The 71,563-nt window shown below is 44.4% G+C and overlaps 2 protein-coding genes across 4 annotated transcripts; both read left to right on the top strand.

Moving 5' to 3' along the window:
* The first annotated feature begins 17,519 nt into the window (after positions 1-17,519).
* Positions 17,520-37,639, top strand: LOC117430486 (mitogen-activated protein kinase 13). Its single transcript, XM_059003747.1, has 12 exons — positions 17,520-17,846; positions 22,495-22,624; positions 23,232-23,290; positions 23,410-23,515; positions 25,408-25,437; positions 28,070-28,117; positions 28,673-28,787; positions 29,477-29,548; positions 30,778-30,857; positions 31,590-31,668; positions 33,002-33,175; positions 34,156-37,639. The coding sequence occupies exons 1-12, from the start codon at positions 17,734-17,736 to the stop codon at positions 34,236-34,238; spliced, it is 1,089 nt and encodes a 362-aa protein (XP_058859730.1). The 5' UTR covers positions 17,520-17,733; the 3' UTR covers positions 34,239-37,639.
* A 5,027-nt stretch (positions 37,640-42,666) lies between these two features.
* LOC117964418 (bromodomain and PHD finger-containing protein 3-like) lies at positions 42,667-60,512 on the top strand. Of its 3 annotated transcripts, none has more exons than XM_059003665.1 (13): positions 42,667-42,966; positions 47,781-49,224; positions 51,531-51,687; positions 51,901-52,032; positions 53,354-53,482; positions 54,132-54,444; positions 54,870-55,487; positions 56,048-56,482; positions 58,115-58,208; positions 58,520-58,617; positions 59,020-59,117; positions 59,294-59,448; positions 59,880-60,512. In XM_059003665.1, exons 2-13 carry the CDS (start codon positions 47,795-47,797, stop codon positions 60,061-60,063), a joined length of 3,843 nt encoding a protein of 1,280 aa, XP_058859648.1. In that variant the 5' UTR covers positions 42,667-42,966; positions 47,781-47,794; the 3' UTR covers positions 60,064-60,512. The 3 variants fall into 3 exon arrangements, with proteins under 3 accessions (XP_058859648.1, XP_058859647.1, XP_058859646.1); XM_059003664.1 differs by having other exon boundaries at positions 47,778-49,224; XM_059003663.1 differs by having other exon boundaries at positions 42,667-42,974; positions 47,778-49,224.
* The last annotated feature ends 11,051 nt before the right edge of the window (positions 60,513-71,563 follow it).

The raw sequence follows: 71,563 nt of genomic DNA, 5'->3' as shown, positions 1-71,563 counted from the left end.
GCTCTGGGCTGGGTGGGATAGGGTTTTTCTGCACCTGTGTGCAGTGTGCCATTCTTGCACGGCTGGGTGGGATAGGGTTTTTCTGCACCTGTGTGCAGTGTGGCATTCTTGCACTGGGCTGGGTGGGATAGGGTTTTTCTGCACCTGTGTGCAGTGTGGCATTCTTGCACTGGGCTGGGTGGGATAGGGTTTTTCTGCACCTGTGTGCAGTGTGGCATTCTTGCACTGGGCTGGGTGGGATAGGGTTTTTCTGCACCTGTGTGCAGTGTGGCATTCTTGCACTGGGCTGGGTGGGATAGGGTTTTTCTGCACCTGTGTGCAGTGTGGCATTCTTGCACTGGGCTGGGTGGGATAGGGTTTTTCTGCACCTGTGTGCAGTGTGGCATTCTTGCACTGGGCTGGATGGGTTAGGGTTTTTCTGCACCTGTGTGCAGTGTGGCATTCTTGCACTGGGCTGGGTGGGATAGGGTTTTTCTGCACCTGTGTGCAGTGTGGCATTCTTGCACGGCTGGGTGGGATTGGGTTTTTCTGCACCTGTGTGCAGTGTGGCATTCTTGCACTGGGCTGGGTGGGATAGGGTTTTTCTGCACCTGTGTGCAGCGTGGCATTCTTGCACTGGGCTGGGTGGGATTGGGTTTTTCTGCACCTGTGTGCAGTGTGGCATTCTTGCACTGGGCTGGGTGGGTTAGGGTTTTTCTGCACCTGTGTGCAGCGTGGCATTCTTGCACTGGGCTGGGTGGGTTAGGGTTTTTCTGCACCTGTGTGCAGTGTGGCATTCTTGCACTGGGCTGGGTGGGTTAGGGTTTTTCTGCACCTGTGTGCAGTGTGGCATTCTTGCACTGGGCTGGGTAGGATAGGGTTTTTCTGCACCTGTGTGCAGCGTGGCATTCTTGCACTGGGCTGGGTGGGATAGGGTTTTTCTGCACCTGTGTGCAGTGTGGCATTCTTGCACTGGGCTGGGTGGGATAGGGTTTTTCTGCACCTGTGTGCAGTGTGGCATTCTTGCACTGGGCTGGGTGGGATAGGGTTTTTCTGCACCTGTGTGCAGTGTGGCATTCTTGCACTGGGCTGGGTGGGATAGGGTTTTTCTGCACCTGTGTGCAGTGTGGCATTCTTGCACGGCTGGGTGGGATTGGGTTTTTCTGCACCTGTGTGCAGTGTGGCATTCTTGCACTGGGCTGGGTGGGATAGGGTTTTTCTGCACCTGTGTGCAGCGTGGCATTCTTGCACTGGGCTGGGTGGGTTAGGGTTTTTCTGCACCTGTGTGCAGTGTGGCATTCTTGCACTGGGCTGGGTGGGTTAGGGTTTTTCTGCACCTGTGTGCAGTGTGGCATTCTTGCACTGGGCTGGGTGGGTTAGGGTTTTTCTGCACCTGTGTGCAGCGTGGCATTCTTGCACTGGGCTGGGTGGGTTAGGGTTTTTCTGCACCTGTGTGCAGTGTGGCATTCTTGCACTGGGCTGGGTGGGTTAGGGTTTTTCTGCACCTGTGTGCAGTGTGGCATTCTTGCACGGCTGGGTGGGATAGGGTTTTTCTGCACCTGTGTGCAGCGTGGCATTCTTGCTCTGGGCTGGGTGGGATAGGGTTTTTCTGCACCTGTGTGCAGTGTGGCATTCTTGCACGGCTGGGTGGGATAGGGTTTTTTTGCACCTGTGTGCAGTGTGGCATTCTTGCACTGGGCTGGGTGGGATAGGGTTTTTCTGCACCTGTGTGCAGTGTGGCATTCTTGCACTGGGCTGGGTGGGATAGGGTTTTTCTGCACCTGTGTGCAGTGTGGCATTCTTGCACTGGGCTGGGTGGGATAGGGTTTTTCTGCACCTGTGTGCAGTGTGGCATTCTTGCACTGGGCTGGGTGGGATAGGGTTTTTCTGCACCTGTGTGCAGTGTGGCATTCTTGCACTTGGCTGGGTGGGATAGGGTTTTTCTGCACCTGTGTGCAGTGTGGCATTCTTGCACTGGGCTTGGTGGGATAGGGTTTTTCTGCACCTGTGTGCAGTGTGGCATTCTTGCACTGGGCTGGATGGGTTAGGGTTTTTCTGCACCTGTGTGCAGTGTGGCATTCTTGCACGGCTGGGTGGGATAGGGTTTTTCTGCACCTGTGTGCAGTGTGGCATTCTTGCACTGGGCTGGGTGGGATAGGGTTTTTCTGCACCTGTGTGCAGTGTGGCATTCTTGCACTGGGCTGGATGGGATAGGGTTTTTCTGCACCTGTGTGCAGTGTGGCATTCTTGCACTGGGCTGGGTGGGATAGGGTTTTTCTGCACCTGTGTGCAGTGTGGCATTCTTGCACGGCTGGGTGGGATAGGGTTTTTCTGCACCTGTGTGCAGTGTGGCATTCTTGCACTGGGCTGGGTGGGATAGGGTTTTTCTGCACCTGTGTGTAGTGTGGCATTCTTGCACTGGGCTGGGTGGGATAGGGTTTTTCTGCACCTGTGTGCAGTGTGGCATTCTTGCACTGGGCTGGGTGGGATAGGGTTTTTCTGCACCTGTGTGCAGTGTGGCATTCTTGCACTGGGCTGGGTGGGATAGGGTTTTTCTGCACCTGTGTGCAGTGTGGCATTCTTGCACTGGGCTGGGTGGGTTAGGGTTTTTCTGCACCTGTGTGCAGTGTGGCATTCTTGCACTGGGCTGGGTGGGATAGGGTTTTTCTGCACCTGTGTGCAGTGTGGCATTCTTGCACTGGGCTGGGTGGGATTGGGTTTTTCTGCACCTGTGTGCAGTGTGGCATTCTTGCACTGGGCTGGGTGGGATAGGGTTTTTCTGCACCTGTGTGCAGCGTGGCATTCTTGCACTGGGCTGGGTGGGATAGGGTTTTTCTGCACCTGTGTGCAGCGTGGCATTCTTGCACTGGGCTGGGTGGGATTGGGTTTTTCTGCACCTGTGTGCAGTGTGGCATTCTTGCACTGGGCTGGGTGGGTTAGGGTTTTTCTGCACCTGTGTGCAGCATGGCATTCTTGCACTGGACTGGGTGGGTTAGGGTTTTTCTGCACCTGTGTGCAGTGTGGCATTCTTGCACGGCTGGGTGGGATAGGGTTTTTCTGCACCTGTGTGCAGCGTGGCATTCTTGCTCTGGGCTGGGTGGGATAGGGTTTTTCTGCACCTGTGTGCAGTGTGCCATTCTTGCACGGCTGGGTGGGATAGGGTTTTTCTGCACCTGTGTGCAGTGTGGCATTCTTGCACTGGGCTGGGTGGGATAGGGTTTTTCTGCACCTGTGTGTAGTGTGGCATTCTTGCACTGGGCTGGGTGGGATAGGGTTTTTCTGCACCTGTGTGCAGTGTGGCATTCTTGCACTGGGCTGGGTGGGATAGGGTTTTTCTGCACCTGTGTGCAGTGTGGCATTCTTGCTTTGGGCTCGGTGGGATAGGGTTTTTCTGCACCTGTGTGCAGTGTGGCATTCTTGCACGGCTGGGTGGGATAGGGTTTTTCTGCACCTGTGTGCAGTGTGGCATTCTTGCACTGGGCTGGGTGGGATAGGGTTTTTCTGCACCTGTGTGCAGTGTGGTATTCTTGCACTGGGCTGGGTGGGATAGGGTTTTTCTGCACCTGTGTGCAGTGTGGCATTCTTGCACTGGGCTGGGTGGGATAGGGTTTTTCTGCACCTGTGTGCAGTGTGGCATTCTTGTACTGGGCTGGGTGGGATAGGGTTTTTCTGCACCTGTGTGCAGTGTGGCATTCTTGCACTGGGCTGGGTGGGATAGGGTTTTTCTGCACCTGTGTGCAGTGTGGCATTCTTGCACTGGGCTGGGTGGGATAGGGTTTTTCTGCACCTGTGTGCAGTGTGGCATTCTTGCACTGGGCTGGGTGGGTTAGGGTTTTTCTGCACCTGTGTGCATTGTGGCATTCTTGCACTGGGCCTGGTGGGTTAGGGTTTTTCTGCACCTGTGTGCAGTGTGGCATTCTTGCACGGCTGGGTGGGATAGGGTTTTTCTGCACCTATGTGCAGCGTGGCATTCTTGCACTGGGCTGGGTGGGATAGGGTTTTTCTGCATCTGTGTGCAGTGTGGCATTCTTGCACGGCTGGGTGGGATAGGGTTTTTCTGCACCTGTGTGCAGTGTGGCATTCTTGCACTGGGCTGGGTGGGATAGGGTTTTTCTGCACCTGTGTGCAGTGTGGCATTCTTGCACTGGGCTGGGTGGGATAGGGTTTTTCTGCACCTGTGTGCAGTGTGGCATTCTTGCACTGGGCTGGGTGGGATAGGGTTTTTCTGCACCTGTGTGCAGTGTGGCATTCTTGCACTGGGCTGGGTGGGATAGGGTTTTTCTGCACCTGTGTGCAGTGTGGCATTCTTGCACTGGGCTGGGTGGGATAGGGTTTTTCTGCACCTGTGTGCAGTGTGGCATTCTTGCACTGGGCTGGGTGGGATAGGATTTTTCTGCACCTGTGTGCAGTGTGGCATTCTTGCACTGGGCTTGGTGGGATAGGGTTTTTCTGCACCTGTGTGCAGTGTGGCATTCTTGCACTGGGCTGGGTGGGATAGGGTTTTTCTGCACCTGTGTGCAGCGTGGCATTCTTGCACTGGGCTGGATGGGATAGGGTTTTTCTGCACCTGTGTGCAGTGTGGCATTCTTGCACTGGGCTGGATGGGTTAGGGTTTTTCTGCACCTGTGTGCAGTGTGGCATTCTTGCACGGCTGGGTGGGATAGGGTTTTTCTGCACCTGTGTGCAGTGTGGCATTCTTGCACTGGGCTGGGTGGGATAGGGTTTTTCTGCACCTGTGTGCAGTGTGGCATTCTTGCTCTGGGCTGGGTGGGATAGGGTTTTTCTGCACCTGTTTATTATTCACACTAATGTCCTGTTTGAAATATTCCCCCGTCTGGATGTGATGCTGTACCATGCGAGTCCGGCCTGCTCCTTCTCAGCTGGTGTTGCTGCTATTGCGGTACTCCAACAGCAGCTCCCGCAGCTTGGCCTGCTGCTCCGGGCTAAGCACCTCACCGCTGCGGGGCCAGACGGCAGTCACTGTGGCTAGAGTAGCGTCCTCTCCCGGGGGTGGCGGCGGCTGGGCTGACAAAACCCTGGTGGAGGGGGGTGGTGGTTTCGGGCTCCGGCGCATTAGTTGGGGTCCAAGCTGTGCTGACTTGGCCCCGGTCTAGGGTGGGACCTGGACGCTGCTGTCTTAGGCTCTAAGTTTGTGTCGGTGGTTGTTTGGCGGAGCCCGCCGACCCCTGCGTCTCCGTCCTCGTGGATGTGTTGGTTCTCCAAGCTGGTCCGACGGCTGGTTCCACCAGGTGTGCCATATTGACGGCTGAGACCTCCTGGAAGTGTAGGGTACCTGGATCGCCATGGTCCCTCTTCCCTGCATGAGCGCCAGCTCCCCAGTGACTGCAGCGCTGCACCATTGTTGGCTCGAGCTAGACCTGCCCCTGGATCGCACCAGCATCGCCGTTGATCCCATGTTGACCAAGGCTGTGCATGAAACCCCCTCCACTCGGACCAGGATTGGGGCAGAAGTCCCCCACAGAGGTCCTTCCCATGACAACGGTGGGCCCTGTTGGAACTGTGGCGCTGTAAGCTACTACTTGGGGGAGTGGAGCCCCAGTCCCCCAACTGTACTGTTGGGCTCCCCTGGCTGGCAGTGCGATGTGGCGCTGCCAGCTGCTTCTTGGGGGAGTGGAGCCCCACTCCCCCTGGCTGTACAGTGGTTGGTTGCTGATAGGCACGCTGGGAATTCGGTAGGGGGCCCACACTGTCTCATGCGGGCCTCGCGCCGTTTCCTGTGTGCTTGCTGGCGGCAGGGTGGTGGTTAAGAACATAAGAACATAAGAACGTTTACAAACGAGAGGAGGCCATTCAGCCCATCTTGCTCGTTTGGTTGTTAGTAGCTTATTGATCCCAGAATCTCATCAAGCAGCTTCTTGAAGGATCCCAGGGTGTCAGCTTCAACAACATTACTGGGGAGTTGGTTCCAGACCCTCACAATTCTCTGTGTAAAAAAGTGCCTCCTATTTTCTGTTCTGAATGCCCCTTTATCTAATCTCCATTTATGACCCCTGGTCCTTTTTTCTTTTTTCAAGTCAAAGTCGTCCCCCGGGTTGACATTGTCTATACCTTTTAGAATTTTGAATGCTTGAATCAGATCGCCGCGTAGTCTTCTTTGTTCAAGACTGAATAGATTTAATTCTTTTAGCCTGTCTGCATACGACATGCCTTTTAAACCCGGGATAATTCTGGTCGCTCTTCTTTGCACTCTTTCTAGAGCAGCAATATCCTTTTTGTAACGAGGTGACCAGAACTGAACACAATATTCTAGGTGAGGTCTTACTAATGCATTTTAACATTACTGCCCTTGATTTGAATTCAACACTTTTCACAATATATCCAAGCATCTTTTTGGCCTTTTCTATAGCTTCCCCACATTGTCTAGATGAAGACATTTCTGAGTCAACATAAACTCCTAGGTCTTTTTCATAGTTCCCTTCTTCAATTTCACTATCTCCCATATGATATTTATAATGCACATTTTTATTGCCTGCATGCAATACTTTACACTTTTCTCTATTAAATGTCATTTGCCATGTGTCTGCCCAATTTTGAATGCTGTCTAGATCATTTTGAATGACCTTTGCTGCTTCAACAGTGTCTGCCACTCCTCCTATTTTTGTGTCGTCTGCAAATTTAACGAGTTTGCTTACTATATCAGAGTCTAAATCATTAATGTAGATTAGGAATAGCAGAGGACCTAATACTGATCCCTGTGGTACACCACTGGTTGCCTCACTCCATTTTGAGGTTTCTCCTCTAATCAGTACTTTCTGTTTTCTACCTGTTAACCACTCCCTAATCCATGTGCATGCATTTCCTTGAATCCCTACTGCGTTCAGTTTGAGAATTAATCTTTTATGCGGGACTTTGTCAAAAGCTTTCTGGAAATCTAAATAAACCATGTCGTATGCTTTGCAGTTATCCATTTTCAATGTTGCATCCTCAAAAAAGTCAAGTAGGTTAGTTAGACATGATCTCCCTTTCCTAAGGGAGATCATGGGCTGCAGTGTGGAGTAGTGGTTAGGGCTCTGGACTCTTGACCAGAGGGTTGTGGGTTCAATCCCCAGTGGGGGACACTGCTGTTGTACCCTTGAGCAAGGTACTTTACCTAGATTGCTCCAGTAAAAACCCAACTGTATAAATGGGTAATTGTATGTAAAATAATGTGATATCTGTATAATGTGATATCTTGTTACAATTGTAAGTCGCCCTGGATAAGGGCGTCTGCTAAGAAATAAATAAATAAATAAATAAAATAATAAATAAATATTGTTACCATATAGGTCATTTTCCATTTTGGATCTTATTATAGTTTCCATAAGTTTACATATAATAGAAGTCAGGCTTATTGGTCTGTAGTTACCTGGTTCGGTTTTGTCTCCCTTTTTGTGGATTGGTATTACGTTTGCTATTTTCCAGTCTGTTGGTACAACCCCTGTGTCAAGAGACTGTTGCATGATCTTGGTTAGCGGTTTGTAAATAACTTCTTTCATTTCTTTGAGTACTATTGGGAGGATCTCATCTGGCCCAGGGGATTTGTTTATTTTAAGAGCTCCTAGTCCCTTTAACACTTCTGCCTCTGTTATGCAGATGTCCCAGTTGTCCACAGCCTCAACACAGGCGTGTGCAGGGACCAGCCAACCGGTGGTCTTGTGTGGATGTGCAAAGTGACAAGTTCCGGGAGCCAGGCCTCTTCGGTCTCCTCTTTGCTGGGCTGGACCTTTCGCACTGTAGGCTGAAGTCCCGGTTGATGTGGCTGGGACTCGATTGCCACAACCTGGTTCACCGCCTCCTCCAGCGTCTGTGGGCCAGCGAGGTGAACCTGGTGTCGCAGCGACAGTAGTTGCAGGCTGTGCATAAAGGCCTCTAGGGCTATCCTCTGTCGCTGGAGCTGGTCCTGCAAGCCCAGGTAGGCGTCACAGTCCCGCAATCGCTCAGGTCCTAGGCAGCCAGGGGAGTTCCAAGGCGATCCTCCTTGGTAGTCAGGGGTGGACTTCAGTTTAGCGGTTAATTAAGCCGGGACTCTACACTTGACAGGTAAAGCGTGCTGCCAGTGGTACAACTACAGCTGAGCAGCGTAATGCTACTCAGACTGTGACAAAATAATACAATAAAAACAAGTCCAAAGCACACTGTTTTGGCCATGTGCTACAGCCAACTAAATGCAGTCTCCGGTCCTTTTTAGTCCTGCTTCTCTTTGGTCTCCTTGCTGTTTCTTCTGTTCTCTTTCGTCTCACTCCAGCAGCGGCTCGCTCGTCTCAGCAGCAGCCTTATTCCCCGCATCCAGGGCATGCCCCCAGTGCACCAGCCACCAATCCCAAGCAGACACGGCTTCCTGCTCTTGATCCCCTGATGTTTGCAACATCTCGTCCCTCGGTTTGTGACAACAATGTTACAACCGGTCCCGCTCGCACAGCAAGCCGAGCTTCTGGTTGGTGGCGATTCTTCCGTCTCTGATGTCACTGAACACATGCTGCCATTGAACTGTTCACCCTGGGTCACAGAACCTTCCCAACTTTTATTAAACTGGGTTATTCTTTCAAATTTACACAATCTAACCTCCTAATTCATACAATCCTTACCTGGCACCTAATCTGGCAGATTAATTTAAAATAAATGCATTTAAAACTAAATGGGAGTCTGTTTTGAGATACATGAGCTGGCTTTGTTACAGACCTTGTTCCTGTCAGTTAACTATAGTGCCATGCATGTCTGCTGTTTAGAACATGTACCCACAGGTATGGGCGTCCACAGAATTAAATCTGGGGGGGGGGGGCAAGGTGTTTAAAAGTAGTTGAGTAACATGGTTTTGTGTTGCATAATAATTCTTCTAAGTCTCATTTACATTAACAACTCAGACTTAAGCTAAAATCCGATGAAAACCAATACTGCAAAATGTGCCTCCAGTAGGTTTTTTTTTGTAAATTCAGATTCCAGGGGGGGGGCATGCCCCCCCACCCCCCTTGCACCTATCTGTGGACGCCCATGCCCACAGGCATAGACCGTCCCAGTGAATCAGTGTTTGCACAATGCGGACACACACATTTGAATAAACAACACGTACAGTGCTGCCAAAACCATATGCTGCTATACCATAATAACTAGAGGGTTGTCCATCGAGTACTAATACAACACACTGTAGTACTGGGGGGTCCATCAAGTACTAATACAGCACACTGTAGTACTGGGGGGTCCATCGAGTACTAATACAACACACTGTAGTACTGGGGGGTCCATCGAGTACTAATACAACACACTGTAGTACTGGGGGGGGGTCCATTGAGTACTAATACAGCACACTGTAGTACTGGGGGGGTCCATCGAGTACTAATACAACACACTGTAGTACTAGGGGGGGGGGGGGGGTCCTCTCAGGAAATCACAGAACCATCAGAGGTATAGAGACTTTATGATCATACTGTGTATAGAGATTCAATACGTTGTTGCTAGAATCCTTTATTTGTACATTCTGTATAGACCTAATCAGTCTGACATCACTTGCAAATAACCCAGAGAGCCTAGTTAAGTGAGACTAGGTTGAGCTGCAGCACATCTTTGGGAAGCTACACTTGCTCATTACTCTTTGCAGCTTACAGCAAGTAAAGCATCCTTAGTTGTGTCTAGTTTACATTAGGCCGTCAGCAGAAGGTGAAAAATGTGGCTAGAAAATAAAATAATAAAGCTGAGGATAATCCCATTGAAGTCGATACTTTAGTTGGTAGCTGCTGCAAGTCAAAAAAAAATGACTTGGATTAGTGATTATTATAAAGACTGATTAAATCTTGAAACTGGCATTCGTAAATATATTCGCATTCTCCTGATTTTGCTGTTGTAATGTGCTGTTTGTTCCAAAATAAAAAATTGATCACACAAAAAAAATGTCTCACCTGAAATTTGATGCATCACACCTTCATTATCTTTCACCATTTTTATGAAAATCTCCACAAACCGTGCGTAACGCTTTCTGTTGTACAAGCAATTTCCTTTCAATTACATTTACACAGAACATTGTGTCTCATGATGACTTTCATGGACACTGTAAAGACAAATGCACTAAACACCGTCAGAATATGGATACATTTGAAAGATTGATTTTTTCACCCATCTTTATGCCAGTTAGACAAAACTTGCACCTATGCAGCTGCAGAAGCATCATCAACTTCTCTCACAGATCTAGTCATAAACCTTGTATAATCTTTGAAGCAGCTCCTGTGATAGCTCACCTCAAGAGCAACACAATCCTTTTCTTGGATGTGTATGAGGATGCTGTCATCCTTTCTCATCTGGGCTGCTTTGAGCAGCCTCCCTGCAAAATAAATTAAATATGTCACATTCCTTCATTTTTTTAAAAGATATATATTCATTAAAGCTGACTAGGCCTTGAAGGAATACTCATAACCAGATATTCTAGGGAGTACTCAAGATAAATAAATACAATAAAAATTAAAATTTAACTTACATACATACATACATTATATATTCAGGGGTGGTCAAATCTCTACTATGTGTGGTAGTCTGATGGGCTACAACGAGGTAACCTATGGTAGCCCACATTTTTCAGTAGATAAACATTTCCATTTAACCTGCCATTAAAAAAATGTAGACAGATACAATTGGTAGGTGGTAATTCAGAAAAGAAACAAACTCTCCAAGTACATAAAATAGTTTATGCAATTATGTTTTCTTTTTTGTGTTTCACCATTCAGCACTCAAATATCAGTAATTTAAACTTGACAACAATCATGTGAAACTTTGTTTTTTTTTCTAGAAAGGTCTACCTTTTCTAAGGCAGAGTTAATTCGCTGTTACTAGTGTTAGCAAAGTTTTTTCTGAAGTCTATAAACGCTCACATAAGCCATATAATTAATGAAGAATAACTGACTCATACAGTGTATCGGTAAAATAAACACTGCGCACTGTGATGTGTTGCATTTTAACTTTCAATTGTACTTTATTCCTTTTAGAAAAAGCATAATTTGTGGAAAACGCTTTGTGTAGTAATCCCATGATTTCATCAGCTCTTACGCATAACTTTAACAGCTTGTAGATACACACACACTCACACACACACACACACAGAGGGGGTGGATAAATGTCAATACTTTAGACTGTGATATATATATATATATATATATATATATATATATATATATATATATATATATAATGTGATAGAATGAGGGGATTGGTGCGAAATGGGAGATACATTAGGGCAGTCTTGATGGCAAATTCTTGCTTCAGTCATACCGGAAGCAAGATGGCTGCCAAACAGGAAGTGACTAGTTTTAATGCCACATCATCAAAAAGGGCGTTCCCAGGGGGATAAAAAGGGAGGTCCAGGCAAGTACCAGTGGAAAAAAGAGTGGGGAGAGTGGTATGCTACAGGAAGTGAGTACTGAGATTGTTGGATTACTTGTTATTGACCTTGGATTGTTTGACTGCCTTCTTTGTGCTTGATACCTGGACTGTTTTGAAAGCCCTGGATTGTGTATGAACCTTTGCCTGTTTCACCGACTATTCTATGCTGGATGGACATGTAAATAAAGCACTAATAGGTACCGCCCTGTTTGGAATTAACTTCACAGTATTTCGTCTCTGTTTAAATGCTGTCCCGCTACAAAGTACTGTATGCATATTCTACACAGCCTATGAAGTTGCTACATATGGTGGAGAATGCGGGCAGAGTTTTGAGACAAAGAATACAGTGAAAATATAATGTCGGAAACAAAGATGGACGCGATCCTCCAAGCTTTACTACAGAGTGTAGCTAGCCAACAAGAGGCTATACGGGCACAGCAGGTGGCACACCAGGATGCTTTGAGGATGCATCAGGAGGCATTGATAGTGCAGCAGCAAACAAACCAGGTAATGCAAGGAGAGCAAACACTTGTAAAAAACAGTATTGACTCACTAGCAGCCAAAATGGAGACTCTTCCTACAAACCCAAATAGGAGAAATACTAGCCATTTCTTACAGAAGATGACCCCACAAGATGATGTGGAGGCCTTTCTCATGACGTTTGAAAGGACAGCAGAAAGAGAAAAGTGGCCAAAGACTGAATGGGCTGGCTTAATAGCACCCTACCTCTCAGGAGATCCACAGAAGGCCTATTACGACCTGGACTTCGCAGAATCCCAGGATTACAGTAAACTGAAGGCAGAGATACTACATCGTCTGGGAGTTACCGATGCGGTGCGGGCACACCGGTTCCACAAATGGGGGTACAACGTAGGGAAACCCCCCCGCTCCCAAATGTTTGATTTAATCAACCTTGCAAAGAAATGGCTTCGACCGGACGAACGAACAACGGCATAGATCGTAGAACTAATCGTCCTAGACCAGTTCCAGCAAGGATTACCCAAGGATCTTCGGCGCTGGGTGGGCCAGAACAACGCCACAAACGCAGACCAGCTGGTGGCATTGGGTGAACGTTATGCGACAGCAGCAGCAGTGGAGAAGCAGCTGGAACCAGAACCCCAGGCCTCCCGAACCAACCATCCCTACAAGCCCGGTAAGCCCGTTCCAACATCTGGGGGGGGGGGGGAAGACCATGTGGCTACCGAGGGCAAAGAAATTGTAGGGGGACAATCGGGAGGTGAAGCAAGGGGAAGAGGGAGATGGAACCCTAGTACCCTGTCTCGTGTGACCTGTTATAACTGTCACAAGACTGGACACATAGCGGCATACTGCCCTGAGAAGGACGAGCCCATGGAGTGTAACTTGGAGGACCAAGATGAGACTGTTTACTATGCCTGTCCTGTGGTTGTAACTGTGGTGAAGGAGGAAAGAAAGAACCATGATCATATGTGTGTCGTGAAGGTGGGAGGGAAAGAGGTCAAAGCTCTGCTAGATTCGGGAAGTATGGCAACTTTAGTAGCGGCTAATTTAGTGCCCTCAAACAAATTGGAAAAAGATCAAACTCTTAATATCACCTGCGTGCACGGCGAGACACGCACATACCCCACAGCTTTAGTGTCTCTGGAGACAACAGAAGGGGAGCTAGAGTATGAGGTTGCAGTGGTGCCAAACCTGCCGTATGATGTGATATTAGGATGATACTTTCCTAACTTTGGAAAGTTAGGCCCAAGTAATTCTAAAGTTACTCCAAAAAGTGTGGAGCCCCAGCAGGACATGACCTCATTCCCTGAACAGGACGGGGAATTAGTGCTGCCTGTTTCGGTATTTGTGGGGGAGGAGGATGAGTCAGGCTCTGAACCTGAGGATACTGAAGTGGAGGTTGGAGTAGAGTCTGATGGGGAACGGCCAAGTACCAGTGGCGTACAGGAGGGTGAAAGGCCAGAATTAGAACTTGGGGGACCCCTAGAATTGGAGGATGTAGAGGGGAACCCTGGGAACTTTGGGACAGCCCAGTTACAAGACCTTACGCTACAACATGCCAGGAAAAATGTGAAACTGGTCGATGGCAATAAAATTGGCATTATACCTTACGGCTTGGTGTACCCTTATTTTTCAATTAAAAAGGGATTGTTGTGTCGGGTGGATAAGTTAGGGGTAGATGAGGTGGAGCAGTTATTGGTGCCCAATAGGTACCGCCTCACTGTGTTAAATTTAGCACATGGGCATATTCTAGGGGGGCATCTAGGAGATAAAAAAAACAAAGGAGCGTCTTCTAAGACGATTTTATTGGCCTGGGGTACAAGCTGCAGTTACAAAACACTGTGGTGAGTGCCCCGACTGCCAGTTGACCACCCCGAAACTGGCCTTTAGAAGCCCCTTGATACCGTTGCCCATAATAGAAACCCCTTTTGAGAGGATTGCCATGGATCTGATGGGCCCATTGCCAAAATCGGCTAGAGGTCATCAGTATATCCTCGTTGTGATGGATTATGCCACCCGATACCCGGAAGCCATTCCGCTTCGAACAATGGCAACCAAAGGAATAGCCAAAGAACTATGGTTAATGTTTAGCCGGGTAGGCCTCCCCAAAGAGATCCTGACAGATCATGGGACCTCATTTATGTCACGAATTTTGAAAGACTTGTGTGGTTTGTTAAACATCAAACAGCTTAGAACTTCTGTGTATCACCCCCAAACCGATGGACTCGTAGAGTGTTTCAATCGGACTTTGAAATCCATGTTGCGGAAAGTGATTGATAAAGACGGGAAGAATTGGGATCACATGTTGCCATACTTAATGTTTGCCATTAGGGAAGTCCCACAGGAATCAATGCGGTTTTCCCTCTTCGAACTGGTTTATGGGAGGCACCCTAGGGGAATCCTAGATATTGCACGGGAAACTTGGGAACAGGAGAACACTCCCTACAAAATGGTGATTGAGCACATAAATAACATGCAGGAGAGAATAGCCACAGTAATTCCCATAGTGAGAGAACACCTAAGACAAGCACAAGAGCGACAGAGATTTACTTATAATCGGGGGGCTGCTGTGAGGGTTTTTGCACCAGGAGATAAGGTGGTGGTTTTAGTTCCCACAGTGGAGTGTAAGGTCTTGGCTAAGTGGAGGGGACCTTATGAGGTAGTAGAGAAAATAGGGGAGGTGAATTACAGGGTGAGACAGCCGGACCGATGCCCGGAAATACAAATTTACCACGTGAATTTACTTAAACACTGGAAGGAGAGAGAGGTATTCACAGTTACAACACCACAAGTTTCACCAAGTACTCCGGAAGTAAGGGTAGCACAGACACTTTCCCCAGCTCAAAAACATGAGGTCAAGACTTTTTGTGCACAAGAACAGAGAGGTGTTTTCAGGGGTCCCTGGGAAAACTCACTTGGTTAGTCATAAAATAATTTCGCAACCTGGTGTAAAAGTTTGTATGTGACCGTATCGGGTACCTGAGGCACGCTGCAGCGCCATAAGAGAAGAAGTGAAGGAAATGTTAGAGGCAGGAGTGATAGAGGAATCAACAAGTGAATGGTCAAGCCCTATAGTTATGGTGCCAAAACCAGATGGCAAATGGAGGTTTTGTAATGACTTCCGCAAAGTTAATGACGTTTCAAAGTTTGATGCCTATCCCATGCCCCGAATAGACGAATTACTGGAAAGTATAGGGAAAGCCCGATACATTTCCACTTTAGACTTGACCAAGGGATACTGGCAAATCCCTTTATCCCCTGGATCCAAGGAGAAAACGGCTTTTTCCACCCCAGATGGGTTGTATCAATATACAGTCATGCCATTTGGGCTACATGGAGCACCGGCCACGTTCCAAAGGTTAATGGATAAGATTTTAAGGCCACATAGAAAATACGTGGCAGCATATTTGGATGACGTCGTCATACAGAGTGAAGACTGGGAAGGTCATTTTACAGGCAGTTTTAAATTCGATTCATAAAGCTGGCTTGACCGAATCCTGAAAAGTGTACTCTGTGCATGGAGGAAGCAAAATACCTGGGGTACGTTGTGGGAAGGGGTATGATTAGGCCACAGGAAAGCAAAGTTGAAGCCATTAAAAATTGGCCACGTCCGATAAACAAAAAACAGATCCAGGCGTTTTTAGGTATAGCGGGATATTACCTCCGGTTTGTTCCAGATTTTGCCACCATTGCCTTCCCCCTCACTGAATTAACCTGAAATAGATGCCTCCTCATGGTAAAATGGAGCCCCAAAGCTGAAAAAGCGTTCACCACACTAAAAGAAGCTCTTTATAGCAGCCCGGTATTGGTGGTACCAGACTTTTCTAAAGAATTCCTGGTCCAAACAGATGCTTCCGAAGTAGGGCTAGGAGCTGTACTGTCACAGGAGATCGATGGGGTAGAACACCCCATTATGTTTCTCAGCCGAAAACTGGAAGACAGAGAACACAATTATGCAGTGATCGAGAAGGAATGCCTGGCAATAAAATGGGCTATAGAAAGCCTGAGGTATTATCTACTGGGACGACAGTTCGCCTTAATTACTGACCACGCTCCCCTAACGTTGATGAACCAAGCAAAAGAGAAAAACGCTACGGTAATGCGTTGGTTCCTGTCATTCCAACAGTATAAATACAGCATAAGACACCGAGCGGGGAAACTAATGGGGAATGCTGATGGACTTTCTAGAATTCATTCCTTCTTTTCTACAGTAGCTCGACCCCAGAAGCTCGAGCTAGGGGGGGAGATATGTGATAGAATGAGGGGATTGGTGCAAAATGGGAGATACATTAGGGCAGTCTTGATGGCAAATTCTTGCTTCAGTCATACCGGAAGCAAGATGGCTGCCAAACAGGAAGTGACTAGTTTTAATGCCACATCATCAAAAAGGGCGTTCCCAGGGGGATAAAAAGGGAGGTCCAGGCAAGTACCAGTGGAAAAAAGAGTGGGGAGAGTGGTATGCTACAGGAAGTGAGTACTGAGATTGTAGGATTACTTGTTATTGACCTTGGATTGTTTGACTGCCTTCTTTGTGCTTGATACCTGGACTGTTTTGAAAGCCCTGGATTGTGTATGAACCTTTGCCTGTTTCACCGACTATTCTATGCTGGATGGACATGTAAATAAAGCACTAATAGGTACCGCCCTGTTTGGAATTAACTTCACAGTATTTAGTCTCTGTTTAAATGCTGTCCCGCTACAAAGTACTGTATGCATATTCTACACAGCCTATGAAGTTGCTACAATATATATATATATATATATATATATATATATATATATATATATATATATATATATATAATGTCACAGACAGTCTAAAGTATTGACATCCTTCATTTGAAACATTTTTTTTTACAAATGCATTGTTTAATAAACATTGATTATTAAACAGTACTTGTTTTTGAAGTGTATTAAATGTTTATTAAGTGGTTCACTCACCTGCAGTTACAGTTTCAGCTGTTTGTGGCTGGAGGTGATGTATCAGTCCATCTTCTTGCAAATGATGCAAATAGCAGGAAGCACAGGACCGGATGATTTTGAAAGCATGGCAGATCCTGAGTGAAGATGATGCATCTGTGCCATGTTTGCCCGCTGTTTTTGTATTAAAATCAGTTTTGGGTCAGGATAAATACCCATGAGTGACATAGAGGGGTTCCCCGTGTGAGAATCAACTTTAAAATAAGTGGCCCAAAGCGATGTAACTCACAAAATACCCCAGTTACTTATTCAATTTGTTTTAATTGGACAACATGCCAACTTGCTATCTGTGCCGTTTTCCCTCTGTTTTTGTATCAAAATCCGTTTTGGGCCAGGATAAATACATATGTTTGACATGGAGGGGTTCCCCCTCTGTGAGAATAAACTTTTAATAAGTGGCCCAAAACGATTTAACCACTGAAATTTGCGTTAGATTTGCGGGACGCAAATAAGAAGCTGGAATGCGACTAGGAAGCTGGCTGAATAAGAAGCCAACTTCAGCATCGTAACAAACGAACTGATCGATCGACGCTGCATATACGTATACTCTGCCCCAAACTGTACCCTATAGAGTTGCTAGTAGTATACAGTACTGGTAAAATGTTTTTTTTTTTTTTTTTAAGTGTTCTTTCATGAACATGTACTATGTCTTTAACACTTCCCACACAGACAGCGCGAATGAAACGCCTAGACGGACCAACAAGGGACAACTGGGAAAACGTGTTCTGTACCAGTATCATTGTAGTTCAGGTGAAGTCTATCGGAAGTGGGTGGGAGTCGACGTCATTTGCAGTAACTTCAAGCCCAACGCAGGCAGCTGCAGGAGTTCGTAGTGTGGAGTTCTTTGCTTCCTGTGTGGTGCGTGTGTTTGTTTTTCTGAGCTTTGCATACAGAAGTATGAGTTATTATTGATCGACATTACAAGATAGAATAATGAACCCCAACAGGCTGTTTTACAGAGAGGAGATCAACAAAACGGTTTGGCAAGTCCCCGAGAAATACGTGAACTTGAAGCCAATAGGATCCGGAGCTTACGGCTCTGTCTGGTAAGTTTCACTGCACAGTCTGCTACTGTTTGTATTATTTTTTTTAAAGATGAAGTCGATTTGCATGGGTCCTTTTTACTTTGGAGGTACTGTATTGCGTATCCTATGATTTTTTTGTATTTCTTTTTTTGAGTTTACAACAGCTTCGCTTTTAAAGTTGGTAAAACCATGCGCTTAATTAAACGACATTACAGTAATGTAGCACAGTGCTTAGAAATAATGTAAAGTTTGTATACTTCCTTATGGGTACGGCACATGCCATAACTTTATTATTTGAAGAGCTTTACTGGGTTGCATGATTTCTCCCTCTGGGCACACCCACGCAGCAGACAGATCTGCTTGTTTTCTTCTAGTATAATGCCTCATAGATCAATATCAGCCCACACACCCTACTACTTGCTCAAGCAACATTCTGCCAATTTGAAAGCGCAGTGCTTTATGTTGGCATGCCTTGTTGCACAATAATTTGTTTAACAATGTCGAACACTGTACGCACGATAATACAATATCCCGATCATCTCAAGTTACATCACTGTACCTAAGGCATGCCCTATTTCAACAGATTCCAACTCCGAAACACAAATCCTGCTCCACGTTTGTGCAGTTTATTGCATCCTGTCTATGCAGTTGCAATGCATCAATGAACCAGCGCTGTTTGTGGCTCTTCTGCTTGTTATAACAGATCGTTCAAATGCAGTAATGTAACCAAGCCATCGCCAGCGTAGGAACATGAAGAGTTGCATTAAGATTCAGTACAGCTGAGATCTGAAAGACATTAAGCTGTTATCAAAAGTGACAATTGTAGTTGTATGTGAAGCATTTCCGAGCATGCAAGGGTTTCAAATAGATCCAAATAAATAATTACATTACAGCTATCAGTCCTATTGGAATGTAACTTCCTCTAGTGACAGCAATGGCTTTCTGCCTTGTAACAAGACAGACAGAGTTGTACTTTTCAATTCATCACAGAACAATGACTTCCATATGAGGGCGGAGCTTCAGCATTACCAGGCAATGAAAACTTTTGGAAATTTCAGCTCTGTTTATGCTAAGTAATCCAAACACTTTAAAGCAAATAGTCTATCTTCCAAGTCCTGCTAGTACTGCCCCCACAGTATGTGCACAGTGCTCTGCCACCTGTCTCCACCATTTTGGACATTGCACCGCTTAACTACACATGAGACAGATTCTAATGATCTGAACTATGCTGGATCGTAACAGAACTGCCCTACACATGAGACAGATTCTAATGATCTGAACTATGCTGGATTGTAACAGAACTGCCCTACACATGAGACAGATTCTAATGATCTGTACTATGCTGGATTGTAACAGAACTGCCCTACACATGAGACAGATTCTAATTATCTGAACTATGCTGGATCGTAACAGAACTGCCCTACACATGAGACAGATTCTAATGATCTGAACTATGCTGGATCATAACAGAACTGCCCTACACATGAGACAGATTCTAATGATCTGAACTATGCTGGATCATAACAGAACTGCCCTACACATGAGACAGATTCTAATGATCTGAACTATGCTGGATCATAACAGAACTGCCCTAGACATGAGACAGATTCTAATGATCTGAACTATGCTGGATTGTAACAGAACTGCCCTACACATGAGACAGATTCTAATGATCTGAACTATGCTGGATTGTAACAGAACTGCCCTACACATGAGACAGATTCTAATGATTTGAACTATGCTGGATCGTAACAGGACTGCCCTACACATGAGACAGATTTAATTGAGCTTGGTGCATTTAGCACTGTGTTCAGAGTGTTTTAATTGAGCTTGGTGCATTTAGCACAGTGTTCAGAGTGTTTTAATTGTGCTTGGTGCATTTAGCACAGTGTTCAATGTTCTTTTAATTGTGCTTGGTGCATTTAGCACAGTGTTCAGAGTGTTTTAATTGTGCTTGGTGCATTTAGCACAGTGTTCAGAGTGTTTTAATTGTGCTTGGTGCATTTAGCACAGTGTTCAGAGTGTTTTAATTGAGCTTGGTGCATTTAGCACAGTGTTCAGAGTGTTTTAATTGTGCTTGGTGCATTTAGCACAGTGTTCAGAGTGTTTTAATTGTGCTTGGTGCATTTAGCACAATGTTCAGAGTGTTTTAATTGTGCTTGGTGCATTTAGCACAGTGTTCAGAGCAGTGGCGGCTGATGGCCAAAAAAAATGGGGAGGCAGAAAAAAGGCAGAAGGCGTGGGGCTCCCATTAACCCCCAGCAACACTAGAATCTTACTATTGTATTCTGTCTGAAAACACTTTTCATATTATTATTATTATTATTATTATTTTTTTTTTTTTTTAGTATTATTATTTATTTATTTGGCAGATGCCTTTATCCAAGGTTACTTACAGGTATTACAGGGCAGTACTGTAGAGGGTTACAATGCAAGATTAATTTTTAAATAAAGTATAGTTTACAGTAAGTGCAAATAATACTACTAAAATTCAACATGAACTAGAATGCAACAAGTTAGGATTACAGTAAATTATGTCTCCAATGACATATTGGTAGTGCATCAGCTGAGGATCCAGTAACGTGGTGCTCAGGTCAGGCAAGGCCAAAGCATCGGGGTAGATCGAGATCTACTAGTGCAGTCTAAACAGGTTTTATCCCAATTCAGCTGTTAAACACATGTTCTCCACTAGCCAACAGAGAAAAGAAAGCAGCAGCCCATCATAGTTTATTATAATACACTTAACTGTTACACACTGCCAGCATATGTTTAAAAATGCACTGTATACAACTAGGGATGTGAATTTTAAACGTTTAAATGTATATTTCTAAAGAAGTGGTAAAATGTTTAATAATATGCTAGACGTATAAAAGGTCACATGACAAATGTCACCAAACGCATATTTCTGTATGCATTAATTTTAGTAATTTATCATCAGTAGTCCATCGCGTATGAGACTGCTCTAGTGCCACAGTAAGGATGGATAAGGGGTTGGCATTGCCTCCAAGTAGCTTTTCTAATTGGTGCAACAGAAAGATTGACACTGGGGCGGGTTTTATTCTCGGTCAATCTGGCGCTTCATTGGTGCACTGTGTGTGTGTGTTCATGCCTGTAGTAGGCGTGGTATGGTATCAATTCCACGGCGGGATAATAATGTTAATGATAAGCGTTGTTTGCTGAGTTTGTTCTATATTTAAAATGGCATCTCTAATCAAAGGAAGCCACATTTGGAAATATTTTGAGGAACCTGATGAGAAAACTGTGGTATGTAAAAAATTATGCCAAACAAAATTGCCGTACCACAAAGACACAAGTTCAATCCTTCACCATTTGAAATGAAAACATTCAGAATTATTGTGGATGGAGCTACTGATGGCAATAAAAAGCACACATCCATAACAACATTTGGGTGTGATCATATTATTCCCTGTAACGACAGTGGACCTCTGTGACAGTCTGGCTGGCAGTGGTGAGTGTGATGATGTCACGGACCAGGAAGTAACTGAATCACAAACAATGGATGGGCGGATGAAGCTGAGTACAATGGCACTCAGCGTATTTATTAATCAATAAAACAAAATATTTAAACAAAACAGAAACAAAATGGCACGAGGGCCAAACGAATCAACAAACAAACAAGTAAGTTTTAGCAATTGTTTTTTTAAATGTGACTCGCTCTCTCCGCTCCCCGTACTCTCCTCTGTACACCCAAACTCGAGTGCAGAGAGCTGCAGGTTTATATACTCTGGCCGAGGGATTAACTAGTTGTTAATTATCTTATTATCCCTCGGCCAGAGTCTGCACGCGTTTGGTAAGGATGCATGACTGTCAGCTAGTTAAATAATCAGTAGCTGATCAGCCATGCATCCTCACAGGGTTTTTAAATATAATAATAAAAGACGCGGCGCTTTTACCCGCGCCGCAAACAATAATACAAATAATAATAAATAGGGGCGGGACACTCCGCCACACATGCCCCCCCTTGTGCGCAGCACACATGGCCTTTTCGGCCACCTCCCCCCTTAGTCCCCAAAGTCCCGGTTAGCAGTCCCGGCGCAGGAACAGGGGCAGCAACGGACCAAAGGTGGCGGCCACGGTGGGATGTCCTCCTCCCACCCAAACAGCCGTAACGTTCCAATGGCCCGCGCACAGGCCGGCTCCTCTGGCCAAATATTTTTTGGGGGTGGTCTCCAGACCTGCCCCCCCTTCTTCATGGCCGGCAGCTCCCCTCTGTGGGGCTCCGGCCACCCTCTCTCCTGCAGAGAAATTGCTGCGGGGGAAGCTGGTCTCCTGACCTCCCCCCCTTCTTCATGGCTGGCAGCTGCCCTTCACGGGGCTCCAGCCACAGTATTTCCTGCCGCGAAAGTGCAGCTGGGGGAGCTGGTCTCCTGACTGTGGTTAATAGCAGATAGGAGTTTATAACAGAGACTTGCCTCCTCTGAGGAGCCAGAACTGCTGTTACTATAGGAATGTTGAATCGAGGGTTTAGGTTAAAATGTCTTTTTCTTGTAGACCAATATTTTTTATTTGTTTCATTGAACATTATTATATTATGATTCTATCCTATCTATCTATCTATCTATCTATCTATCTATCTATCGATCGATCGCTCTTGTAGTTGTGCTTGGTGGATTAAGCACAGTGTTGTTTGCCTATTGCTTTCTCCCAGTTCAGCCATCAATGTCAAAACGGGAGAAAAAGTGGCCATCAAGAAGCTGCATCGGCCGTTCCAGTCAGAGATCTTCTCCAAGAGAGCTTGCCGGGAGCTCAGGCTGCTGAAGCACATGAAGCACGAGAATGTGAGTGAGGTTTCCATGGGCGTTGACTCAGAACTGGAAAACAGGCAGGCTCTCTCCCTTCAGTCAGGAGCAGCCGGGGAGCAATTGGAATATACAGTGTTCAAACACACTGACCTGTTCCATCTTGCATTGAAGTGCTGTTCTAGAATGTGGGGGTGGGGAATGGAACACTCTGCTGTTCAGTCAACAAGACCGTCATTGCCCTTTCTTGCTGTAAATTTGAAGTTTCGTCTGCTTTATCCATGCTAACACCATGCTTTCCACATGCTTGAACCATGCACTTTACAAATGTTTTTAGCAATGCTTTACCACGCATGTCTTTGATTTAGCTGTGCTTTGTCTGTTTTACTACACTTGCTATGCTTTTATCACAGTACACCAAATTTGTATAAAGTGGCGCCGGGGCACTGGGGTTTTTCTTCAAATTAATATCATGGGTTCATGATAAGCATTGATAAACATGGATGATATCTGCACCACAACCAGAAACTGTCCTCCATCAATATTGAATCTAAAAAGCAGCTGCAAGCTCAGTAATAATGAGTGTTGAGTATTAATGTAACCTTGCGGCGTGGAAAGTGTTAATGCGTCTCACTCCGTGCATCAGGTAATCGGGCTTCTGGACGCGTTCACTCCTGCTGCCACGCTAGAGGACTTCCAGGACTTGTGAGTCTCTTACCTTTCATTTGTTTAAAGCAGATCCTGTTTGTTGCATTGCCTGTAATGAGTACCATGGACAAGCATTCCTGCTTCTTTCCCAGCTCATCCCTGTTCTCCTCCCCCAGCTACCTGGTCATGCCTTACATGGACATGGACCTGTCCAAGGTCAAGGGCGTGCTCTCCGAGGACAAGATCCAGTTCCTGGTTTATCAGATTCTGAAGGGACTCAAGGTGGGTTGGGTTGGAGACTTGTGAGGACGGATGGATTTACTTTTACTATTTAAAATTTTGCTGCAGCACAAAGTTACTTTGCTATTTTTTTAACCAAATTAAAAAAACTAAGTTAACTATTAATGTTGTTGTAATGTACAATATAAGTGCATGTAGCCCTTATAAAAGTTTACCATAGTGAAAGCATGCTAAAGCACGGGTAAGGAATAGCGACGCATGGTGAAGTGTATTAATAAACATTGTAAGCAATGGTAAATGTATAGTATAACCATGGGAAAAGCATAGTAAAAATATGGAGGCATGCTTTTATAAGGAGAGCTCTTGAATTCCAGTTCTATCAGTGCCCTCAGTACAGTACTTGAGGAGCTGTATTTGTACTTGCTCGTTGAGTGGTGGAGTTCTTTAACTCTTGGCTGTATTTGTACTTGCTCGTTGAGTGGTGGGGTTCTTTAACCCTTGGCTGTATTTGTACTTGCTCGTTGAGTGGTGCACTTCGTTAACCCTTGGCTGTATTTGTACTTGCTTGTTGAGTGGTGGGGTTCGTTAACCCTTGGCTGTATTTGTACTTGCTTGTTGAGTGGTGGGGTTCTTTAACCCTTGGCTGTATTTGTACTTGCTCGTTGAGTGGTGGGGTTCTTTAACCCTTGGCTGTATTTGTACTTGCTCGTTGAGTGGTGGGGTTCTTTAACCCTTGGCTGTATTTGTACTTGCTCGTTGAGTGGTGGGGTTCTTTAACCTTTGGCTGTATTTGTACTTGCTTGTTGAGTGGTGGTGTTCTTTAACCCTTGGCTGTATTTGTACTTGCTCGTTGAGTGGTGGGGTTCTTTAAACCTTGTCTGTATTTGTACTTGCTCGTTGAGTGGTGGGGTTCTTTAACCCTTGGCTGTATTTGTACTTGCTCGTTGAGTGGTGGGGTTCTTTAACCCTTGGCTGTATTTGTACTTGCTCGTTGAGTGGTGGGGTTCTTTAACCTTTGGCTGTATTTGTACTTGCTTGTTGAGTGGTGGTGTTCTTTAACCCTTGGCTGTATTTGTACTTGCTCGTTGAGTGGTGGGGTTCTTTAACCCTTGGCTGTATTTGTACTTGCTTGTTGAGTGGTGGGGTTCTTTAACCCTTGGCTGTATTTGTACTTGCTCGTTGAGTGGTGGGGTTCTTTAACCCTTGTCTGCTCTTAAATTAAATCTGGAGGCCAGTCCTGTTTATTTTCGTGCGGCCTTCGATGACGACTTTGAACTGAGTAGGTTTTACAAAGCCGAAGTCAGAACTAAAAAACACTGACTGCCGCTGAAAGCAGTTTTAAAATGGAGCTACACAAGATGCAAGCTGCACTGGTCTCTGGACTGTGAAGAAATGTTTTGTTGCTGTTTACTCATCTGTTATGAAGGAATAACATATCGAATGTCTGTCTGGCTACTGTCCTCTCGTTTTACACCTGACATGAATATTTATATTCCTCGTCTCTGGCTTGGCTAACTTCAGTTTTTATGTTCCTGTCCTAACAGATGCAATCCCAGCTGGGATGTTCTTGATTATCCCACCCCAGGAGATGCCAATCCGAAAGACGCTTGCATGTTTAGTTTTATCTTCAGAACTGCTGCTTCAAGTGTGACACGCATTAGTATAGATTTACATTGGCACACATTCTTGAGGGGATAGGAATTCTGGTCACGGTGATCTACTTATGCAAGAGTTCTGGCTTCTGATTGGTTAGGAGTAATGAGGGCTATAGATTGAGAACTGCTTATTTATTTTCCTGTCCAGTGGGGCAGATCATTGTAACCCTTCTTTCATAGTTTTGACACCAGGAGTGTGTTGTGCGTATTATGTCCATTTTGAATTGTGTGCCTGTGTGATTGTATGTGCATCTCATTGCTTTCCTCTTTCTCTTGCAGTATATACATTCAGCAGGAATTATTCACCGGGTAAGTTCAACTTCACTGGCTTATACAGTATGTATACTAGGGATGAACAGACCTTTTCCGTTAACATCCTGCTGTGCTTACAACATACAACCACTAGGTTGCACTGTGTGCTAAGTAAGAAATCCCATTTTCCAAGGAAGGGGAAATGAGAGTAATTGATTGCAGCCCTTTCCCTGCTGTCCCACATCCAATAAGGTTTATCAGGAATTGCAAAATAATTGACTTTGATGTCTTGCATTCACGGGAGTGTCAGATTTTCAGTTTGCTCTTTGATTTTCTGTATCTGTGCTTCAGTCGTTCTGCAGGTCCGATATCAGCCTGTGTTGCGGATGGGCAGTGGCTGCCCTCTCTCTCTCTCTCTCTCTCTCTCTCTCTCTCTCTGCTTCAGTCGCTCTGCAGGTCTGATATCAGCCTGTGTTGTGGATGTCTGCTCTGTAGGCCGTGGCTGCCCTCCCTCTATCTCTCTCCCTTTACAGGTTCACTTTCACAATGCTCTGAGGTCTTGGGTTCCGCTTCCACCCTTCCCTGAAGCAGGCTTACAGCAGCAGCAAAGCCTCTTCCCTGAAGGCTCCACGCTGCTCTGTGTGACGTGCTTCATGTGAAACTGCAGATCCAGCCCAGACATGCTCACCTCCAGCCCTCGTACATTCGCTGCCTGTTCCTTTGAGTCCTGGCAGTGATGGGTGACTCACCCACCTTATCAGTGAAGCAAAGTTACGAGAGTCAATCATTTTGCTAGTCGTTCAATAGCTTGCATTTTAAAAGCTATTTAAAAAGCTATATAATTCCAGCTCTGACCCTGCTAATGGAAGTCTTTGGTTTCAGTGTGTCTGTGTGTGAGCGGGAGGTACAGCACAGTCACATACACCACGAAACTGAAACTATTAATGAGTTAAAGATAATGAACAAAAGAAAAAGAGAGTCTTCAGTGTGCTAGCAAGTAGAAGTTGTATTTAATTCAGCTAATTGCAGAGTGTATTTCAGCAGCAGGTAATTTAGTATCAAAGTATGTGGTTACGTAGCTGCAGTTACAGGTCTGGAGCTGAGGGGCTGCTAGGAATCCGATCAGCTCATCACAGCCCGCTCTGACCTGCTCCGATCTGCCCGAGTTTGTTGCTGCTGATTAGTTTCGCATCTTCAGAACACCTTGTTCCAGGCTGGGGACATTGTGCACTCAGGCCTGTCTGTCTGTCTGCCTTCTACATGTACAGGTGTTATTAGTCCACATTATGTGTTGTGAAGTAAGAGGGAAACAACCTGACCTACAGTAAGAACTCTCAAATGGAATTCACATTTTTTCCTCCCAGTTGGTGCAAAAGCTATGAATTACACATGAAAGGTTGAAAATCTTTATAAATTGTGTGCAATATTCTTGCAGTCTTGGCCAGTCTCAAACTGACTTCAGGAGGAGTTCTGACTAGAATTGCCACTCGCAGTGTGTGTTATAATTTGAACTAGCAGCAGTTTGTATTTGAATGAAAGCTATGAGTGTCCAGAGGTTGTATCTTTTCACTGGTACAGACAGAGACAGCGGTAGTTTTAACTGAAGGACGGTTTGTTGAAAATCCTGTCCCCTGTGGTTTTGACAATTTAATTAGCAAATAATTGCTTGAGTTGCAAGATCCTGAAATTGCAGTTTTGCAGGCTTGTCTGAACTGTGATTGTTTGAACTTCCAGAAGCAAATTAAAACCCACAAGTCTGCACTGCAGCGTGCGCGATTGCAGAAGCATGTTCATGAAATATGTATATGGGAAGAAGCAGCGTGGGGATTCACACGGATTATAAAATCACTGTCGCAGCTGCTTCTGAAAACCAAACTAGCTTGAGAAAACACACTGCTGGACTGTCAGGGCTCGGCTACCTCAAAACACTGACATTGACAGAGCAACCAACTACGCCCCCTGTTTGAATCTAGAGGTCAAGAGTCCTTGCAACACCCTCTATTTAAATACACTTTAGCAAACAGGAGCGTGAAACGAAAACACTCCTCAGGATTGTTGGCTGCCAGTGGCTGGCTGCTCCTTATCAGCACACATGTAGTCAGTGAAGTAGGGACCTCACTACACTGGACACTTCTTAGCCTTGTTAGCTGCTGTTTGCTGTCTCCTCTGCACGTCCTGTTCACAAAGCCAATGTCAGAGAATCTTTCATTCGCACCAGCTGCAAGAACCTCATACACATGCACACTGACCATGTTAAATGGAAAGTTTTGTTTTCGGATCTGTTTATAAGTCATATGTAAATGTGTTAACCATTATTACCAAGCAAAACCAGTTGAATACAATAACATGTGAATGCCACATTACTACTGTAAAGCTTCAAGTTGTGCTAGAAAGGAATTCTGAAGTTTTTAATGCCTCAGTTACATATTCTTACAATGTTGTATTATTAAACTGTATTGTTTATAACATGCTTTATTTACGTATGAATTATTCCTTGTTTATTACAGATCCTTAAACTAAAGTGTTACCAATCTATATGCTGTGATCACCATGAAATAATAATACACAAGGTGCTCACTGTTTGTGATCACTCCTTGCTAGTCCTAGTTTTTATATTCAGCATTAGGTGTACCTTATTCTGGCCCAGTTTCAGAACAGCCACACCTGACACCTCTTTTGTAACCTGCAGGATCTGAAGCCTGGAAACCTGGCCGTTAATGAAGACTGTGAACTAAAGGTATTTGAATTCTGCGACATACATCCTAAATAATACCCAGGTGCGGGAGAGCGCTGTGCTGGTCTTTACACATTTAAACAGCATTCCATTAACAAGAATGTATTGCTAAGTGTGTGACTTAAGACTTTATATAGATAGATAGATAGATAGATAGATAGATAGATAGATAGATAGATAGATACGTATAGTGTTGTAGTTTATTGCCCAGGCAGTTTTTGTTTCTTGCTTTTCATGGGGGCAACATGAAAACATTCCACAGACATATGATAGGATGCCCTTAGTCCATGTTTTGTACATGGTCACGCTTCACTTGCTTTTAACATGGTCTGTTGCAGTAAAACTTCATAAGCATGATGTCAGTGAAAGACTGTTGTGAATTGTTCATTCCATTCACGTTTTGCTTCCACTACTGCTGTGAGATTTCTGCACGCGCTCTCCCGCTGCCCTTGAGAAAATGTGAAGAGGAAATCATTTGTCAGTCCAAATATACATGTGAAATAGTCACCCCCACCCACACAATACCCGCTGCTGGGATCTAACCCCCTGCCCCCCTAGATCCTGGATTTCGGTCTGGCAAGGCACGCGGACCCTGAAATGACCGGCTATGTGGTGACACGTTGGTACCGAGCTCCAGAGGTCATTCTCAACTGGATGCACTACACCCAGACTGGCAAGTCACACACTTTCCTTCCTTCTTTCTTTGCAATGCTCGTAATTCTTTAAATGAACCACAGGGCTGGAGTCACCCATCTTCTCTGTGGGCTTGGCAGGCAGTCTTATCTGGCACTGTGTCTGTTTATGACTGCAAAAGCCACGAGGCTTATAAACGAGTGATACAAACTGCAGCCAAGGACAGCATGACCCTTTATACATCAATATAATAATCCTAATACATTGCAGACAGTAACAGGCCAGGGTTCTGTAATGCATGACTGGAGCATTTTCATTGTAATGAGTGCTGGGGAGGGACTGCAATTTTAAATACTGACTTTGGATACTGTTTTAATTCTGGAAACTGGTGTTTATTAATCTTTTGCTAAATGTATTATTATTTGTTTATTTAGCAGACGCCTTTATCCAAGGCAACTTACAGAGACTAGGGTGTGTGAACTGTGCATCAGCTACAGAGTCACTTACAACAACGTCTCACCCGAAAGACAGAGCACAAGGAGGTTAAGGGACGTGCTCAGGGTCACACAATGAGTCAGTGGCTGAGCCGGGGACCTCCTGCTTACAAACCTGTTTCTCTAACCACTGGACCACACAGCCTAGAAATCACAACTAGAAATGCAATGGTATTACATGTACACATGTTCCTGTACTAACCCACATTTCTTTCTTCCTTTCTTTCCTACACAGTGGATATTTGGTCTGTCGGCTGTATAATGGCTGAAATGTTAATTGGCCGCACCCTCTTCAAAGGAAAGGACTGTATCCTTTGTTTCCTCAGTGATTCAAGTTGAGAGGAAAGGACTGTATTGTCCTCTGTATTGCTCAGTGCTTCAGGTTGAAATTCACAGCTAAAGTGCATGTAGGGAGGGGTGCATCTTTTTCTGTACATGGAGGAGGGGGGGGGGGGGGGGGGTAATATTTATTTGATATATTCCAAACTTCAAGAGCAGGAACTGTCCTTGGGATGTTAATATAAGCACAGGCAGAGCAGAGTGACGGGTTTCTGTGAACCTGAGAGACGGCACTCCTAGACCTCTCTGGGTGTAATCGGTGATGTTCACGGCCCTGCACTGGGGTTTCTGTGAGAGACGGCTCTCCTAGACCTCTCTGGGTGTAATCGGTGATGTTCACGGCCCTGCACTGGGGTTTCTGTGAGAGACGGCTCTCCTAGTCCTCTCTGGGTGTAATCGGTGATGTTCACGGCCCTGCACTGGGGTTTCTGTGAGAGACGGCTCTCCTAGACATCTCTGGGTGTAATTGGTGATGTTTGTGGCCATGCACTGGGGTTTCTGTGAGAGACGGCTCTCCTAGACCTCTCTGGGTGTAATCGGTGATGTTCACGGCCCTGCACTGGGGTTTCTGTGAGAGACGGCTCTCCTAGACATCTCTGGGTGTAATCGGTGATGTTTGTGGCCCTGCACTGGGGTTTCTGTGAGAGACGGCTCTCCTAGACATCTCTGGGTGTAATCGGTGATGTTTGTGGCCCTGCACTGGGGTTTCTGTGAGAGACGGCTCTCCTAGACATCTCTGGGTGTAATCGGTGATGTTCACGGCCCTGCACTGGGGTTTCTGTGAGAGACGGCTCTCCTAGACCTCTCTGGGTGTAATCGGTGATGTTCACGGCCCTGCACTGGGGTTTCTGTGAGAGACAGCTCTCCTAGACCTCTCTGGGTGTAATCGGTCATGTTCACGGCCCTGCACTGGGGTTTCTGTGAGAGACGGCTCTCCTAGACATCTCTGGGTGTAATCGGTGATGTTTGTGGCCCTGCACTGGGGTTTCTGTGAGAGACGGCTCTCCTAGTCCTCTCTGGGTGTAATCGGTGATGTTCACGGCCCTGCACTGGAGTTTCTGTGAGAGACGGCTCTCCTAGACCTCTCTGGGTGTAATCGGTGATAATGTGGGTGGGGTCAAGGGGTGAACCAGGAGGTTCAATGTTATTGAAGCTCCACTTCAGGTCACAGAGTTGTCCTTGACCTACGATGACTAGACATGGATCAGCTGACTGAGATCGTGAAGGTAACGGGGGTCCCAGGACCGGAATTTATTCAAAAGCTGGAGAGCGTCGAGGTAAACATTATGCTTACAAAATCAAGTAGGATTCTGACAGTGTTTTGCACATGTTGTTTTTAAAGCTTCTGCCTGCCACACAGTAAGTACAGATTTGAAATAGAAAAAAAAAGATTGAGGCAGAATAAATTCAATAAATGTAAATTCAAATTCAATGTTGTAGACAGAGAAAGCAGCATTATGCTAACTAATGAGAATGAGATCAGCTGCAATACTGTCGCTCTCCATTAGAGGGCAGTGCTTGTGACGTCGTCTAAGAGCAGTAGCAGTAATCTGGTGTTGTGTGGGCACCGTTCCAGGATCTCAAGCCTTGCCCTCCGACACCAGTCCCACAGACTCCAGGTACTGTTTCATACAGTAGCTCAGCTTCATACTTCTTCAAGTCCTCAGGCTTACAGACTGACTGTGTGACACAGTGAGCTTCATTTCACATTTTGTTCATGTACGGCAGCTTGGGGGGGATTTGTACAGCTTTGAATTGGTTGAGCAGTAAAGTGATTTAATGTGATGATGACCATCAACGTTATAACAGCTCTGAAGATGTCGGAGCACTCTGCATTTAGTAGTTTAACTATGCAATATGTTGGTGTTCGTCACTAGAAAATTCTAAATGCCGCAGTTAGTGTATCTGTGTGGATTGGGTTGGGTTCTAGGTATAAAGTGTCATGCTTCTCCTCTAAGCTGAACTGCCTGCTTTAATTTAACAGCTTTCTTTTTGTTTATGACTAACAGGCAAAGAGTTACATCAGATCTCTGCCGCATTTCCCAAGAAAAGACTTCTCCCTGCTCTTCCCTAGAGCCAGCCCCTCTGGTGAGTCCTTCAGAGAACATAAACCAAGTGGAATATCCATAAGGTCTGGCTCTGAAGTCAAATGCACGGGAGGGTAACCTCCAGAAGAGCAATCACGGTTCAGTGTGAAATGGAACAGTTCAGGGAAGGGGAGGGGAGGGTACGAGAGATGCATTATATACTGTGGAGCGCTTCTCAACAGCACACAGGGTTTAAATGGAACAGTTCAGGGGAGGGGAGGGGAGGGTACGAGAGATGCATTATATACTGTGGAGAGCTTCTCAACAGCACACAGGGTTTAAATGGAACAGTTCAGGGGAGGGGAGGGGAGGGTACGAGAGATGCATTATATACTGTGGAGCGCTTCTCAACAGCACACAGGGTTTAAATGGAACAGTTCAGGGGAGGGGAGGGGAGGGTACGAGAGATGCATTATATACTGTGGAGCGCTTCTCAACAGCACACAGGGTTTAAATGGAACATTTCAGGGGAGGGGAGGGGAGGGTACGAGAGATGCATTATATACTGTGGAGCGCTTCTCAACAGCACACAGGGTTTAAATGGAACAGTTCAGGGGAGGGGAGGGTACGAGAGATGCATTATATACTGTGGAGAGCTTCTCAACAGCACACAGGGTTTAAATGGAACAGTTCAGGGGAGGGGAGGGGAGGGTACGAGAGATGCATTATATACTGTGGAGAGCTTCTCAACAGCACACAGGGTTTAAATGGAACAGTTCAGGGGAGGGGAGGGTACGAGAGATGCATTATATACTGTGGAGAGCTTCTCAACAGCACACAGGGTTTAAATGGAACAGTTCAGGGGAGGGGAGGGGAGGGTACGAGAGATGCATTATATACTGTGGAGAGCTTCTCAACAGCACACAGGGTTTAAATGGAACAGTTCAGGGGAGGGGAGGGTACGGGAGATGCATTATATACTGTGGAGAGCTTCTCAACAGCACACAGGGTTTAAATGGAACAGTTCAGGGGAGGGGAGGGGAGGGTACGGGAGATGCATTATATACTGTGGAGCGCTTCTCAACAGCACACAGGGTTTAAATGGAACAGTTCAGGGGAGGGGAGGGGAGGGTACGGGAGATGCATTATATACTGTGGAGCGCTTCTCAACAGCACACAGGGTTTAAATGGAACAGTTCAGGGGAGGGGAGGGGAGGGTACGGGAGATGCATTATATACTGTGGAGAGCTTCTCAACAGCACTGTGGAGTTTTTGACAGATCTTTAATGCACTGTACTGTATTGTATCTTTTTCATTATGAGCAGTTGGTATTGATTTGTTACATAAGCAATGAGGAGAAAACTGACAAAAATTGTGTGTTTGTGCCCCCTCAGCGGTGAACCTGCTGGAGAGGATGCTGGTCCTGGATGCAGAGCAGCGCATAACGGCGGCGGAGGGGCTGGCTCACCCGTACTTCGAGCAGTACCGAGACCCAGAGGAGGAGACAGAGACCGACCCGTACGACGACACACATGACAAAGCAAAGCTGACTGTCAACGAGTGGAAGAGTAAGGAACCAGCATAGCGACCAACGCGCCAGAGACACAGGGAGAGGATGTGGGACAGCCCAGAGACACAGGGAGAGGACGTGAGAGAGCACAGAGACACAGGGGGAGGATGTGGGACAGCCCAGAGACACAGGGAGAGGACGTGAGAGAGCACAGAGACACAGGGGGAGGATGTGGGACGGCCTAGAGACACAGGGAGAGGATGTGGGACGGCCTAGAGACACAGGGAGAGGATGTGGGACAGCCTAGAGACACAGGGGCAGGACGTGAGACAGCCCGGAGACGGAGGGAGAGGACGTGGGACAGCCCAGGTTCACTTCCCTTAAAGTCTGTACTCGCCACTGGTTTCTGAATATCATACAGGGATGGAAATAATACTCCTGTTGCATTGCAGTTTCACCCACATGATTAGCCACAGTGTACAGGTAACAAGCTCAGATGTGTCTTGTTAAACTCATTGCAAAACCAGGAATGGATCAAACAGCTATGCAATGCAAGCCTTATTTCCATCCCTTGTCTAGTGCCTCTGAAATGGCAACACGGTGCTAGCTCTGCAGAGCCTCTCTACATGCACACTGATGTGGAGGAGGGTGTCACCATCTGAAGTCCTCTGATGAATGTTTTTCCATGCAGCAAATGACAGCAGCTTAAAAACATCACCCCCTGGTGGATGATAGTGAAATTGCAGTGGGAGATAATTAATCTGACCAGCTGAGTCTCATAGCGCTGGCTAATTAAAAACAAAAAAAACCTCTAATGTCTCAAGTTCAGCTTGACGTGGAGGTGAAATATGTGAAGAATGTGCCGATGGAAAGGATGTACAAAGTGAATCCAACAGGAATCCAATAGTTAAAATCACTTTAGTATTTCATACCTGTATCAAGTTACTCAAACTCGGCCTGCTTGCTAACGAGGTCTCTCTCTCTCTCTCTCTCTCTCTCTCTCTCTTCACTCTTTCACTCTCTCGCCCTCCTTTTTAGGGCTCTGCTTCCATGAGGTGACGAGCTTCATCCAGTTCCCGCGCAGAGAGTCCAAGCGGAGGAACACTCTGGTGCTGAAGTGACTCGGCCCGCAAGAGGAGCGACGTGCCTCCGACATTCCTGAAGATATGCACTACGAGAAACTAAACCCAGAGAAACAATCAACCACAGAAACCTGTTACTGACCCCAGAGCCAGTCCATGAGGAACTTTACATGGCTTCATTTCATTTAGAGTTTCCACTTTGGGAGAGACAGTACACCTGCTGCAACACTAAATGCAGCGCAGCATCTTAAGAATGAAAATCCCAGTGAAACTGACACAGTGTTGCTTCCAAGGCACCGTGTGAAATGACACCATGTGAAATGTACATTTTGATTTGTTCTTGAGTGATCAGTCCTGTGATCTAACTGGAATAAATACAATTTCAAGACCAAAACTACAGTCTACTACAAAACCAAAAAAAATTCTTTAAACTTCTGCTCTTGTTGATGAACTAGCCTTGCAAGGAATACATTTAGGTTTACATGAAAAATGCACCAGTTTTGCCAGCTCTTGGCGCGGTCTGGTCAATTCTGAAAACATCCCCTACAGCTGGAAAAGGATTCGATACTTGTCCTCTCGTTGCGCACACTCAGTGTCATCATGAATGTCAAATATTCAGCAGTAAGGAGTTTTAATATGTATCCACCATCTCTCCCTCTCTGCTGTGCTCGCTGGTGCTCCGATGTGTGCACGGAGAACAATTTGTTGTAAGAGTCTCCAATATATTCTTTTTTTTTTAAATCAGATATCTCCTCAAATTAATTTGATAAAGAATAACTTGTTAAAGCAACTACATAATTAAATAATGCATAATATACCTTTCTGTGTTAGGGGTGGATAGGTGAAATGGTAGTCGTATCGGCCCAGAGGCGATCAACGGAGAGAAGGAGAGGTGATGCATTTATTGGACAAGCCTCAGGTCTCCTCTTCAGGTGAAAGCAGAAAAGAAGAGACCTTTGAGGTCTTCAACGCTTGTGATTTAGTCCAATAAAAGGGATCCCCTCTCCTTCTCTTCGTATTGTGATGTATTTCTGTGCTTTGTAAAGCTTTTTCAGTTTATGTGTTTTGGCCAAAATTGATCCTTGTACCATATGTCATATTTTGTCAAGCACACAACATAATTACCTACCAGGTCTGTGCAATAACACCACAGTGTTCCACTTCATTACCACACCAGAGGGCATGACCCACGACCACCACCACCCTATAGCAGTTGAGTGATCCAGGTTCATTATAACTTTTTATACTTCTCATTTAATGAAGGTTTTATCTGCCAGAAATGTTCTCTAACATTGACTGTAAGGCAAGAGATTGCCGAACGTCAGAAACCAATAGAAATACTTAGAAGCATATACAAAACCGAGCAGTTCATTGAAAGTAGCTTTAACCAAATAAATAATAACACCTGGTTAGTTCTTGATTCTATAGAAGAGACTCCAAATGATTTGGAGTCTAACCTTATGAGTGTGTCTGCTCCATGCAACACTTCAGAATTACCACAAGATCATTGCTGTGTTGAGGGATTTGAAAAAGGGAAAATAGACGAAAGTCAGAAAACGAGCAGGGACTGGGGGACTGTGTGAAAACGAGCAGGGACTGGGGGACTGTGTGAAAATGATCAGGGACTGGGGGACTGTGAGAAAACGAGCAGGGACTGGGGGACTGTGAGAAAACGAGCAGGGACTCCGGGATTGTGAGAAAACAAGCAGGGACTCGGGGACTGTGTGAAAAGGAGCAGGGACTGGGGGACTGTGAGAAAAGGAGCAGGGACTCGGGGACTGTGAAAACGAGCAGGGACTGGGGGACTGTGAGAAAACAAGCAGGGACTCGGGGACTGTGTGAAAAGGAGCAGGGACTGGGGGACTGTGAGAAAAGGAGCAGGGACTCGGGGACTGTGAGAAAATGAGCAGGGACTCGGGGACTGTGTGAAAACGAGCAGGGACTGGGGGACTGTGAAAACGAGCAGGGACTGGGGGACTGTGAGAAAACGAGCAGGGACTGGGGGACTGAGAAAACGAGCAGGGACTGGGGGACTGAGAAAATGAGCAGGGACTGGGGGACTGTGAGAAAGTAGGTGGGGGAGGCGGAGGCCGAGGCTGGGTGGGCAAGATTCTATTACTCGTGAGACATATCGAGTATTGAGCACAGATAACTGATGGGTGAAATCAAGGGGGAGGTGCTGCTTGTGGGTGACTCAGTATTACTTCTGTAGTAAAGATCCTCTACACAGGGTAGCTACTTGCCTCCCTGGAGCCAAAGACAGAGACATTGAGTCGAGAAATAAAATACTTGACATCAGAGAGAAGATTTTACAGACTCCATCTATTATGGACCATTCTTCCTTACCTGAACCAACTAGACCTGATAGAGTGACGCTGGAGGCTTTTTTTTCTGATTACCTTACAAGACCTGACTGCATTAGTTCTGCATATGAGACCTGCGTGTGCCCTTGATCCTATCCTGACCAAATTATTAAAAGATGTTTTCTGTGTTTATTAATACACGCATTTTACCAATTCTGACTGAATCACTTTCCTGTGGTATAGTTCCCTCTGCATTTAAGGTTCCGGTGGTAAAGCCCTTGCTCAAAAGAAACAACCTGGACCCTAAATCCTTTATTAACTATAGGCGCATATCCAATCTGCCATTTTTATCAACACTTCTAGAGAGAGTTGGTGCCAACCAATTACATACGTTTCTAGCTTGTAATACTGTATTTGAGAGTTTATCAGGAGATGTCCTGTCTTGGTTTAGGTCTTTCTGGTAGGTTTCAGTTTGTCTCTATCAGGGAGATGAAGTCTGATTTGTCAGAAGTTGCCTGTGGTGTTCTGCAGGACTCTATTTTGGGTCCTTTGTTGTTTTCATTGTATGTGCTGCCATTAGGTGACATTATCCGCAGGCATGGAGTGAACTTCCATTGCTATGCAGATGACACTCAGCTATACTTGTCTTTGGATCCAGGCAATCCTTCTACTGGGGTGCTGCTAACTGCTTGCCTTGCTGACATCAAGTGTTGGATGTCGCAGAGCTACTTAATGCTAAATTCTGATGAAACAGAGTTCATGCTGGCAGGCTCACAGCACCAACTAAAAAATGACAATTTTACAGAAGTTAGACCTTAGCAGTCTCTCATCGGAAACTAAAACTGGAAATGAGAAATTTGGGGGGTCATTTTTTTATCCTGATCTATCATTTGAGACTTGAATTAGGAAAATGATTAAAGTATAATGTTATCAATTGAGAAATATATCTAAACTTACACCTATTATTTCTGTACCTGATGCTGAGAGGCTAATGCATGCCTTTGTTTCATCAAGAATTGACTATTGTAATATGCTTTTCTGTGGGATTCAAAAACGTTTGGTATCATCAAATGCCATTGCATGAATATGAACTAAAACCAGAAAAAGTGAACATAAAGGTTTTATTATACAATATAACTGCTTTTTTGTTGTCCTTTCTAATTTCAAATTGTATTAATGTTCCTATGCTGTTGTTTTTGTTGTTCTTTTTATATGAACTGGCTTGCTTTCTGTTACCAAATGTTGTGCTTAACCACCCTATTACAGTGGATTGATTTTTTACTTTGTGTAAAGCACCTTGGGGTCCATGTGACACAAGGCGCTATATAAATATAAATACATAAATAAACCCTGACAGGCTCAGACCTTGACCCCAATGCAAGTGCTAGCAGGCTGGTTTAAAACCTGCAAAGGAACTCGACCTGGCCAGCGAGCCATGCATGCAATGCTTTGTGCACAGACCAGGAGAAAATGCATCTCTGTCTCGACCTCTCCTGTCTCACAGTGACCACTGTTCTTGCTGGTCAGCCAGGTCTGTTTGTGTCAACCTTTTTCAATGGCCAGGTTGTGGTCACTGAGTCTGTACTTGGTCAGGATCTGCCTCTGCTTTGTGTCTCTAACAGTGAAGAGATATTCTGCTAGAGTAAAGTCTCTTTTTAGGGTCCAATAGCAATCAAATAATTCATTCTCTCTCTCTCTCCTCTCTCTCTCTCTCTCTCTCAGCTCCCTTATCATGCATTCATGCTAGTCAGCAAGCAGGCTGACCAGGTTGTATGATTTCAGAGCTGAGTGGAGCGAGAGAGACACAAACACACCCTTCTATCTGTTTCTCTGTGGAGATAATCTACAAAGTCCAGAGCCTTAGGGATTATCCCTTACAAACATTCAAAGCTACCCCAGTGCAAAACCTAACAGAACCTCCATTCTCTAAAGAAAATAAATGGGTGTATTACCCTGAAAACTAGTAGAAGCATTAGCTGACAACAGCATTTTCAGCAATGGGTGAATGACTGCTCATTCATACAGGTGCTCCTGGTGCAGCAGCACACCAGGTAGGGATAACACTGCACCATCATGGAACTGCAATGAGAATCATCATCAGTGTGCATTGCTTTGTAACTTTGGTATGTCAGGTATGAGAATGGGTCACACTGTGGTACCATTCTACTAGTGACCCATGCTGGCTCTGCTGGCCCTGGTAGATATATTAATGACAGTAAGATTTGGAAAGGTTTGCTGTTTCCTGCTCTGGAACACTTGTAGCTCTCCAATAAATACAATACAGACTTGTGTAGTACTCACTGTAACTGGGACTTGAGCAAGGTACTTTACCTAGATTGCTCCAGTAAAAACCCGACTGTATAAATGGGTAATTGTATGTAGAAAAAATAATGTGATATCTTGTAACAATTGTAAGTCACCCTGGATAAGGGTGTCTGCTAAGAAATAAATATATAAATATATATCAAAGACCCAAAGAAAGCACTTAAAGGCTTTAAAAAAAATGTCTTACTAAGGTGCAGGCAGGACCAGCACAACGGGGGCTGATTAGAGGGAAGGAAAACAAATCTGGGGGGGTCAAATACTGGTAGTAAAGGGTAAAAAAACCGTCAAAAAAACAGCAACAGTGAATGTATTGTTGAGTCTTCGTCCTTGAGATGTGTACTTTTAAATGTACTGGAGCTAGACCTACCTGTAAACCTGGTTTAAAACCAGCTACATGGTTCGGTTATTTACTTTAAAGCATGTGCACGAGTTATCCCAGTTACAGGCTGCTTCAGATAGGCAGATCGAAAGGTTCAAACATTTTACTTATTTGAGAGAACACTAAAACGCTGGGGGTGACGGGCACGACCAGCTGTTTGGGTGAATTCTGACGCCACAGTGAAGTTGTCTTTAAGTCGCTGCTGCAGTGAAAAGCAGAATGGGGTGGAGGGGTGCTCTAGTACTGCGTACTAAACAAAAGGCACGTTCTGCTCGTGCCTGGTCAGGTAAGTCACAGTTTGCATATATTTAAACATTTATATTAACTGCTGGGTTTCCACTGGGTAGACTACAGCATGTCTTGTTTTAAGCCACGCAATCTGTATTAATTGTAGGCATGTGTTACTACCAGGATGTTTATTTGCATTAAGGCAGCTGATTTTGCTGCTGTCGGTAGCTTTACAAAATTACCTACTGCCCTAACTCTCAATTTAAGACCACTGAGATCATTTATCGGGCTAAGAAAATAGTAAAGACAACCACGTAACGAAAACAACAACAATACTTCTCATTTTGCTTTCATATAATGTGTATATATATATATATATATATATATATATATATATATATATATATATATATATATATATATATATATATACAACATGTAGAAATAAAGAAATTCGATTACTGGATAAAGGCAGGTTAAAGCAGTCGGAGGAGGAGTCGTATTCATGTTGACACAATCATTCTGCCACGTGTGAGGGAACTCGTCCAAAAAGACGAGTGCAGTAGTTGTAGAAGCTGCTGTACCATTGCCTATGAGACACAATAATAATGCCGCCTTCTTTCACAGTGCACAGTAAGCTATGTATGAGTACGGAATATATATATATATATATATATATATATATATATATATATATATATATATATAGATATAGATATAGATATAGATATATATATATAGATAGATAAGTATATAAATGTGTATGCACTGCTATTGTTAAAGTGTAGTTAGTAAGACTATTGGCAGCACACTTCTGATGATTACTACCAATCAAATTTTTTTAAGGTTGTGTTTATTACAATAACACGACACTGGTAATAATTACGTGTATTGCAGATGTAGGCTGACGTGGGCTTCAATGGAGTATGAAGACAGCGATACTACTAGCACCTACAGCACACTAAATATATTGTTGGCGCTTACTCGGAACGTAAGAGAAAGAGTTTGTCCATAGCACTGTACCGCACACACGGATGTGTCTCTTTCTCGTTAGCTTTGTGTTGTGATGTCAGCTGCACTGAATGTACTGCACGGACGGGTCTCTCTCTCGTTAGCTTTGTGTTGTGATCTCGGCTGCACTGAATGTACTGCACGGACGGGTCTCTCTCTCTCTCGTTAGATTTGTGTTGTGATCTCGGCTGCACTGAATGTACTGCACGGACGGGTCTCTCTCTCGTTAGCTTTGTGTTGTGATCTCGGCTGCACTGAATGTACTGCACGGACGGGCCTCTCGTTACTTAGCTTTGTGTTGTGATCTCGGCTGCACTGAATGTACTGCACGGACGGGTCTCTCTCTCGTTAGCTTTGTGTTGTGATCTCGGCTGCACTGAATGTACTGCACGGACGGGTCTCTCTCTCTCTCGTTAGCTTTGTGTTGTGATCTCGGCTGCACTGAATGTACTGCATGGACGGGTCTCTCTCGTTAGCTTTGTGTTGTGATCTCGGCTGCACTGAATGTACTGCACGGACGGGTCTCTCTCTCTCTCGTTAGCTTTGTGTTGTGATCTCGGCTGCACTGAATGTACTGCACGGACGGGTATCTCGTTAGCTTTGTGTTGTGATCTCGGCTGCACTGAATGTACTGCACGGACGGGTCTCTCTCTCGTTAGCTTTGTGTTGTGATCTCGGCTGCACTGAATGTACTGCACGGACGGGTCTCTCGTTACTTAGCTTTGTGTTGTGATCTCGGCTGCACTGAATGTACTGCACGGACGGGTCTCTCTCTCTCTCTCGTTAGCTTTGTGTTGTGATCTCGGCTGCACTGAATGTACTGCACGGACGAGTCTCTCTCGTTAGCTTTGTGTTGTGATCTCGGCTGCACTGAATGTACTGCACGGACGGGTCTCTCTCTCGTTAGCTTTGTGTTGTGATCTCGACTGCACTGAATGTACTGCACGGACGGGTATCTCGTTAGCTTTGTGTTGTGATCTCGGCTGCACTGAATGTACTGCACGGACGGGTCTCTCTCTCGTTAGCTTTGTGTTGTGATCTCGGCTGCACTGAATGTACTGCACGGACGGGTCTCTCTCTCGTTAGCTTTGTGTTGTGATCTCGGCTGCACTGAATGTACTGCACGGACGGGTCTCTCTCTCGTTAGCTTTGTGTTGTGATCTCGGCTGCACTGAATGTACTGCACGGACGGGTCTCTCTCGTTAGCTTTGTGTTGTGATCTCGGCTGCACTGAATGTACTGCACGGACGAGTCTCTCTCTCTCTCTCGTTAGCTTTGTGTTGTGATCTCGGCTGCACTGAATGTACTGCACGGACGGGTCTCTCGTTAGCTTTGTGTTGTGATCTCGGCTGCACTGAATGTACTGCACGGACGGGTCTCTCTCTCTCTCTCGTTAGCTTTGTGTTGTGATCTCGGCTGCACTGAATGTACTGCACGGACGGGTCTCTCTCTCTCTCGTTAGCTTTGTGTTGTGATCTCGGTTGCACTGAATGTACTGCACGGACGAGTCTCTCTCGTTAGCTTTGTGTTGTGATCTCGGCTGCACTGAATGTACTGCACGGACGGGTCTCTCTCTCTCTCTCGTTAGCTTTGTGTTGTGATCTCGGCTGCACTGAATGTACTGCACGGACGAGTCTCTCTCTCTCTCGTTAGCTTTGTGTTGTGATCTCGGCTGCACTGAATGTACTGCACGGACGGGTCTCTCTCTCGTTAGCTTTGTGTTGTGATCTCGGCTGCACTGAATGTACTGCACGGACGGGTCTCTCTCTCTCTCGTTAGCTTTGTGTTGTGATCTCGGCTGCACTGAATGTACTGCACGGACGGGTCTCTCTCTCTCTCTCTCTCGTTAGCTTTGTGTTGTGATCTCGGCTGCACTGAATGTACTGCACGGACGAGTCTCTCTCTCTCTCGTTAGCTTTGTGTTGTGATCTCGGCTGCACTGAATGTACTGCACGGACGGGTCTCTCTCTCGTTAGCTTTGTGTTGTGATCTCGGCTGCACTGAATGTACTGCACGGACGGGTCTCTCTCTCTCTCGTTAGCTTTGTGTTGTGATCTCGGCTGCACTGAATGTACTGCACGGACGGGTCTCTCTCTCGTTAGCTTTGTGTTGTGATCTAGACTGCACTGAATGTACTGCACGGGGCTTCCATGTTTGCCACCAAGCCCGGTTGTGTTTTTTTTTTTTTTTTTTTTTTTAAGGGGCGTGTTCTAACTATCTTGATTGAAAGCAAAGGCTTCTTTCCCTAGCCATTGCTGAAAAGAAAAAAAATAACTCCATTACCAGCACAGGGTCGCAATCTTCTCGGGTTTCTCTTAAAAACCTTCAGATTACAGACTTTTCGGCGCTTATGTTTCTCTAGCAAAACGCTTAGTCGAGACCATTATGGAGGTCTGAAGCCGGAAAAGATACGTTTTTGCCTCCAAAACAGTCGTTTTTCCGGCCGCAGCAGAGCGACAACTGGTCCTTCTTTTTTAAGGTGCCCTCTCTTGCTGCATTCATTTTGCGTTTTGAGATCAAGGTAAACGTGTAAGTTCAACTATTTCTTTTCTATTACCTCCTGTTGTCATTTTAATCTGGTCGTAGTATCTGGTGTTTAAATTCATAATAAGAATGTAGATTGTCATTGATCAGACTAGGTGGCTCAGCGAAAGGGAAAAAAAAAGGTTACAAAAAAGCGACCACGATTCAGAGGAAAAAGACGAACCTGTTGTATTAGAGGAAATGCGCAAGTCTGTCGTTGTGGTGTTCGCTGTTTTATTTGTGCTTTTATTTATTTTTTTAAAAGGTTTTATTCAGTAAGGTTTTTGGAGAGAAGATGGCCGCCATCTTCTCGCCTTCTGGAAACAATTCGATTCAACCAAGCACTGTTGCTTAAGCCCGCCCCTTCTATGTGTGGATTGGTCAGGAGAGTGGTAGTTCAGAATTCTTTTGCTTTAGCGGTTGCCGATTGGCTTCTTGAACTCTCAGTTGTGTGGTCTGGGGTTAGGGTGAGCCTGGCGGTTCGATATTTAAGAATTTCCACTAAATAATGTTACAAGGAATAATACTGCAGCGAATAAATGTTTTTAACGTACATATTAGAGACACGTTCTGGAAATAGCGGTGTCCGGCGGCCTGTAGTGTCTTTGCGGCATTAGTGTGTGTGTCTATGTTGTATCACTGCAGCAGGGACTTGATAATTTTTCATGTGGACCCGCCCCCTTAAGAGAAATAAATAAAAACATTTCATCTGAGTTGCCAGTTGTGAAAGTAAAGATTTTAAGCCCGACCCCCTGACCTAGTATTGCCCCGTTTTTTTCTTTCCCTTTTGAAGCTTTGTTTTCAAAGCTGTCACTTGCAAACGGTGCCAAGATAAATATAATATTCTAGTCTGTGTTGTTGATTGGTAATTAATATAAACACAGCGTAACTTCCAGTGTCAATTCTCAGGAAGTTAGTTATCTGGCTTGGTTATATTGAACCCCTAGCTTTTCGACCTGTGAGTGTTTCTTTCGAGTGTGTTTGTGGTTGATGTCATTGACAGGTGACATTTTATTGACTAAGTAAGACTGTTTGAACACTTGCCGGTGATTTCATTAGCCGGCATTTTTTCCTCTCCTCCAAATCACGTGGCAGCAGCAGTCCAGTATCACGTGACCTGATTTATGCGGCGCTGATTTTTAGTTTGACTTTTTTTTTTTTTTTTACCAGGGTTGCTGTCATTTTTTTTTTTTTATAACATGCTTGATAAATTAATATGTAGTGTTTGTGTTGTCATAATAAGCTAATTCTATGCACACATTTCGCGAGTTGCTTTTGACCGGTATTGCAGTACGATACGTAGTTCCACCTGTAATAATAATAATAAAAAAAAAACATGCAGGTTGGATAAACAATTTGTTAATTTAAGTGTGTTTTTTTTTTTCCTTTGCTGCCTTTCCCCCCCCACCCCCCCCCCCCCCCCCAGTATTTTTGCATACAGTGTTGTTCTGCTTCATGTACAAACAGGAGCATTTGTCTCGGTGTTTTTGCAGTTGTCCCACAGTAAGCATTTGTCTCGGTGTTTTTGCAGTTGTCCCACAGTAAGCATTTGTTGCAGTTGTCCCACAGTAAGCTAGTTCTGCCCCGCGGGGAGAATGTAAACACTCAAGGCACTCAATAAGTCCTGTTTGTTGCATAGAAGGCTTCATTGTACAGACACCATAGATTTCAATTTCACTGTACAACTGAATGTTAATATTTGCACATGTGGTATTGTGAAAGGGGGTCATTTTAAATGAGAATTGGTTCTCAATGAACTCTGGATAAATAAATGGTTTGATTTGAGGTGGTACCTGCGTGAGTCAGACTTGTAGTCCGAGTCACGAGTCCTTGATTTCGAGTCTCGAGTCCGAGTCTTTGAAACAAACTCAAATCAGTTTTCATTCTAGTAGTGGTAGTAGTGGGGGAACAGTTTACCTAACGGACAGTGTCTGATATCCCTCAGGAAAAAGGCACAAATAATAAAAAAATAAAAATACAAAAGATTATTTGATTTATTTTTTTCTAGCTAGGTTATTCTATTCGCATGCCTTTTTGTCTGTCACTATCTTCTTTTCTTTTGGAATTGGAGTACTGTTTGAATGTACCTGAAGTTTATAGATAAGCTTTAAGTTCAAGTTTGTGGACGTTCTTTTTCACTTTGGTAGAAGCCATGATCTGGACTATAGCGCCGGTGTAGTGTTAGAAAGTGGTACATCATCAGAACGTGGTATGTGTACCACAACTTGACTCATGTAATGGCAGAAAGTGGTATGATGTCATATTTTGGTACATGTGCAATCATTTGCGATCTGATGGGTGTTTTCTAAAGAGGCACATTTACCATTAATTATACATCATTTTTTGCAAACTTAAACTGGCAACAGACAATTTTTAAAAAAGAAAAAACAATTCACGAGAAGTCCTCTGCAAAGTTGCACAAGTAAAAAAAAAAATGTTCAAGACCTAATGTATTGCATCAGGGTTGGCTGATTTTATATCAAGTTGATTTAAATCATGATTTTAAAAAAATCATTGATTTTAAATCATTTTTTATTTAGTACCTATTTAATATAGTTTCTCAAGGAAAAGTATGTTTTAAAAACCTTTTATTAACACAAACATCTTAAACTCTTACTGTCTATAAACTAAAACTCTTAGGGCTGTATTCTGAAATCCAAGAAAGAAAAGTAAAAGAAAAGAATGACCGGGATGAGTGAGGGGGATTTTTCTCTGGTGTACTCCATCGCTCAATTCTTATAGATCACATTTAGGGGATGCCACAATGATAAGTAATTTGCTTTATTTATGTATTTATTTAAGATTGAGTAATTTATTTTGGTATGTAACTATTCACAAACCAACATTTCCAACATCCTTAAATTTACAGTTTGGAGGTACTGTAGAGCTACAACTAGGGTACCACAAAAAAATTCCATAATTAAAAAAAAAAAAGAGAATCCAAAAAATCGATTTTTAAATAAATAAATAAATAAAAAATCTAATGTAAATCAAATAAATGCTTTTTTTTTATAAATATTCGTATACCATTTTCTTGGTGGGAAAATATAATAAATTACATTAAAAACGACGTAAAAGAATGGAAAATATAATACATTCAATAAAAAGAAACGTAAAAGACTGAAAACAGCATAATGTACCACATTTGAATGGGCGCTTTCCTGCTTTCTTAGCGGAACTTGTTTAGGCATGCGCAGGCGCATAGTGCTGAGTACCGCTACACAGGTAAGAAATTAGTTACCTGCACCTCTGACTATAGCATCTACGATGACATCAATTCGGGTAAAATCTGCCAATCTGATTTAGACATTGCCATAACTGTGTGTATATATGTGTGTGTGTGTGTGTGTATATGTATATATATATATATATATATAGTGTTCTTAAATAATAAATGTAGTATTTGTTTTGCAAAACAGAAACGTTATGTTTCACTTTCATTGCATTTGCACTTTAAGTCTGTAATACAATGGTGCATTTCTGATATTGTGCTTCAGTTAATTTGATTTCAGTTAAAGTATTTTTCTTTTCTTTTTTACACAAAAACATTGTTTATGTGTTTCCTGGTGGCCAAAATGTTTGGGTGTTCACACCTCTGATGTACGGTATATTTAATTACCAGTTACCCTAAACAGACAGTAGTGGTCAATGGGTGAGGGTGTGTTTGGGATCCCCTTCTATTCCTGTTGCAGTGGGTAGTTTTTAAACTCCAGTCCAATCTCTATGTTTTCCTGCCCCTCACAAGCCTGTATTTGGACAACTGGTGCTGCTGTCACTTCATTAAGTTTGCTTGCCTGTTTCCTGGCCGCAAGGTTTTGTTGTTTCTTTGTTATTTTGGGCTGATCTAGTTGAATCCAGCACAGCCCCCTCCTCCCTCCCTCCCTCACCTCCCTCCACCTCGCATGGGTCTGTTCTGGGGCATGAGAAATCCAGACACCAGAGCAGAATAAGGTTTATAAAAATACAACGGTACGCTGCAACACTTTCAATTGAAATTGTATCGAAACACTTAAACCCACAGGAGGCTCTGCAGTCTGCCTCCTTCTTGGCATTTGGGTGACAGCTCCGGATGCTGCTATTCTGAAATTGATCTGCATGCTTCTGGGAATTGGGTCGTCACCAGGCGCTGATCGCTAGTTTACTGCCCAACCTTATCTGCTCTTCTGAAATAATGTAACACTTCTAATACACTGTTGCTTGCTGGGTGGTTGGCCTGGTGCAGCGCAGTGTTATTTTTGGAACCCTTTCATGTGCTGTTATCTGAGAGACAGGGCTGTAATTTTATAGGAATGCTAAGCCTCTCTGAAAGGCTTGAGATTGCTGGGAACCTGTGTGTGTGTGTGTGTGTGTGTGTGTGTGTGTGTGTTTGTTTTCTCTAGGGTTTAATACAAAAAAATAATACAAAAAAAAGGAAGGCCTTCTCTTTGTGTACTTGCCCCCACGTCGCCTCTTTTACAGCAATAATATAAGCTGCAATAAACATGCTTTACTGGAATTGCCAAGAATGTTTTGACTTTGAATTGCATTGCCACTTGATCAAATTCACGATTGTGACGCAAACCAGATGCTGCTGATGATGGTCGTTGCATTACTTGCGTATCACAAGATTCATTTTCATTACGTCATAAAATAAATGAATTGCTAGGTCACTCGATGAGACATGAATAAAATATAAAGTAATGCTGAAAAACATTTTATTTATTTATTTATTTATTTATTTATTTAAATGTGTAATTATTATGAATTCTCAGTACAGCTGAGCATGGATCTGCTGTTTCTAACGGTCTCTCCACTCTGAACCTCTCGCAGCAGCTGGCGGCTGGGAGATGAGGAAGCCTCGGAGGAAGTCGAGACAGGCTGCCGAGGGCCCGCGCTCCCCGTCCCCCTACCGCCTGAAGTGCTCGCCCACCCGGGAGACGCTCACCTATGCCCAGGCGCAGAAGATGGTGGAGGTGGACATCGACGGGCGGCTGCACCGCATCAGCATCTTGGACCCGCTCAAGGTCATCACGGAGGATGAAATGATGGCGCAGGACATCAGCGAGTGCAACAGCAACAAGGAGAACAGTGAGCAGCCGCTCAGCCCTGGCAAGCCTGGCAAGAAGCCGCCGACCACCAAGGGCAAGAAGAAGGAGCCGGCCAAGAATTCCTCTTTGGGTGCGGGGGGTGGAGGAGGAGGGGGGTCCCATCACCACCACCACCACCATGCCCTGCCCAAGCCCACCTTCAAGATCCTGGAGTCCTTCACTCCGACGGACGCCCCGCCCATGCCGGCTGCATATTACCGCTACATGGAGAAGTCGGTGGACGAGCTTGATGCTGAGGCGGAGTACGACATGGATGAGGAGGACTTCGCCTGGCTGGAGATGATTAACGACAAGCGCAGGTCTGACGGGCATGCCTCGGTCTCCCCGGACACTTTCGAGGTGCTCCTGGACCGGCTCGAGAAGGAGTCCTTCTTGGAGAGCCGGAGCCAGGGCCCCTCTCAGACAGTCATCGACGAGGACGCCTTCTGCTGCGTCTGCCTGGACGATGAGTGCCACAACAGCAACGTCATCCTCTTCTGTGACATCTGCAACCTGGCTGTCCACCAGGAATGCTACGGCGTGCCCTACATCCCAGAGGGCCAGTGGCTGTGCCGCTGCTGCCTGCAGTCGCCTGCCCGGCCTGTAGACTGCGTCCTTTGCCCGAACAAAGGCGGAGCCTTTAAACAGACAAGCGACGGTCGTTGGGCGCACGTGGTATGCGCCATCTGGATCCCCGAGGTCTGCTTTGCCAACACGGTGTTCCTGGAGCCTGTGGAAGGGGTGGAGAACATTCCCCCTGCCCGCTGGAAGCTGACCTGCTACATCTGCAAGCAGAAGGGGGTGGGCGCCTCCATCCAGTGCCACAAGGCCAACTGCTACACCGCCTTCCACGTGACCTGCGCCCAGCGGGCTGGCCTCTTTATGAAGATTGACCCTGTGCGGGAGACCAGCGTCCATGGGACCACGTTCTCCGTCAAGAAGACAGCCTTCTGCAAGGCCCACTCCCCGCCGAGCACCAGCAGGAAGAAAGGAGCCACGTCCAACAGCGAGGGGGAAGAGGAGGAGGAGGAGGTGGAGGAGGAGGAGGACGAGGTAAGGACCCGTGCGCACCACAAGCGCACCCTCAAGAAGGCGTCCAAGCTGAAGCGCAAAATAAAGAAGTCGATGGAGGTGGCAGCCAGGCGCTCCTCAATGCCTATGGTGATGGTGCCACAAATCCCTTTGCACAGGTGGGTGAGCTTCAGGCTGCAGACTTATTATTTTCTTTGGTTTGGGTGTCTGTTTAACCGTTCTGTTGCTCTGTGTCCGTCATACTCGACAGAGTCGGAGTAAAGGTCTTGGTGTGTATGATAAGATTTTTTGCTGTTTCTGTGGTTCACAATTTACAATAAGCAGCATAATTGTTGCAGAATGCTTTCAGCGTTGTGGTTAATTTCACAATTTGTTAATTCGTCTAATTCACTGTTAGGCTGTTTTGACAGTACATTGAACATGCCTGTGTTTTACTGTGTAAGGATCAGTCACTAACTTGCTACCCTAAATGCTTGCTACCCTAAATGCAAGTCAGATATCGAAATGACAGGTAATGACATGGCAGTGTCTTTAAATGTGTATGTAAGCACAATACTGCTGTTTCTAAGGAAAGTTTTCTAGTTCAGGGGCTGTATTACAGAACAATTTCCTTACTTGCTTTCCTATCTTATCTTTCATGGCTAGGATAGGATTTTTCCTAACTTGGTATTACAAAAGCATTTCCTAAGCCAGCAGTGTCTACAATTTCCAAAATGTCTCATCCTATCCTAACATTAGTTAGGAAATCCTATCTAACGCCAGTCTTATCCGTAAACGACTGATCAAGTCTGAATAGAGCAGGTTTCAGCTCGAGCTTCAGGGAACTGTCACCAGAATAGACATGTTTTTAAGTTATGGCGTCTAAACTCGATTGAGTTGTGGCAAAGAAACACGAGGCTCTAAATTTTACTCAGGAAGAGAAATAAGGTTTTGATCGTAGAAAAAATGTACAATAAAATCTAGTTAACAACAATAAATAAATACCGCTATGTAAAGAAATAAAAAATAAGTAAAATAATGAAGCAATTATTCAATTTCAGTCATAAACACCATTTTATTTTAATGAGGAATGGCAACCTACAACAATATCTCACGGCTAAAAATGAGAACAGTACTATTGATGTAATTCTGTACATTACAGTCCAAACTTGTATTTTTCTAGTTACATTAATCCTCAGTAAAGTTTCAAATATCAATTATTATATCTCATTGATCACCGACAGTGACGTGTGAGTGCGTCTAACTCAAACTCCATGCTTGTCCCGTACATAACACAATGAACCACCTTCTCTCACGGGAGGTGGAGCTGGATCTAGACGTTACATGTAGCTTACTGTTAAAGGTACACATCCCAAAATATATTAATGGATCATTATGGATTACTACAGAATATGTAGTATCTAATAAGACCTAAATGCCCAGAAATTTGTGCAATACAAGACTTAAAATATAAAGCATTTTAAGTCTACAATCAGACATGTAGGTCATCATGCATGGTTTGTTCAGATCTTGCAAATTAACAATTTTCTTTTTCTAACTGACAGATAGGAAAGGTTCCATCCTAAATGTCAGGAAAGAAACTTAGGAAATGACCAAGTTAGGAATGTTCTGTCTTATGCTATTTCCTATCTTAAATGAAGACAGAGCATTTTCAGTAATATCCTAAACTTCAGTTAGGACATTCTATCCCTGAAGATAAGAATATCTCTTAGGGTGCTTTTGTAATATGGCCCCAGATATCTTATGTTAAAAATGCATACGTTTTGAATGCTCTGTGAATCTGAAGTGTAGTAAACTGACAGAGACAAGTTCACTCGGTCGCTGGTGCCAGACTTGCTTAAGATGGGTTTACTGCAGGGTTATTTTGTCAGCCTTACTCTTTTTATTATTCTGTGTGGTTTAGCACAGAGGGTTATCCAAGATTTTAAACATGGTTTGAAGAAACTGCAGGATGTCCAAAATATGTTTTTTGTTGTGCGATAGTAAAATTTCCCATCAGTGATAAACAGCTAAGAATATCAATCGCAGATTTAAACACAGGAGCTGCTAGCAGATTACTCTATGGGACACCTGAAGATAAATCTCATTGATTTTTAACTGAAGAAAGGGAACTCTTTATATTTTCCGCTACCTTTAGAGGCAGAGGTGGCACTCATGGGGTGAAGAAGCTTACCAAACCCTCTTTGATCTGAGACAACAAATAAAACCCAGAAATAATGTTTTAGTGCAGCATGCACATTAGAGTGTCAGACAGGCTTTAAAGGGGGAACAAAAACTGTTTGTTTAATAAATAGTGTGGACAATATAAAATGATATCCAGTCCTGGTTTCATAATATAATTCAAGCTTGCTGCTCTACCTGTACACAATGGCTAATTAAACTCCTGCAGTAGTAAAACCTGGAGAGGATAGAACTGCTGTTCCATCCTTGCGTTCACTGTAATGATGTCGCTCTTGTTGCACAGGTTAAATAAAATCTGCACTGGCGTTTCTGTTCAGAGGAAGAACCAGTTCATGCAGAGGCTGCACAATTACTGGCTGCTGAAGAGACAGTCCAGGAATGGCGTTCCCCTGATTCGCAGGCTGCACTCGCACTTACAGTCGCATAGAAACACAGAACAGGTAAGGGTGCTGGGGGGAGGAGGGGCACGGCTCCTGTCCTGACAGCAATTCAAATAGGACAGCAATTGGGGAACGCTTACAAGTTGGTTGACTATAAAACCCTGTTAAGGCCGGTTCATACTTCAGTCTTGGATCGACAGACAGTTGCAACCCCCTGGATCGACAGACAGTTGCACAACTGCTGACACGGCTGTTGTGTTGTTGCGTTCGCAGGTGGAACCGGACGAGAAGACGAGTGCGGTGAAGGAGGAGCTCAAGTACTGGCAGAAGCTGCGGCACGACCTGGAGCGGGCGAGGCTGCTGGTGGAGCTGATCCGCAAGAGGGAGAAGCTGAAGAGAGAGCAGGTGAGGGAAGGGGTGGTGCAGTGCAGATACAGGTCCTGTGTTTCAGCTCAAATGAAATGAAACAATTGTTAGGTTAGCTGCATTAATACAGTGCGGGGATTGTTTTTTCTAGTGGTGGGCAACGATATTAAAATTTGATATCGATATTGTGCATATAGTTTGATAGTCTTTCAAAACACTGCAAAATTGCAAATAATCCTATAGGAATTTTTCTTCACACAAATAAGTTTTTGTGCAACTTCCCAACGTTTCAGTATGTTTAACATACCTTTGTCATCATGTCTTTGATGTCATTCACTGTATAGCTAATGATGTAACAATCTACTGTTCCTTTCTCTTTATTCTTTGAGCAAAAACTTAATTAACAGATAATTACATATGAAAAGCAGTAACTTACCTTAACTTGGTGGTGCTTTGCTTCATAATATTCCATATCATCCACTTCAAATCTTAAATATTTCCATACTTCACTGCACACAGACTTGTTAATTTTCTAGAGATTCTAGAAGTTATCTAATCTTAAACTGCTCTGCGTATAAATGTGGACTCACCACACCTCTAAAAGTATTAAGTACTGTGTCATGCTGAATTTTGCATTATTTTGAGATGTGTTTATACTGTTTTGCTGTCAAAGTACATCTCGTTTATAATACAGAAAGTAAAGATCTAACCACGGCAATTAAAAATTAATAGCGCAAGTAATGACACGGATAAAATGCAATGAAACACTGACAGGCGCATATCTCCAAATAATGCAAAACGGACAACCGTGCCAGACTTAATGCAGCATGCAATAGCATGTGGAATTTTTAAAAAAACCAAAAAAAACAAGTGCATTTAAAATGATTGTTGCTCTTCCACCAGTATTGTGCACCTGTCCGGAATATTTAATCTCAGTCTTTAGAGATCGGGGCAGCTGTTAAGATTGGCTCAGGTCTTTTATTTACTTGTCTGTGGTAAAGTCCTGTCTGTGGTAAAGACCTGCCTGGGCTGTGCTTGTGAGTTCGATCCAGCCCTGGGCTTGTGAGTTTGATATAACTTTTACACTAGTCCACTCCTACACGCACCTTTTATTTGTTTGTGAGGTGAGACTGTATCCAGCAGAAAGGATGCAGATGTTTAAATAATCACACTTGCCATTGGGCATGTGCTTGATCAGGACAGCTCCTGAATGAAATGTTCTAACCTCTCACCGCTGTATTTAATATGATCTGCCTTGGACAGATAAATAACATATTTCTATGGGGGATTTCTCTGCTGGTAAACTGATGACTGAACTCCATAGTTTTATTGCGATTGTTGTATTCTGTTCTGTTTGCAGGTTAAAGTCAGTCAAGCAGTAATGGAACTCCAGCTCACTCCCTTCATCGTACTCCTACGCACAACCCTGGACCAGCTGCAGGAAAAGGATTCCGCACAGATCTTTGCAGAACCAGTTGACCTGAAAGAGGTACATGCTGGCCTGACCACGACCGCTGCAGTGTTTTTATGTATTTGGCTAATGATCTGGCTCATGCAGTATATCTTCTTGGAACAAACTGAACTATCACATACATGTCAAAGGAAAAGGCTTTCACAGCCCCCGATTTAACACTAGTCTTGGTGTTAGTCTAGTTAGTGCTAGAGACAACCTTACCTAAGATAACATTGGGTAGGGTTAGTGCTAGCCGGCTATCTATGCATTGGATGGTGGGTCTCGTGAACGGATTAATCTGATTTTTGTCTCCATGTTTAATAAATTATTCCTTCAATTTTTATCCTGATGAATGATTTAGAAATCAAAATGACTACACTTGGAGGATAATTAGTGTTAATTGGGCTAATTTCCCATTCATTTGAGAGCAGGTGTCTGAATGTGTGTTGATTATGTCATGTGGAGAGAATCCTCTTCTAAAAGATATGCGACCATAACAGAATGTTCTTGAAGTGCCTGTGAAAAGCAGTTCTTAGAACTTCCAGTACAGCACAGCTACAGCTGCTTTCACGTCTGCAAGCTCCTACAACTTGTACATTAACCCTTTTATCCAGTTCACAGTGTAAAGACACTCCCTTTATCCTGTACATAGTGACATTCCATCCCCCCCTTCTCCTCACGGCAGGTCCCAGATTACCTGGAGTTCATCTCCCACCCCATGGATTTTGCCACCATGCGGACGAAGCTGGAGTCTCATGGGTACAGGACCTTGGGCGAGTTTGAAGTGGACTTCAACCTCATCGTCAGCAACTGCTTGAAATACAACGGAAAAGACACGATATTCCACCGGGCCGCAGTGCGCCTACAAGAGTTGGGCGGAGCTATCCTGAGACACACCCACCGGCAGGCAGAGAACATCGGCTTTGACCGGGAAACTGGCATGCACCTCAGAGAGTCGCCCAAAACAGAGGACTTCTACCGCTTCTCCTGGGAGGACGGTCAGTGGAGTCCAAAGATTCAACAACCATGTGTTATTATTATTATTATTATTATTATTATTATTATTATTATTATTAAACGTTATGGCTGTGGGAGAAAAAAAACTCAACAAAAAACAACTTGTGTCTAGATAATTTTAAACATGTTTACTTTTACAAACTTAGCACACAGAGAGAAAAAAAAATGGTAATAAATGAATGTATGGGATAAGTTAAGAAGGTGACATTTTAACTGAAAAATGACTTGGGTCAAAACTATTGGAAGGACCCTGGCTTGACCAAACAAGATCATCTTCCTCCTAGCATTTCTAATGTTCTGATGATGAATAAAAACAACTTTGACCAAAAAATATTTAGCTTCAAATCAGTAATAACTTTTCCTTTTTTCCGTTTGCCTCTGCCCCTCCGATCTCTACTGAACGCAGTGGACAACATCCTGGTCCCGGAAAACCGCGTCCACCTGTCCCTGGAGGACCAGCTGAAGGAACTGCTGGACAAGCTGGACATGGTGAGCTCCATGCGCTCGAGCGGCGCCCGCACTCGCAGGATACGCCTGCTACGCCGCGAGATCAACAGCATCCGGGGTAAGAGACTGCTGCACAACGGGGAGCGAGGCCGTCACCCGCGGGGGGAGGAGACCGACCGGGAGCACAGCCAACACCAGCTGGGGGAGGAGACCGACCGGGAGCACAGCCAACACCAGCTGGGGGAGGAGACCGACCGGGAGCACAGCCAACACCAGCTGGGGGAGGAGACCGACCGGGAGCACAGCCAACACCCGCTGGGGGAGGAGACTGACCGGGAGCACATCCAACACCCGCTGGGGGAGGAGACTGACCGAGAGCACAGCAAACACCCGCGGGGGGAGGAGACCGACCGGGAGCACAGCAAACACCCGCGGGGGGAGGAGACCGACCGGGAGCACAGCAAACACCCGCGGAGGGAGGAGACCGACTGGGAGCACAGCAAACACCCGCGGGGGGAGGAGACTGACCGGAAGAAAGCCCGGGGCGAGGAGCGAGGGGGCAGCCCTGACAGAGCAGGTGTGTTTTACCCAATAGAGCCTTTTAACTGTATCAGAGGGTTTTATAGATCCCTGATTGTTAGCACTTTTCCTGGAATATAATTCTACTATATTATTACTGCGGCACATGTACAGAAAACCTGTCTGTTGCCAGTACTAGAAGAGTCCCTTTCCTTTGTAAATCTACTTGGACAGTTGGAGATGGTAATGTCTCCACCATGTAGCTCATAAGCCACTGAATAATGTGTACATATCACGGATGTAATGCACGTATCACTGATTTAATGTGAGGGGAGTGGGGATTATTTAATCGATTTCACCTGGGTTATGTCATGGTCCTGTGATTGTCACGTGATAGGGCTGGCTATATATACGACACACTTAACAATAATAATTATTGTTTATTATTATTATTATTATTATTATTAAAAGGCATCCTACACATGTATTGTGTTGCCGTTGTCTTGTGCTGAGAGAGAGAGAGAGATGTGTTCACATCACCAGCTATTGACGTGGTTAAAATCGTCTTGAACTGTCTCTTGCGTCCTAACTTTTGTTGTTGTGTTTTTTTTATTGCAGGTGACACAAAATCCACCCCACCACCCACCCTGGAGCCCACGGGACCCCCCCCTTCCCTCACAGATTGTGATGCCCACGAAGAGCCGCCCACCCTCAAGCCCATGGGAGGGGGGGTTGAGGGCAGGGCTCAGAGCCGACTGCATAAGCGCTTGAAATCGGACAGCGAGATCCTGACCAGCAAGCGGCTCCAGAGGGAGAGGGAGCACGGCGGTGGAGCCACAACCCAGCGGCTGCTCAGCGACAGCGGCGTCAACGGGATCCCCGGTGTAGGCAGGCGCACCTCCGTCCTCTTCAAGAAAGCCAAAAACGGGGCGAGGCTGCAGAAGGGCTACGAGAGCCCACTACACAACGGGGACGAGCACGGACCCCCGGCCCGCAAGAGTGGCACCTCGGAGAGCGATGGGGAGAAACCCCCGCGCAGGGCGGCAGAGGCAGGTGAGGGGAGTCCCTGGGCTAATGCAGTGGTCCTCACTTTATTTATGTATTTATTTATTTATTTATTTATTTATTTATTTATTTATTTTACACATTACACAGGGTATTGAACTGGAATCACTTCTAATTCCTCTGCTGCTATGTCAGTATTCAGGATCGTTGGCTCCTGTCGTGGTCACAATTTGCCAACATGCGGGCCACTGGGCTGACGGGTTAGGTATGAGGGCCACGTTTGTGTAACTTGGCTTGGCGGGATTAACACTGCAATGGATACAATTGATTAAAATGTGAAAGCCAGGGCTAGATAATTTTGCTTAAAAAGAATATTATCTAGTGGCTGCCATCCAAGAGTTTAAAGGCTAAGAGGCTCAAGGTTAGATGCACTAAAGTATTGCGCCTGTCACAAACCAGTTGCAAACGAGTCGGAAGTCTAGGGTGAAATGTACTAAACATCCGCAATGCTCAATGCATTTTTGAGGCGAACACCCAAATACCTATTTTTCCCTAAAAGCAGGGTGGACTTGCAATGCTAGAGATCTTGCTAAGATGAAGCAACACATATTTAAATAAGTAGATTGCGGCTTTCTTTATTAACGTGTTTTCTCTTGGTATATACAACAAAATGTATACTTTGCGAATTGTTGCAACAGAAATGCAAATTGCGGTATGTTTGCGCTGCGACTGGCCCAACTTAGTAAACCTACCCCTCAGTTTTTTTAGAGTACCAAAACCCCCATAGACAAAGACGGGTTTATACAATCAAGAGATTGAAAAGAAAGCCGTGTGTGAGAGTTATTGTAAGTATCTGTTCATTCATGTACCTCGTGGGTCCTGTGATGCTGCAGGTAGTTAAGGGTGCTCATGTTGTTCATTCAGGGATCGAGTGGGTCCTGTGATGCTGCAGGTAGTTAAGGATGCTCATGTTGTTCATTCATGTATCGCGTGGGTCCTGTGATGCTGCAGGTAGTTAAGGATGCTCATGTTGTTCATTCATGTATCGCGTGGGTCCTGTGATGCTGCAGGTAGTTAAGGGTGCTCATGTTGTTCATTCAGGGATCGAGTGGGTCCTGTGATGCTGCAGGTAGTTAAGGCTGCTCATGTTGTTCATTCAGGGATCGAGTGGGTCCTGTGATGCTGCAGGTAGTTAAGGGTGCTTGTGTTATTCATGCCAGATTCAGTTCTCCTCACTTCACATGTATATTTGTGCAAGCTTTTGCTCTCGCCTCTGGGTGTCACCCAAGAGCTGCTACAAGAGCTATGTAAAAGCACTGTACTGCCTATTTGGTAGGGAATGAAATAAGGTTACAAGAAAGATCAAAATGTAACAGAAGGTATCCAGTGGTAGTGTGTAAAAACAAAAACAAAAAAAAATGTAATAAAAAATACTCAATTGAGAGCTCATAGACTATTGTTGCGTTTTAATGTGCAAATGCAGACCGTTTTTAAAACTGAACAACTCTGCTATAAGGCTGTCATTAGGTTTTCACCTAAAAATCATAACCATGTTGTATGTTTTATTTATTTATTTTAAACACTTTTTAAAATGTGTGATTTACAGATTTAGCATTCAGAGTGTGTGTGTGTGTGAAGTGCCAGTTGCAGTAATGATGATGTGTTGTGTGCTTTGCACAGGGTTAACGAACGGCTTTGGAAAGCACGCACAAAGTGGCTCAGACTCGGAGTGCAGTTCATCATTCACGGCTGCTGTGCCGGTTGAGAAAGACGGGTAAGAAACCTTCCACAAGGGACTGTCTGAAAGGGCTCTTTCACTGGTTAGACTGTAGTGTGTTCATGTTTATTATTATTATTATTATTGTTTGTGGTAGTATTGCATTTTCTAAGTGAGACAACCCAAATGAAAAGGTAAAGCAACAGCTTTTGAAATGAATATGGCTAATCCCATTTTTTTTTTTTTTTTTTTTTTTTTGCTTTGTTAGTCGCCAATACAAAGCTGGTTATGGGGTTAGCTTGCCATTTCCAGCTCTGTTAGGCTATTGAATAGCAGATTTTAAAAGCTAAATCCTTTTTGTCTTGCAGGAGCACTTCTCCTCCCAAACGCAGTCGTGGAAAGCCAGCACTTTCCAGGGTTCCCTTTCTAGAGAGCGTTAATGGGGACTCTGATTACACCTCCACAGGTAGGAGCGGACTTTCACCTGTCAGCATTGCCGAGTGCTGCGCTGTGCCCTCTGGAGTCTGGGCCCTCGCCCCTGCCGAGTGCTGCGCTGTGCCCTCTGGAGCCTGGGGTCCACATCTAGACCCCTGCATAGCACACACACAGCAGTGATGCAGTTATTTCTTACCTGCTTCCAGTGAACTGCACGCATGAGCAAATAGCGATGTGGAGTTCATTGCATCCTGGTAGAAGCCCAATCGCAGGGAATTAATTATTAATCTCTTTATATTTGCTGGAGTTTAAACATCAAGATTAAACCCAAATATGATCTAGAAACATGCCCCCTAACAATAGAGGATCAGTGTGTGTGTGTGTGTTTAACACACAGAATACATTTATTACATTGTTTCTGTTTTTGTGATAGGCAGAAATATCTTGATGCCATTTGAAAGCAATGCAGAACTGGAGACTTTGGACCTTGTGTGGGCAAAGTGCAGGGGGTACCCTTCGTATCCGGCGCTGGTGAGTTAAGACCGGGGGGTGGTTTTAACATGCTGTATCTCCATACTTCTATACTACCTTTCATTTAGCTTGAGTGTTAATGAAACCGCTTAACGGTTTTATAGGGCTGCCCTGTTTTGCATTATTCTCACTGCCGCAGCTCCCTGAAGTTTGTCTGTTTGTTGAATTGTTTCCAGATTATCGACCCCGAGATGCCGCGGGAAGGTTTGCTGCACAATGGTGTCCCGATCCCGGTCCCTCCTTTAGATGTGCTGAAGCTGGGGAAGCAGATGCAGAGCGAAGCGGCGGACAGGCTTTTCCTCGTCCTTTTCTTTGACAACAAGAGGACCTGGTGAGTGGAGAGAGAGAGCGAGAGCGAGAGAGCACCGCAGCAGTGCCACATGCAGCTCCTTTATTTAAACTCTGTCTCATGTTCCTGTTCTATTTGTACACAAACGTAATTCCTTGGTGGTTTAATTGACTGCATCCTTCCATGCTATATAATATTCCTTCCTCAGTTTTTACTAGCGAGTGAAATGAAAAGGTGCACCTCACAAGTAACACAAGCAAACTGCTCTACAACTATCTGCTAGCGTTTAGTACAAGACTGTGTCTACCTTTCAGAGATTAAACGTCAATTAAAAGTCAATGTAAGATCCTCAGAAAACTTAAGTTATCGGTTATACCGATAATTTAAGGATTACCGTTTTTTAAACGTTTAAAATCTCTACAGCCGTGGTTCTCGGTCACTTTGTAATGTGTTTTTGTTTCTTTTGACACCAGGCAGTGGCTTCCCCGTGACAAAGTCATGCCCCTGGGAGTGGAGGACACGATGGATAAGCTGCGCATGATGGAGGGGCGGAAGACCAGCATCCGCAAGTCCGTCCAGGTGGCGTACGACCGCGCCATGATGCACCTGAGCCGAGTGCGGGGCGATCACGCCTTCATCACCTCCAATTACCTCTAGAAACACAAAACAAGGCTGTGTTTGTATTAAAGGACAACCAAAACTATTGAAGTACTGTTCCGCAAAAACGTCACAAGAGCTTTTTTTATTTTATTTTATTTCTATTCATTTTCATTCACGTCTTTCTGAAGAAAGAGAAAAAAGCATCACTGCCATTTCTTGTAATATAATAGCTTTTTACTTTAATCTTTTATGAACCTCTTCTTGTACATGGAAAGCACATTTCATGGTACTCTTGTTTTTGCAATGCATTTTCTGAGGGCACTACGAGCTAGACGATTATGTAAATACTTGTAAAATAATGTTATACATTATTGTTGGCTGCACCATTCATTAAGCGTCTCTGTGGTGCTTACAGTTCCCTTTTTTTAAACCACAAAAATGTAATTTATTTAAAAGAAGAAGAAACCATGTCGTTTTGACAATTGAAAATACTAGATGAGTTATTAAGTATATATATATATATATATATATATATATATATATATATATATATATATATATATATATATATATATATATGTATATGTATATATATATATATATATATATATATATGTATATAAAAAACAACGAATAAGCAGTGGGCTTGTGTGACCTCGTGTATAACATTATAAGGTTTTAAAAACATTTTTATTACATTTTATGATTTCATTTGTAATGTTTTTGAGATGTTTATGGGACCTAAATGTTGCTGATAGTCCACTGTAAAGCACAGGATGTTGTATTTATTGTAGAAAGTGTTTGCTTTCTAGATCTGTTTATAACATGGCTATGAGAGAAATTCTATGCTTGTACAAAATGCAGATTTTACCTACTATATAACCTGACTGTCTGAAAGTATATTTTCTCTCTCGAGAAATAAATGTTCTAATCTACATTTTCTGCTTTCTACATTTCTTTTATTGCTTCCACCTTTTTTTTTATTTTTGTTTTAAGAATTCTGGTAAAAACTGCACTTTAATATATATGGACCACATTTATTTATTTTTTACACAATATCCAATAAAGTTGTTTTGTTGTTATTACTAGCAATTCTTATTTTTAATCTGAACTTTGGGGTTATTAAGATGCTTGTGGAGGAGCAGGCATGGTTGACTTGTGTAGAGTTTTTGTGTAGAGTTTTCTTTAATCTCTATTCAAAAAGCTTCATACTCATAGCTTACACTACAGCTGTTGTGCTATAGGTGGGTGTAAGCACAGCCCTGTGATACAGTAAGCAAAAGAACTATGGGGAGTGATTTTTAAAGGGTTAAAACTCATAACTATTGTCAATGAGCCCTACCACGTACATAATTGATACCCCTGCTTCATTAAAGCTGCATTCCCCTTCCCTGGAGTTTTTAAAAGTAATTGCTGTTCATTATCAGAGCACAGCAATACTTGGTAGTGGACTTGGCATGAGATACAATTACGATGGAGTGCATACTTTGCTGCCAGTTTTCCCTGTTAAATAATCAAGGGTTGTTTTTTTTTTTTTTTATGTAATTGACAAGACAATATATAGGTATTCTTTTAAATTGAGTTTTCAAATGGGGAAGTTTGCTGATGGAAATGACCACAGCATTCACTAAAATAAAATGAAAAGTTCTACTCGCTAAACCTCCAGTGTGACATACATATGAAAAGGTGACCTTTTGATAAAGGTTGGTAGTGAATCAATAGCATGCTTTGGCTCCAGATGCTGCCGCTCCTCTGAGTCGGGGTGCTGCAGTGGATATGCCAGCACAGCTGTTTGCATTGACCCTGCGCAGCTGCCATTCAGGTAGAACTCAGTGCAGGGAGCCACACGTCTGATCTGATCATTGCCTAATACGGCTCCTGTTCTATCAAACCAGATTGCCCGTGCAAGTGATTGAGATATTGAGACGAGTCCAGGACCTTTACATTCTCATTCTAGCCATGTGGTTCATTTAGCTGGAGTGAATCCTGAATAATCTGTTCATCCCCCAATGTGTCTTGCATGATGATGAAGAGAGTAACCCAAAGTCATTTCACAACCACCTATTACACTTGACATTGTGTGGGTTGCAAACTCTGGGCTTTCATTTTTCAAGACAGCAGTAGAGGGAAGCATGGAGCTCCGCCGGGTTCACACGCAGTAAGAGGAAGACAGCAGTAGAGGGAAGCATGGAGCTCCGCAGGGTTCACACACAGTCTTTATCTCACTATTCCATTCTACCAGTTCCACAGCCAGGGAGATGACCTTGTTAGTGTTTGTGTGAGCCGGGTGGACACACGTCCAGGACTCAACAGTTGCCAGTATTGCTGTGCACAGCATTCTCATCAGCAAGTGAACAGAGCAATACATTTGTCTTGAATTCATGGAGAAGTGAGTCCCTGAATGTAGATTGCTGCTCCAGCTGTGTGCTGATTGATAAGAGCCCCCAGAGTAGCTTATTACCCCATAGGCTAGCTGCATGTGTGGCTGCTGTGCAGGGCAAAACTGCCAGGAGAAGCCAGCGACATTCCTATCACTTCATTAACATGCAGAACTCCTGTTAGAAGAGCTGTGCGATCTTTCCCGAAAGAGTTTAAGGGGTTTATTATTATTATTATTAGTATTATAAATGCTACATTTATTTAACAGGAAAATAATCTAAGTGACACCATTGTTTCTTGTTCTAGCTAGGGCTGGTTACAGAATACAGGTTTCAGTGGTCTATCAGATCATTGATAACTATTAGTGGCAGATCCTCAAGTATATTTGTACTTTGTTACTATTATATATGTATATATATATATATATATATATATATATATATATATATATATATATATATACAGTGCCTTGCGAAAGTATTCGGCCCCCTTGAACTTTGCGACCTTTTGCCACATTTCAGGCTTCAAACATAAAGATATGAAACTGTAATTTTTGGTGAAGAATCAACAACAAGTGGGACACAATCATGAAGTGGAACGAAATTTATTGGAAATTTCAAACTTTTTTAACAAATAAAAAACTGAAAAATTGGGTGTGCAAAATTATTCAGCCCCCTTAAGTTAATACTTTGTAGCGCCACCTTTTGCTGCAATTACAGCTGTAAGTCGCTTGGGGTAGTCTCTATCAGTTTTGCACATCGAGAGACTGAAATTTTTGCCCATTCCTCCTTGCAAAACAGCTCGAGCTCAGTGAGGTTGGATGGAGAGCATTTGTGAACAGCAGTTTTCAGTTCTTTCCACAGATTCTCGATTGGATTCAGGTCTGGACTTTGACTTGGCCATTCTAACACCTGGATATGTTTATTTGTGAACCATTCCATTGTAGATTTTGCTTTATGTTTTGGATCATTGTCTTGTTGGAAAACAAATCTCCGTCCCAGTCTCAGGTCTTTTGCAGACTCCATCAGGTTTTCTTCCCGAATGGTCCTGTATTTGGCTCCATCCATCTTCCCATCAATTTTAACCATCTTCCCTGTCCCTGCTGAAGAAAAGCAGGCCCAAACCATGATGCTGCCACCACCATGTTTGACAGTGGGGATGGTGTGTTCAGGGTGATGAGCTGTGTTGCTTTTACGCCAAACATAACGTTTTGCATTGTTGCCAAAAAGTTTGATTTTGGTTTCATCTGACCAGAGCACCTTCTTCCACATGTTTGGTGTGTCTCCCAGGTGGCTTGTGGCAAACTGTAAACGACACTTTTTATGGATATCTTTAAGAAATGGCTTTCTTCTTGCCACTCTTCCATAAAGGCCAGATTTGTGCAGTATACGACTGATTGTTGTCCTATGGACAGAGTCTCCCACCTCAGCTGTAGATCTCTGCAGTTCATCCAGAGTGATCATGGGCCTCTTGGCTGCATCTCTGATCAGTCTTCTCCTTGTATGAGCTGAAAGTTTAGAGGGACGGCCAGGTCTTGGTAGTTTTGCAGTGGTCTGATACTCCTTCCATTTCAATATTATCGCTTGCACAGTGCTCCTTGGGATGTTTAAAGCTTGGGAAATCTTTTTGTATCCAAATCCGGCTTTAAACTTCTCCACAACAGTATCTCGGACCTGCCTGGTGTGTTCCTTGTTCTTCATGATGCTCTCTGCGCTTTAAACGGAGCTCTGAGACTATCACAGTGCAGGTGCATTTATACGGAGACTTGATTACACACAGGTGGATTCTATTTATCATCATTAGTCATTTAGGTCAACATTGGATCATTCAGAGATCCTCACTGAACTTCTGGAGAGAGTTTGCTGCACTGAAAGTAAAGGGGCTGAATAATTTTGCATGCCCAATTTTTCAGTTTTTCATTTGTTAAAAAAGTTTGAAATATCCAATAAATTTCGTTCCACTTCATGATTGTGTCCCACTTGTTGTTGATTCTTCACAAAAAATTACAGTTTCATATCTTTATGTTTGAAGCCTGAAATGTGGCAAAAGGTCGCAAAGTTCAAGGGGGCCGAATACTTTCGCAAGGCACTGTATACACACACACAGACGTGCTCATATTTGTTGGTACCCTTACAGCTCATTGAAATAATGCTTCCTCCTGAAAAGTGATGCTTCATTCCTCCTGAAAAATTAAAAGCTATTTTATCATGTATACTTGCATGCCTTTGGTATGTCATAGAATAAAGCAAAGAAGCTGTGAAAAGAGATGAATTATTGCTTATTCTACAAAGATATTCTAAAATGGCCTGGACACATTTGTTGGTACCCCTTAGAAAAGATAATAAATAATTGGATTATAGTGATATTTCAAACTAATTAGTTTCTTTAATTAGTATCACACATGTCTCCAATCTTGTAATCAGTCATTCAGCCTACTTAAATGGAGAAAAGTAGTCACTGTGCTGTTTGGTATCATTGTGTGCACCACACTGAACATGGACCAGAGAAAGCAAAGGAGAGAGTTGTCTGAGGAGATCAGAAAGAAAATAATAGACAAGCATGGTAAAGGTAAAGGCTACAAGACCACCTCCAAGCAGCTTGATGTTCCTGTGACAACAGTTGCAAATATTATTAAGAAGTTTAAGGTCCATGGAACTGTAGCCAACCTCTCTGGGCGCGGCCGCAAGAGGAAAATCGACCCCAGATTGAACAGAAGGATAGTGCGAATGGTAGAAAAAGAACCAAGGATAACTGCCAAAGAGATACAAGCTGAACTCCAAGGTGAAGGTATGTCAGTTTCTGATCGCACCATCCGTCGCTTTTTGAGCGAAAGTGGGCTCCATGGAAGAAGACCCAGGAGGACTCCACTTTTGAAAGAAAAACATAAAAAAGCCAGACTGGAATTTGCTAAAATACATATTGACAAGCCACAATCCTTCTGGGAGAATGTCCTTTGGACAGATGAGTCAAAACTGGAGCTTTTTGGCAAGTCACATCAGCTCTATGTTCACAGATGAAAAAATGAAGCTTTCAAAGAAAAGAACACCATACCTACAGTGAAACATGGAGGAGGCGCGGTTATGTTTTGGGGCTGCTTTGCTGCGCCTGGCACAGGGTGCCTTGAATCTGTGCAGGGCACAATGAAATCTCAAGACTATCAAGGCATTCTGGAGCGAAACGTACTGCCCAGTGTCAGAAAGCTCTGTCTCAGTTGTAGGTCATGGGTCCTCCAACAGGATAATGACCCAAAACACACAGCTAAAAGCACCCAAGAATGGATAAGAACAAAACATTGGACTATTCTGAAGTGGCCTTCTATGAGTCCTGATCTGAATCCTATCGAACATCTATGGAAAGAGCTGAAACTTGCAGTCTGGAGAAGGCACCCATCAAACCTGAGACAGCTGGAGCAGTTTGTTCAGGAAGAGTGGGCCAAACTACCTGTTAACAGGTGCAGAAGTCTCCTTGAGAGCTACAGAAAACGTTTGATTGCAGTGATTGCCTCTAAAGGTTGTGCAACAAAATATTAGGATAAGGGTCCCATCATTTTTGTCCATGCCATTTTCATTTGTTTTATTATTTACAATATTATGTTGAATAAAAAATCAAAAGCAAAGTCTGATTTCTATTAAATATGGAATAAACAATGGAGAATGCCAATTACTTTTGTCAGTTTCAAGTTATTTCAGAGAAAATTGTGCATTCTTCGTTTTTTGTGGAGGGGTACCAACAAATTTGAGCACGTCTGTATATTATAGACGTAGAATGCTTTGCAATCTTTAAATGAAACCCTGTTCCAATGTTTTTTTCAGTAATTCAGCCTCTGTTTGAACCTTGCTAATACCTTGTGCCTGTGCAACAGATGTATGTGATATTTCAGAGTGATTTAAACTCCTGTGTTCTTGCGACCTCCATCTGGGTGAATCAGCGGGCACCAGCGTCGCATGGCAGCGTGTGCTGAGTGCTGGTGGCAGCCAATGGTTTAAGACGAGGAGAATCAGGGCGTGTCTTCTTATCTGTCAAGCAGGCCAATGGGTTAAGACAAGGAGAATCAGGGCGTGTCTTCTTATCTGTCAAGCAGGCCAATGGGTTAAGACGAGGAGAATCAGGAAGTGTATCTTCTCATCTGTCAAGCAGGCCAATGGGGTTTCAGATGATATACAAGCGTTAGCCCCAGCGACAGCGCATCAAGGTAGATACTGCCTCATGACCTCCCCCTGCTTTGGATTAAAAGTGGGTCTGGTTTGTACCAGCTCGTCATGCATTTCTGGCTCTTAGGCTGCTTTGCTTGTGGAAAGTTTTAAAAAGCTGGACAGATGGCCGGGGACTATCTTAAATGGATTTACCATAGTAACATTGCAACTTCACATGCTCCATAGGCTTGATCTGCTGCTTCCTGAAGATGAACCAGTTCCTGTGCTGTAGGTCATGCCAGTGTTCTCACTGCAATCAGAGAATGTGGCCCTAGAACACATAGAGGAGGGGCGATGATGATACATTTAAAAATCTTTGAACATTTCTTTCTTGCCTTGGTGATTCTGTAGTTCAGGCTGTGGAATTAATGTCAGGCACTGCTGGCGGGATCTTGCCTGTTCTAGGGCTCACACTGATTATTTTTTTTTTTTTTTGGGACAAATTGAAAATGGACTGCAGAGAAAAGAGAGGTGATGAAATGCATTAGATTGGCGCTGATTAATTGAAGGCGCCGTGCTGAATCCGAACACCTTAATTACTGGTGCAGGATTTATTGGCGGAGGAAGGAGGATGGATATTGGAACCGGTGTGTGATAGAATGAGAAGGAAAGCTAGTTAAGCCTTCTCATTGGAAACATTTTGGAAAATGTAAAGTGAAGGTGAATGATTCAACAGAGCCGCAATACATATGTGCAATTATAAATGATAAAGGCATTGAAATAAAGGAAAGGGGTCTGTGTATCAAGCATGAATTACAAAATGAATCAGTATGTTCTGCTGTGCAGTAAAGCAGAGCCTGTAGGCAGGGGTTGGGGGCTAGGAACAGAGAAAGAGTGGTTATCACCTTGAGGGGAGATGATAGGATAGATTAATATGATGGCAGGATCTCAGGAGTGTGTTCTGCAACATTAGCTTGTTTGGAGCAGCAGAGAAGCATGCATCAGTAGCTAATTCCAAACTGGCCCTTTATGCTGAACGCAAATGCAATGCAGTCCACTTTAGTCCTGGGATCTGCTAATGAACTACATGTGAATGCACTACAAGCTCTGGTCGAACTGGAAAACGAATGACGAGGGATTGAGGCATGTGTCCTCTGCTGTAGTATATTTGTAAAGTACTGAAATGTGTTTTGATCAGGTTTTAGCACAGCACAAAGGTACATATTGAAAACCACAGTGCAGCGATAATCTGCACAGACTTTTTGCACAGCACAATACATCTGCCTGCTTTGTCCCACAGACAAATCTGCATGCAGGGAATTGATAGAAATAGACACACAGCCACAGACTACATGGCTGCAGAAAAGTGGAAGGTTGTGCCAGTGATGAATGGGGTCTGCCACAAAACTGACTGGAGATAAAAGGAGAAATCCTGCAAGAGGGTAGATGAAAAGGCAGAGTGGGGCAAATGCTTGCCAAGCTTGAGTACACAGGTCCGATGCTAAGGAGGACGGCACTCAGCCTGGCAAGGCAAATGAAAACCTCCATCCTGATTCTGTGAAATTAAAAAGACACTTCATACCATCCACATTTTTAGAGCTGCATTCCTCTCATGGTCAACTTTCAAATTTAGCTCTTAGAAACAGGTTGAAAAGGGACACTGGCTGGAATAGCTCATCATAGTTCAGCGTCCCTGTAAGCCTTTGTTTGTTGTAAAGCTGTCTCCCCTTTATTTTGCTCTACCTCAATCAGAGCCTGTTATTCCCTGTGCTACAAATGAAAACAACTCACAGGTTTAGAGAGGGAGCCACATCCAAGGTGTTAAAAGCGTTTCAGTTTGCTCTTAGCTAAAACATCCTGGCAGAGCACTTGAGTGGCAGCCTCACACCTGATTGCACTTTAAGTAGGGCTCTCTGAAGCTCGACTCCTTCGAGTCTCCCTGTGTTGTGTGAGTTTAACAAGGAGCAGGTACTTAGGGAGCCAGCACAGTGTTTCACAAATAGCCAACATGGGAAAATAAAAGTATATTCAAGGAAAAGAAAAAGAAAAAAAGCAACAGAGAGAAAATTGGTTCTTGCTGAGAAGTCGATCATTCTAAATGTTATCTCCTCCTGGGCGCCAGACAAGAGCTCAACCCAATGAGCCCCATCTTTAAACAACACAATCGTTCAATATTAACCACGCTTCATAATGTTAAACAACATGCTGAGCACTGAAGTTGTTTAAAGATAGTGCTCACATATGATACCCTTGAAGTTGCATTAACGGTGAAACAACTTCCATCATAAAGATTTGAGTTTTCGACGTCACTTGTGGCTGTATTCCCTTCACACTGTTATCTTTTACCAAACTGACTTATATGTCTTGTAAATCTGGACGAAGGTGCACGTTGTTGATTTCACTTGTTCATGTTTTAATCTTGATGTTGTACAAATAAAAGTTGCAAATATGTTGGTAAAGAAATCCAGAGTGTGCATACTCTTTGCTGCATATATATATATATATATATATATATATATATATATATATATATATATATATATATATATATACTTATTTTATCCAGCACTGGATTCAGCGTGAGGCGCGAGGTACCTGGATTCAGTGAGAGACGCGAGGTACCTGGATTCAGCGAGTGGCGCGAGGTACCTGGATTCAGCGAGAGACGCGAGGTACCTGGATTCAGCGAGAGACGCGAGGTACCTGGATTGAGCGAGTGGCGCGAGGTACCTGGATTCAGCGAGAGACGCGAGGTACCTGGATTCAGCGAGAGGCGTGAGATACCTGGATTCAGCGAGAGGCGCGAGGTACCTGGATTCAGCGAGAGACGCGAGGTACCTGGATTCAGCGAGAGGCACGAGGTACCTGGATTCAGCGAGAGGCGCGAGGTACCTGGATTCAGCGAGAGACGCGAGGTACCTGGATTCAGCGAGAGGCGCGAGGTACCTGGATTCAGTGAGAGGCGCGAGGTACCTGGATTCAGCGAGTGGCGCGAGGTACCTGGATTCAGCGAGAGGCACGAGGTACCTGGATTCAGCGAGAGGCGCGAGGTACCTGGATTCAGCGAGAGGCGCGAGGTATCTGGATTCAGCGAGAGGCGCGAGGTACCTGGATTCAGCGAGAGGCGCGAGGTACCTGTATTCAGCGAGAGGCGCGAGGTACCTGGATTCAGCGAGAGGCGCGAGGTACCTGGATTCAGCGAGATGCGCGAGGTACCTGGATTCAGCGAGAGGCGTGAGGTACCTGGATTCAGCTAGAGGCGCCAGGTACCTGGATTCAGCGAGAGGCGCGAGGTACCTGGATTCAGCTAGAGGTGTGAGGTACCTGGATCTTACCGGATGTGTGTCCTAAACATCCTGTCCAGTGCACCCTGCAGTGGGAATCATCTGGTGCTGTTTCAGGGCTGGGGTTCCAAAGCCATGCAGTGGAAGAGCGGAGGTTGAGAAGTGGGAGCTAATGCACAAGCAGGGAGCCATGCAATGAGTCAACAGCAACTTAATATGTAAATAAATATCTATCTGTGTCACTGGGCATATTCGAACTGGGGGCTTTATGTTCAGCAAAGTAGGTTGCCAAAGCTTTATCTTGAATGGTGAACAAATTAGGTTAGCTCACATGAGGGGGGCAAGGAGGAACTATCAGGTTTTTTTTAATCAGCCTTATTTCTACTTATCAGCTGTCAAACCTAATGCAAATCATTAATCACACTTTTTTTTTTTACTTCCATTTGCCATGATTAAAAATTCAGATCACAGGCTATAGCAACCCTAGCAAGCAAACTTTTTGAAAAATGCTGCGATTATTGGTGTTCGTTTAGCCGTTGGTAATTAGAGATTGTTTAAGCTTTTGGGTAGCGTTTGACCTAGAGCAGTTTCTTCATTGAGGTAAAGTTTGATTAAGGCTCATTAAGTGAGTCAGCATAGCACTGTGCAAATGTTTATGTGACCTGCCTAATTGGGAGTAGAGGAGTCTGAGGTCCAGCTCTGTCACTCAGTGTGAGAATGTAATTGGTATTCAGTGACAGGTCCTGCAGCACTGTCATGAGCATTAATACCAGGCTGCACAATCACAGGTCCAGAAGCAATGCTCTAGTGACTAGAGCATTAATACCAGGCTGCACAATCACAGGTCATGCAGCAATGCTCTAGTGACTAGAGCATTAATACTAGGCTGCACAATCATAGGTCATGCAGCAATGCTCTAGTGACTAGAGCATTAATACCAGGCTGCACAATCACAGGTCATGCAGCAATGCTCTAGTGACTAGAGCATTAATACCAGGCTGCACAATCACAGGTCATGCAGCAATGCTCTAGTGACTAGAGCATTAATACCAGGCTGCACAGTCATAGGTCATGCAGCAATGCTCTAGTGACTAGAGCATTAATACCAGGCTGCACAATCACAGGTCCAGAAGCAATGCTCTAGTGACTAGAGCAATAATACCAGGCTGCACAATCACAGGTCCAGCAGCACTGTCACACTAGAGCATTAATACCAGGCTGCACAATCATGCTTATAAACTGCAATAGCATTTATTGACTTCCAGTTGGCTATCATATCTTCTTTAATGAGATTTAGACGGCTCTGCTACTCCCGGTATAAATAATATACAAAGTTACTGTATGTCTTTCTGGGTATTCCCCTAAGTGCTGAATCCATCATGACCACAATGCTTCTTGATTCTAGTGCTGCTGTCTGGCTGTGGGACTCCACTGACCACTAGGTGTAGCCATTTCCCAAGCCTTGCTGGCAGAGCTAGTGTACTCCTAGACTGGGCTCAATTTACTAAGCTTCAGGGACTCGACTCATGAAGGAGCTGAGGCAATGTAATGAACTTTTGCTGGTGTGTTTTGTGTTGCAGGCAGGTATGCCTATTTATGTGATGCCATGCCTGGGGTTCAGGGAAAACAGAGCACTCAATAACTCAGTCCTCTTTACTGGGTTTAATTGTTTGCAGTCTAAATTCCCCAAATAGAAAGATCTTTAGGATGCATTCAAACTTTTTATGTAGAAAGTTTTACGAAAGTGTACCGGTGTTTGCA

This window comes from Acipenser ruthenus, chromosome 29 (genome assembly GCF_902713425.1).
Source record: "Acipenser ruthenus chromosome 29, fAciRut3.2 maternal haplotype, whole genome shotgun sequence".
In the NCBI taxonomy this organism is placed as follows: domain Eukaryota; kingdom Metazoa; phylum Chordata; class Actinopteri; order Acipenseriformes; family Acipenseridae; genus Acipenser; species Acipenser ruthenus.
The sequence above is the reverse complement of the archived record's forward strand: the minus strand, read 5'-3'. Positions and strand labels throughout refer to the sequence as shown.

Bases quoted from the DNA above. Each gene is read 5' to 3' on its own strand.
- LOC117430486 (XM_059003747.1), top strand. From the start codon at position 17,734: ATGAACCCCAACAGGCTGTTTTACAGAGAGGAGATCAACAAAACGGTT. The intron at 23,291-23,409 runs GTGAGTCTCTTA...CTCCTCCCCCAG, and splicing joins CTAGAGGACTTCCAGGACTT to CTACCTGGTCATGCCTTACA. The intron at 33,176-34,155 runs GTAAGGAACCAG...CCTCCTTTTTAG, and splicing joins GACTGTCAACGAGTGGAAGA to GGCTCTGCTTCCATGAGGTG.
- LOC117964418 (XM_059003665.1), top strand. From the start codon at position 47,795: ATGAGGAAGCCTCGGAGGAAGTCGAGACAGGCTGCCGAGGGCCCGCGC. The intron at 53,483-54,131 runs GTACATGCTGGC...TCCTCACGGCAG, and splicing joins AACCAGTTGACCTGAAAGAG to GTCCCAGATTACCTGGAGTT. The intron at 58,618-59,019 runs GTAGGAGCGGAC...TTTTTGTGATAG, and splicing joins CTCTGATTACACCTCCACAG to GCAGAAATATCTTGATGCCA.